This window comes from Ambystoma mexicanum, chromosome 9 (assembly GCF_040938575.1).
Source record: "Ambystoma mexicanum isolate Mex_15411 chromosome 9, UKY_AmexF1_1, whole genome shotgun sequence".
In the NCBI taxonomy this organism is placed as follows: Eukaryota; Metazoa; Chordata; class Amphibia; order Caudata; family Ambystomatidae; genus Ambystoma; species Ambystoma mexicanum.
The window spans coordinates 1,387,489,824-1,387,561,912 of NC_090931.1; the positions used below are offsets into that span (position 1 = coordinate 1,387,489,824).

The 72,089-nt window shown below is 46.7% G+C and overlaps 1 protein-coding gene across 1 annotated transcript; it reads right to left on the reverse strand.

Annotated features, from left to right (window-relative positions):
- Window positions 1-4,302: 4,302 nt before the first annotated feature.
- Window positions 4,303-40,450, reverse strand: LOC138489135 (nicotinamide N-methyltransferase-like). The gene is made up of 3 exons (XM_069616772.1): window positions 40,240-40,450; window positions 27,358-27,565; window positions 4,303-5,068 (listed from the first exon to the last, which is right to left on the reverse strand). Exons 1-3 carry the CDS (start codon window positions 40,382-40,384, stop codon window positions 4,639-4,641), a joined length of 783 nt encoding a protein of 260 aa, XP_069472873.1. The 5' UTR covers window positions 40,385-40,450; the 3' UTR covers window positions 4,303-4,638.
- Window positions 40,451-72,089: the final 31,639 nt, after the last annotated feature.

Genomic DNA, 72,089 nt, shown 5'->3' on the forward strand with positions numbered 1-72,089 from the left:
GTCCCTTTAACAAATGGTTTTCACAGAATTTCATAGGTTTTATTAGTACAACTTAACCATAATGTCCCTTTAACAAAGTTTTTTCACTGAATATCATAGGTTTTTATGAGTGAAAATGTTTCATGATGGTACATTGCTGAATATAAGTTATTGATACATTCTCTTTTAATATCTACAAAAGAACTGTAAACCTCCTTTAACAAACATGTTTTTGCAACACATACTGATGTGTGCATTTCAGCAGTGCATGCTAGGGATGGAAGTCATGGTTGAATTGGCTTGGGCATGAGGCTCGACCATGACCCCAATCCTACCAAACCACACCAGTTATCCACTGTACTTCCCCTGCATCCTAGTTCAGTGTCCACTATACACTTTGAATGAAACCAAAGGCCAGTGCTCATGGTTTGCAGCTATGGCCAGTCGCCAAAATCCATGGGGCATGGGCTTGGACCATGATGCATTCCCCAATAGGCAAATCAGAGTAGACATTAGTCCTTGCTGGGGGTCAGGCCCACTGCCAAGGCAGCAAAGATATATCACTATTTGTTGTACTTACTTTTTGGCACTTTGAAAAAAGTAACACAGGACACATTTGCCAAAGCATGCTTTCAGGTCCTTGCTGATGCTCCTTGTGCAGGTTTGTTGTAAATCAGTCCAGCACTTCAGGCTGTAGCCGCAAGCAGAATATTTTTTCCCATTCAAACCTAGGACTTTGGCCATGCTGCACACCCCAATAAGCAAATCAGAGTACACATTTGTCTTTGCTCAGGGCCAGGCCCATTGCCCAGACATCAAAGTTATAACACAATTTATTGTACTTACATTTTGAAACTTTAGAAAAAATAAAACACACGACAGATTTGCAAAACCATGCTTTAAGGTCCTTGCTGATGCTCATCGTGAAGGTTTGCTGCAACCCTGTCCAGTACTTCGGGTTGTAGCCACGAGCAGAATTATTTTTCCCAATCAAACCTATCTATATTTGGAAAAACGTTACTGCATAGCCGGTCCCTGGTGGCCATGCCCACTTTAACGCCATTGCCGGTCCCTCGTGGTCATGGCCAGCAGCCAGATTGTCCGGGTCATGCCGTGACCCAGATAATCTGACCACTGCCCATTGTGACAGGCTATACCTCAGTCACCAAAGGTATATCACTATTTTGTGTACCTACATTATGACACTTTTCAAAAATAATACAGGGACACATTTGCAAAACCATGCTTTCGGGTCCTTGCTAATACTCCTTGCACGGGTTTGCTGCAAATCCGACCATGTTTTATTTGTTAAAAAGTTCCAAAATGTACATACAAAACATAGTCATAACTTAGCCCCGACTTGACAGACTTTGCACACACATTCAAGGTTGAGTCTATAATGTTTCTCAAAACATGTGTGCAGATTCGTCAAACAACAACAAAGTTATAAGCCATCTAAACATGTTTAGACCCCCTCTAATCTTGCCCCCTCTTGACAAAATCCCACCAGACTTTGCAAAAACATTCCAACCTGGGTTGCAAATTTATTCTTAGGGGGCCATATACTTTTTTTGAAAGGTTTGGTTAGGATTCGTCCTGGGTGGTGGACAAAGTTATAAACCGCCCAAAAAGTGCTCTTTCTATGAGCTGAACAGCTTAACCATAACTACAGGGCCGCTACCACAGGCCGTATAATATTGAACTAGCTTAGCATTTTTAAAACTGTGGCTTTACTGGAATCCAATCTATTTACAAAGTTCAAATGCACTTCATACTTTTTGATGCTGTATTTATGATGGTTTTATTGTTGTACTTTTTAAATTAAGAACTTGTTGAGTATTCGCTTTTTGTCGTTTTTGGTTCCTCTTTCCTTTTAACAAATTGCTTACATTTTGATTTGTTCTACTGAAACTACACATGCTGTTATTTTGCACAAGAACTCGTCAATTTGCGTATTTGTACACGTACCCACACTGCTTTTCTGTTATACATGAATCTATGTGTTTGTCCATAGCAATTTACTGAAACATTAAGAATACATGTTTTTTTTCTCTTTTGTTGATGTAATTCGCTTCATTTGGCTAAATTTGGTTATCATGGTGTTCTACAAAAAGGAAAAAAACAGATGTTCGATGTATGTACTTTACCTCTCCTCTTTTTTCCCCCCTTCTGTACATTTGTTTTCTATATATGCGTTCTGTGATGATATTTATTGTTATTGTATATGAATGTTGTAAAAGTTTTCATTTGAAAGTAAACACAATAAAAATAAAAAATAAAAATATTGAACTAGCTGTAAGAAGTGTATGATGCGCTGATTAAGCACACTCTCCTATCTCTCTTTCTCACTTTCTCTTCTCTGTGGTCTCTGTCTCCTCTCTCTCTCTCTCTCTTCTCACTCTCCCTCTCTCACTTTCTCATTATGTCTCTCTTTCTACATGGATGGTCGAGTCATACAGTCAGCTCGTGTTTCCTAGAGCCACTGCTGGCAACTGGGCGGCCAGAGGAAAAGACAGGTATCTTGTGGGGAGGGCTGGTTCTAGTTGCAAAAGCAGCTATTAAGAATGGGACATTATTTCTTTTTAACATTTTACAACCTTTATTTCCAATGATCACTTCCAGTGTACACTGTAGTCATAATAAGAATTTTACACTTGTAATAAGCAAAGCACATTATCAAAATCAAGAATAATCATATCAATTCATTTTTGATAGAAGGATATCAATATATGTGTATATATATATATATATATTCAGACAGTTCTCAAGCTAGAATGTGATTATAAAATGGTTGCAACATCAATCACTGGGTCTCAAACTAAATATGTGTCTGCACATGCTCAGTTTGCAATTCACAGACATCCGAAGCGAATTATATGAAAAGGAATGAATTTGTTATGCATGCCCACGTTTCATGACTGCCGATTAGTGTTGCATTAACGTTACAGGTGATTTTCAGCAGGTCAAGTCAGCAAAATGTCAGGTGCAGCTCAGCTAATGCTAACAAGATCATAATCAATTGACATCGCATGACATTTGCAACTTGTTATGTTATAGAAAATGTTATGCAAAATGGCAACCCTTTAATAATAAAAACGATCAAGACTATAAAAACATTAGCAAAGGAGGTAAACACTGTTTGAGTTCCCAATCATGTATTACATTCATTGTTGCCATGTTATGGCAGGATGTGGCCTGATAGATCCACACATCCTATGTCACGAGTACATCATGTGCTCAGGACCAGCCTCATGTGTCCATTGTGGCCGTATGTGGCAGAGATTGCCATCTTAGGTGAAGACCAGCCATCATATGCCCAGACCTAGCCTTGCATGCCCTGGCGTAAATTTCATATACATGGGTAACACTGTGTTATGACCAGCCTAGTGCCTATTCTTGTTTTTTTATTTATATTTATTTGTAATCAGTTATAAAACTTTACAAAATACAATTCATCTAAAACATAGAAATTATAAATCACAGTCAATGGCACATTTAAGTTCATCTGTAACATTTTCCCAAATATTAAAAATAAAAAATTGGAGATACACGCAATTGGCCATACTAAAAAAATATGCATTTTAGAGTCTTGTATAACACAATGATTAAATGCATGATAGAAATATTTAAAACATTCATTATCCAAATGGGAGAATTGAATGTTCTGCCCTTTAGTTGTTAAAGAGAGATTGTTACCCTCACTCTTTATCATTATACAGGGGCTTTGAACATATAATTCCCCATAAACTAAATAAAGCTAGATGCATACTCTCATTATCCGTATTAAAGCAGTATGCCCAAAATGCATCCGTTTGGATGGCCTCATAGCAATGCAAAAAAGTACCAAATGTGGTCATAATCTCTGGGCCCAGCCCCGCACATTCTGTAAACAAATGTTGTGGCGTCTCCATATGCACGCTGCTCTTGCAGATCCTACGTGTGCGCGCTAATCGGGCTATCTTGTATCTAGCTCCAAGGTTAACCCATACAGGCTGTTGATTCGTTCTTAATTTCGAACGAAAGTTCCTAGCCGCATTGCTAGGACAAAAAATCTCAGGTATCTCTGAACTTTGAGGTATCGATGGGCAACCATGTCCACGTCTTAGTGGGATCTAAGATGTACACTATTCTTAGTCCAATCCCACTGTGTTTTATTTTTTAGCATACATTTCAACACTCTATTACTTGTTCCCCGAGTAAGTTCAGGCACCCAGCCAATATTTTCAAACCACTGCACCATTAGATTCTTGTTTTTTTGTGTTCCGCCCCAGCTCTACATTTCCAGTACATACTGATGTGGTCATGCATGGCCATCATAAGCACAGTGCAGCTTCATAGATACTGCCACCATACGTCTAAGCAGAAATGCCATATGCTCAGGTAAACCTATCCCAGGCCCAGCTTCAAGTGCCCACGTCCAGCCTCATTTGTCCAATGCTTCCAGCAATGCACACAACCATTGTATGCTCAGACACAATCATCGTATGCTCACCCGAACATTTCAGTGCACCTGGGCATATCAGGAGCTAGTGGGCAAATCAGAATGGCAGCTAACCCTAGTAACCCCTAAATGCTATCAATGGATGATTATGTTAGTTGAGTACAGATAATGTATCTTCCATGCAGCACACCTGGAAGTCGAGGATAGGGGAGCAGAACTTACAGTTCTTTGCGGGCCAAAACAAACAGTATGCCTGTATGGTCTGTCAGTGGTTCAGGACTGTCATCAGTGCTTGGGAGAACCTTGAAATACCTAATCTCAAAGCCTGTGTCATTGAGAGCTGTTCTCGCAAAGCTTTCTGTCAAGGGGAAAGATGGCAACCTGTGCTTTCCCATTTTGTAGAAGGTGCATTCAAGGAGTGCCGTCAGTATCAAGTGCCCGCCAGGTTTGAGCACTGATGTCATATTTTTCAGATACTCGCAGAAGCTTGTCTCATCGGTGCACACATTTTCGATACAAAAATTGGTGAGTATACAGTCTACCCGAGTCAAGACTATCGGGGCCAAGGGGTTGCATTTTGTGATGTCACATCTCAGAACTTGTCTGATGGTTCTTCGCAGGTTCTCTTCCATTTCAATCCACGTTTGCCTAAAAACAAAGGTACATTAAACCATTGAGAAACATACATTTGATTACAGATACGATTTGCATTTTTTCACACTTGCCACAGAGCAATGCGCAATGGACCACTGGTCGCGTACATTTGTAACATCTGATGCAAGCGTTCCTGCAATGGATTTTCAGGGGACCGGTGATTCATGCAAGCAGCACACTCCACATTCAAATGTTATAAAGACACAGGAAACCACGCCTTAATCCCAAAGTACATCTGCAGATTTAAGTGTGAAACAGGGGTAGAAATGATGTCCACGAAAGAGCCCTTTTCAGAGAAGAGCACGGCACGAGGCCCTGCTTACATACCCTCTTGCATTTCAGAAAGAACAGAAGGCTCTACTCTTCTAGAACTTCCCATCAGCCACCAACCACAGGATCCCGGTTGCACTCCAAACCTCTCTGTGTTCCCCTGCCTTTAATGTTGCACCCTCCCTCCCCTTAGCAGTGCATCTTTGCTTCCAGGCTAGGCACAAGCTATAGGAAACTCCTTAAATACATACATGCATATAAAGTATGTTAATCTCAATAAAGGAGCGATCCAAAATCAATCATCAATTGCCTCACAGATTTCAATAAAAATAAACAAATCCTCCTATTAGTCACTGGCTTCAAAATGTTGTTGGGAAAGGGATGAGGTAGACTGCAGCTTGTATAGGCTGGAGATTTGTGAACGATTGTGTGTTGAAAGATAGACATGGAATTAGGAACTTAAGAGGCAAGAGGCTGCAAAATAGGCATCGGGGCTAAGAAGGTGTGGGGAGGGATTGGAATATGGACTGGGCCTTTGGAACTAAGTGAAGAAGATAGTTACATTGGCAGCAGATAGGGGAATGAGGAGGAGGAGATTTGCCCATAAGAATTTCAAGTCAGGAGAGAATTGAATATGCATATGGGTAATAGCAGTGGTGGAGAGAGTTCCCCTTCTAAATAGTGAGATTTGGGAAAAGCTTTGGAAAATAGATAGGAGCATGGCAATTAGAAGACAGAGATTTGAAACCGGAATTATGTTTTGAAAGGGGTGGAGAGAAATTGGAAATCAGGAAAGTTTTGAATGAGTGCAATCAGAAGAGCTGTGAAGTCATGAAGAGAGCAAAGAAGATGGGCAGGAGGGTTGGGAAGGCATGGATAGAGACTGGAAGAGGGTTATGAAGGTATGGGTAAACACTGAAGAGAGGCCGGAGAGCTGTAAAGGTTTTGGGTAGAGAAGGAATAATGGGCAAGAGTGTTATAAAAGGGAGGTTAGAGAAGTGAGTTAGAAGTATTGAGAGATTGAAAAGGTAGAATTGGGGTTTGAGGGCAAAGGGGTAGAATGTATTGTTAGCATTTGGAGGTGGGAGAGCTGGATTACTTATTAAGTGGACAAGAGCGGTTAGACAATGGATGCAACAGTATGTAAATTAAATTATAGATTTGGGAAGGGGAAACGTAATACCAAATGGACTGGCAAATTATTATGGGGAAGATAGAGGGAATAGAAAGTCTGGAGGGGAGATGGAAATATTTCAGAAATATTACAAAGCAGCTGACATGGGGAAATAGAAAGAGAGGAGGGACAAAGGGTATGGGACAGGTCTAATGCAGGTGAAACGCAATGCAAAATGGAGTGAGAGAATAATGGGGCAAAGAGTTAAGAGAGGACACAGAGAACCAACACTGGACTGAATCATAAGAGGTGTATAATGTGAGGAAGAAGACTGAATGATGAAAGAACAAAAGAGAAGGGTAAACCCAGCAAGGAGAGTGAAGTTAGGGCCACAGGGCAGCCACCAAGTAAGTTATTAGACCAGTGGTCAACGTGTATGAAAAGAAGTAGTGGATGTTACCCGCTGGCCTGCCCCGCTCCCCATATAATCTATTACCACACCGCCTCCCACGTGCAATCCAAACCTCCAAAGAAACACACCTGCTATTTAAGGGAGCGTTCAGTGCAGTGCACTAAAAGTTTCTACTTCTTCCTATACATTTATTTTTAAACGAAACCATTCCCGAATGGTTTCTTTTTCAAATAAAAATATATTAACAATAAAACTGTTTTTAAAAAAAGTAGAGCAGCACTACTAGTATTATTGGATATTCTTTAACTAATAGCTCCTCCTAGGTTCGTCCTACTAAACAATGTTACACCTCATTCTAACATATCATTGGTTGGCACTATAATACATTAGCTAACATAGCGGACAAAATCCTAATTGGTCAGCAATTTGCTCATCTTGCCTTGACACATGTGATGCCAAGATGTGTGGTGAAGAAGAAGAGATGAATGGGCTGCTATAATCCAATGTGAAGAAGATACTTCCTTCTCATTACCAGGCCCGAGACCTTATCTTACAACTTGTTTGTAGCTTTGGCATGTCGTCTCTGTGTCTGGATGTACCAAGGCAGTAGCAGGTGCGCTATCTAGTTGGCGCTGAATAAATTATCACTGTTCAGATCATGTGGTAAGAGACCACTGATCAGAACTAATTTTCATCTATTTATTGAATTTTGTGCTATCTTGCCCTGTGTAAACTATTGTACAGGAATCACAGAGAACACTATACATTTTTTCATTATAATGTCATTTGGCATGGTAGCTATTTGCACCTGGGGATCAAAGCTATCTATGGTTCCTTGCTGTTACCAATAGAAACTATTTAACTTTATAATTGCAGACTGTTTCCTTCTAAAAAAAAGTTACCTAGTGTGATTTCGACTGAACTGACCTTGATGCCTGGGCTTCTGTCAAAACACTGTGTAGCTCGGAATTTGTACACAGCAGTTTTAGTGTCAGGATTCCGTTTTTAGGAATGAAGACTTTTACAGTGTTCTATCTAAAAGATGAGAGTACTTTGGTTCTTTCTCCGCCACGTTAATGTTCTTTGTGTCTTATGCACTGTATGCCACCATAGTTGATTTCCCTGCCCATGTATTCTGCATATCCTTCCATTTCGACTTATTGACTCCAGTGACATCAGTTTTGTGGACAAGATGGAAGGAGAACCATTAGCGGGGGCGAGGATATATTTTTACTCAGCAGCTGTTAGAGCTACTGTGCTGACTTACTCACAGGAATTGTTCACCTGCTGATCAAACAATTTGAGGCGCAGAAAGGCAGGATGGAGGGACAGAAACGAGGATACTAGCGATCCTAATAGGCCTTGCGACATTCTGATCATGGAAGTGCGGTAACGAGAAGTGCAAGGGGGAAGGGAGGTGGGAAAGTGCAGGAACTGGCTAGAGGGCCCATGAGAAGGAAGTGCCAGTGAGAACAGGTGGACAGGGCCAGGGGAGAGAAGGTAATTAAGGGGGGGCCCACAACAAGTGCAAGTAAAGGGACTGGACGGCTACACAGGGTGAAAGCTGACCAGCTAAGTGTAGGCAGGGGGAGGGAGCTTTGAGGGCAGGTGCAGGATAAAGGTGAATGGTGAGTAAGTGCAGAGGTAGATTGGGAAGGGGGTGGCGTGATAGGCCTCAGGCCACTAGTCTCAGCAGAGAGCACATTAGCAGGGAAGTAGGAAGGGGAAGGAAGAAGAGAAAGGTTAAGTCCTGAGGAGCTTCCGGAATTTAATGAGATCTGGCTCAAGTCCGAGAGGGGTAGGGAGGCCATTCCAGAGAGATCTACCCCCCAACTCTCTGCTTGGAAGAAAGGTCTTATTTGCAGAGAGTTAGAGCTAGCTGAATGAAGGGTTCTAGGAGGGAGGTATTTAGGGAGAGAGAGTTGGATATAGCGTGGTCCCAGGCCCCAGAATGCCCTGTGGATTATGCCAAGGGTCTTGAATTTGTTCCTCGCAGCAACCAGGAGCCAGTGGAGAGATTTAAGGGCTGCAGAGATGCGGGCCCTAAGCTTGAGGCCAAGGATAAGTCTTGCAGTCATATTCTGGATCAGTTGAAGGGGGCAAAGGGAAGAGTTAGGAAGATTGGGGAAGAGACTATTGGAGTAGTCAAGCCTGGAGATAACCAGAGCTCTGGAGACATTGAGTTTCTGGGGGAAGGTGAGGAAGAGGAGAAGGCTTCTGAGGAGGTGTAGCTGAAAGTGGGGCTTCTTGGCCAGGACTTTTAATGTGATGAAAGAAGGAGAGGGAAGAGTCAAAGATGAATAGAGAGGGGAGTAGGAAAACCTACTATAAGATGATACAGACAGAGAATACATCAAAACTGGAGGTAGCCGATAGGGCTTCTTTGTTGGGACACTAGTGGTCACAGGCATTATGGAGAAGAAGGAGTATTTGGAGCAATTTGGTGGATTACATTATTGTTGCTCTGCAGGAGACGTGGGCAGTAGACTCTGTGTGTGATGGTAGGAATCATGTAGAGATAAAAGCAAAACAAGGAGTTATAGGTTGACCTAAAGGTGGGTTACTCATCGGTGTAGCAAACCCTAAGAATATGAGCATGATGGAAAATAATTCTGATGTTGTATTGATTGGACAATTTCTAGGTCAATTGCTGGGAAAACATGTGAACACCATTGTTATTAATATGTATAATCTCCCTGGTAGAAACCACACTAAGGAAATGATGATAAGCATCGAAATAATAATAGAAGAAACTAACCTTACAGGCACCATACCTATACTCATCATGGCTGATTTAAATGCAAAGATCCCCTGTAATTATTGGATTGAGTGCAACATTGCATTAGACATTCACTCAGCTTAACTCAATCAAAACATAAGTAATGGAAAAGGAATATTGTGGGATTCGTTCCTCAAGAGTCATGGATTCACAATGCTCAGTGGGAGGAGCAGGGGAGACAGCCCTGGGGGATATACCAGATGCACCAAGTTAAGCGCATCTACACTTGAATATTGATATATCCAAACTCGATTTTCCCACTTATCGCTGGTCTCACAATTAAGGAAAGTGATAATTATCCAATTATCATCTCATGCCATAATGGAAACCTCCATTATTGGGGTTGATGGAGAGTGGCCTATTGACATCAATGAAGGGGTGAACCACATTATTTGGAAACCTCACATTAGATAGGGCTCAGCAAAGTTTTATTAAAGAAAGTACAGAGCCCATTGAAAGATATGGAGTAGGAGGGATGCACAACGCTCAGTTAAGGTGCGTAGCTCAAGATCTCACCCGATATAAACTGCCAATAGACGATTTTGTAAAATGAATTACTAAAGTGATTGTGCATTGTTTTCCAGCCTGCTGTCAGGCACCTGGACGCATAGTCACAACCTCATTGCACAAAAACAATCATAAGCATAATTATGATGGAATGATATCAGAGATAAGAAGAGGGAATTAAGGAAAGCATTGTAGAAATGCTTTTCCATAAACATTGAGTCACATCTGGCAGTGGAACATGGTAGAATTCTGAAATAACAATACCAATGCTGGTTACGTGGCTCTAAGAACCAGCAGAAACTTAACTGATGGAGGACACTCACAGTGACCTTAATCAATAATGATATGCAGAAGTTCTCGAAATTGGTGAATCAACATCCAAATGTCCAGTGGTTGATGGTAGGAGCGTCTAAAGAAGCCTGGGAAGAATGTATGTCATTTACCCTGGGCAAGCAGATTGTTCGATAAGCTGAATACCTGCGGTTTATCCCTCAATGGTATTTAAAACATATTGAGAAAGATATAAGTCAATTTATGAAAAAAGAGTAAAGACTCTAGAGTGCCTGGTCCAGATGGAATATGTAATGCATTGATGCAAATTATTTTGGATAAATGGGGAGCTGTTCTCTATCATCTTTTACTAGCCATCAGTAATACAGGAATTATACCAGGGACATGGACTGAGCGCATAGTGTTACCAGTAAACAAACAAGGACCTCTGAATGCCCCTAAATTACCCTATATTAGCCATGTTGGACGCAGCAGCAAATATTTTTGCCATAATTTTACTGGTGGAACTAACTGAATGGCTGAAGGCAAAAGAAGTGCCACCTTTTAACCAACTTGGATTCCGCAAAGGTTGTTCAACCATTGATAATCTAGTGATGCTTACGGCTCTCATTGAAGGGCCTAGAGACTTAGGCAACAGAAACGTTATGTTGGATACATGAATTTCAGTGCAGCTTTTGAGACTGTTAATCAGGATATGCTTTTGAAGAAGTTGGATGATTGGGGTCTGCTGAGAGGGCCACTTAATATCATTAGTGGTCTATATCAGAACACCTCTGTAAGGGTTCGTATTAATGCTAGGGGTAATGTTACTTCATCAATAAGAACAATTACTGGTCTAAAACAAGGATGCATTTTGTCCCCAATACTAATTAACCATTAACAATACTATATATATATATAATAGATATAAGCAGATACATGGAAACTGAATTATCTTATTCCCCTCAAATTGGAGATATTTGGGTCTCCTGGTTAGACTATGCAGGCAATTTGATTTTAATGAACCCCACATCTAACAGCCTGCAGATACATTTGAATTTTGTTAATGGAATTTGCTGCAGCACATGACCTAAGAATAAATACATGTAAAACTAAAATCATGGTATTCTCGCAAGGTAGGTAAGAGATAACGCCTTCTTACAAATTCTAGTGGACATTGAAGAGTGACCCAGTAGAAAAGGTTGAGAGCAATAATTATTGAAGGGTTATGATGAATAGACAGCTTAACTGGAAAGCATGTCTTGATATCAAACAACTAACATTGAAGAATTTGAGCATTGAAGTTTGCGAGGCAGAAGGCGGGATTCTCTCGTTCTTTACTGGCTTTAGTGTACAACATGAAAATACTACCAAAACTAACATATGGCAGTTTGGTGTGGGGTGAGAAAAGAGCTAAGGAACTGGAAAGACTATAGAATTACTGCATTCAGCCCTTAATGAAGCTCCCCAGCCCACCTACTGGTTGAGTACTTGCGGTGTGAAATTAATATTCATTTAGTCGCTGCGTTACTACTTACTAAGCATGCAAGGTATTTTGGGAAATTGGCTAAGGCTGCTGAATAGCAATGGCTGAGGGCCCTGCAGTTAGAAACACAAACATTGATGAAATAACACAAGAAGATATTTGTGTATTACATTTGGAATATAGGCTTATCTTGGGTAACTAACCTAGGAATAAGTATGATTGAGCTTTCATGGAGCTGTTATAAAAAATTGTTAAAGGTAAATATTCATAATTTGGGCAATGAACAAAAGTGGGTAAACCTAGCTACCAAGACCACAAGCAGAGACTACATTAATGGTAGGCTTGCACCGAATCTACCTGGAAAATACATATGTTCTTTCCCTAATTCGTTTCTTTTGAGAATCTTACCTGAGGTTGAAATTGAATTCAGTAAATACTCTGGATATTTTAGGCCCTAGACTAGCCTTAAGTAAGATTGAGCGAACATGTAGGGTATGCATGACATCTCACTTGGAAACAGTGAAACAGTTTTAATGCACATTCCAGAATTAGCAAATCTTCGAGGTATGGCTACACAGGCATAGGAAGGGGTTTGGATAGGGGTATGAAGGTAGTACTTGAACCCTTTACTTTCTGGAACTTGATCTTGGATGGAAATAATCTTGCACTCATATATCATTTTACTAAATGTGGGGTTACAATTGAGACCTAACTTAAATCAATGGGTAATCTAAAAATTGTTTCTTTGGTAAATAATCGAATGAGTAATTGAATCATACACACTATTAGTTAATTTAGGGAAGTTTTTATTATGGTTTTAAACATTGTGAATGTATATTATGTGATGATTGTTGATTATAGCAAGATTGTATAAAAGCCACAATTGGCTGTATTATAACAACAACAACAAAAGAATTAGAGACACTTACTCCTGCGCCCTCCTGCATGCAAAGACATTTGAGACACCGAAGACCCCACATTCTAGCAGAATAAGCTAGTCATGGCAAGTAAAACAGGACAAGAATAACTTTACATTATCCTGGTGCAATCATGAGAAATAACAGTGAGAACAGTAAAATGTCTCTATCCATGTAACCAGTGCATAAACAATATTGACATGCTGATATGCTGAAAAACAAAATGGATTGTCATGCCAATAAAGCATCTTAGGCCTCATTTCAAATTGGTTGATAATGGTACTGCAGCCACTTTTGTCATGCAGTCAAATTACAAGCCGCACACATTCAGTGCTAATTCTGTGAGTGGAATTAGCACTGAATAATCACTGCTAATAAAAAGTGGTCATTCCTCCAGTGCTAACTCCTCTACAGGAATTTGCACCAAATAAGTAAATGTTAATTCCAGAGTATTAGAAAGATAAATACCTACGAAATGCTCCCAAAAATCTGGTGGGAATCAGTACAGTTACCTCGAGCTTGCCGGTGGAGGTAAACACATCCAGGAAATTAAAATGAAACCACAGGTGCACTCAAATGCACCAAAAGTTGAATTGACGTTCAGACCATCCAAAAACCCAATTCCAACAGACATTCAGCCCCATAGGAGATGGGGAATGATAACATTTATTCCAACAGGTGCATACCCATCCCCACCCCCTCATACCTAAGACCCATGCCCACCCATGAAACATATTCCCAAACCCCATGCCCACCCATCACCTTCCTCCCCAATGCTCATACCCACCCACCACCCTCATCCCAAAACCAATGTCTATGAAATTGTATTCACTATATTTGAGTGATCCCTTTGGTGGCATGGCCCCCATGGATCTGAACGAGCCACGCTTCTGGTATGCTGTAGAGTGTGAGTATTGGCCTCCAGCATGGTCTCATTACTTGTGTAGACTGACTCAGCCAATTCATGCACCGTCTGCCCAACTATAGCGTTGGCATCAGCGTCATATGCTATGTTCTTCCTCTGCCTCGCCACAGTGGATGACACCCTCATTGATCCACACTGCATATTGCCACGCATGTCCTGTGAATGGCTCAGTTGTTCTTTTGCTATGGCTGACATATGCTCTGGATGGTGCTCCATCAGGCTTAGTCTTCTCCAAATTATGTGAAGAGTGTGTTAGGGGGCTGGGGAGCCTGGGCCAGAGGGAAGCCTCCTACCTGATGCAGGAGCCCTTACATTCCCCAGTGACATCAGCATCAGGTGTGGAATCAGTGTCCTGCAAATTGTGACACTGCAGTGCTTGGACAGTGGATACGGGCAACAGTGGCGGGAAGAGGGAGGCGAAGGGCAGCTGAATGTCTACCCTTGAGGCAACAGCAGTGCGACAGAATCACCATCTGGTGAGTGGGATAGCCTGTGATTTTTAAATTTTATTCACATAAAATTATGTGGGTAATTCTGTTGCTGAAAGGGAGCATTGCTAATAAGAACCCCATTTCATAAATGCTCTATGCCAACATTATGAAGCACACATGCACCTTTGGTGAGACAGCATATAGGCACCCTCATCCCAGCTATATAGTGGAAGAGGCAGGTTCAAAGGTTACATTTGCATCCCTGACAGCTGTTGGGACTCAATGTTTCTGCAGACGGGGGTGGCTTTTAATCTTCTGCACCTCCGGCCCAAATTGTAATAATTGAATGCTTTATCCAGACTGGCACATACATCTTTGTGGCCTCTGACATAGCTCTGGGCAACCCTCCAGACTGTCATTCTTCAATCTACCAAGCCATAAAAGACAGGGTAAAGAGCATATGCAAATCAGGCTTCGTCCCATCCCAAAACGGACAGTCCAGCTCAAACTTCTTGGTCACATCCCTGTTGCACGAGATCACAAGCAACACCACTGGTGGGGCCCAACCAGGCCAAAATATGTCTCGTGTTTCTTGTGCTTCTGTGCAGAGGTGGTGTGGCCTAGCAGATTGGAATGGGCTGCTCCTGTTGGTGACATGTCCAATACTGATTTGAATATGGCTGGTCCCTTTATGTAATGGTGCAGACGAGCTAAATAAAGTTGAATTGAATGTTACAGAGATATTCTAGTGGTAAAAATCATACTCATACATCCCATCCCCTTTTCTCCATCCTTGTGGATGTCCCCCAACATGGGGATGGTACCGGAACCTTTGGCAAAGAAAAATGTAGCTTCCCCTTTAAATTGAACCCAGGAGCCTGGGCGCGGCTCGTACACAGGAATGCCGCCGAGACCCTGCCCTGCGGCACCTCATCTCATTCCCCTTTTCTGCACGGACGGTGTCGGACCTGGCACCTAGGTGCCCTGCCGGTACTTCAGAGCCCTCCTCCTCCTCCTGTACCAGGGCTGCCACCCCCACAGTCGCCTATAGCTTCACAGCTACCTTTGGGTTCAGATCAGGGGGGACCCCTCTGGCCTCTGTCTCCCAGGACCCAGACTCCCTTCTGTCTGGATAAAGGGGGGGGTGATGATGGCGATGATGACACCCAGCACAAAGTGCCTTCAGCATCAATGTAGGCATTTCATGACCATCCTCAGGGCCTTGCAGAGTTCTTGGGGGTCCCCCAGCCAGAGCATGACCCCCAGGAGTCAGGGGTGTTGGCGTAGGTTCTGGCCCAGCATGCCTCCAGTCATTGGGGCATTCCCTTTCAGAAAGATGTCCTGCAGGTGGCGAGGAAGGTCTGGGAGAAGGCTATGGCCAACGCCCAGAAGAACAAGACATTGGACTGCCAGTTCAGGCTTTTGGGAGGAAAGGGGACCAAGGACTATGAGTACTCTAGTCACGACAGTGAGTAACTTTAATATTCAAATCCTTCCACCCATTACATTTTTGTCTTTTAGTTGTGGCATAATGAGTAATATGAGCACCCACATATACAGATACTGCAATTTGATGCAACACAGTGTCAGCTCTGTGAGCAAGTGCAGCTATGGCAGGACCTATGTGAATTGGTGTCTAGTCTGAGTGTCTCCTCTACAGCCATGTGAAACAATAGCCAGGATGCTGCCTCTTTGATTCTCCTCAGGAAGGGTAACACCTCCCCTCACGGCACAGGAGCTTCCCCGGTAGATATCATGAGAACCATTGCTTCAAATGTAGTATTGAAATAACAAGAATTACGCTCACACCATGGTGCCCATCACTGGAGTTCCTTAGAAATCTGTAGGCATGGGAAAGGGTAGAATCAGAGTAGCCAGGGGGAGAGGTACGCCAGGAGAAGAGTGCCATCATCCTGGTTTCTATTAGGGCTCTATTCCTTTTGCTGCCCCTTTCATTTCCTGCAGGCAAGGTACTCTGGGTTTGATATAATGATGCAAAGGGCCCTTGTTAAAACAACATGGATTGGACCAGCCACAGCAGGTTTGCTTTGGATCTATCCCCTGTGCCATTTAGCTTTTAAAAGGATAGGGGCACCGCCACATTCTTTGATTTGATTCTGCGCTTCTATAAGAACAAGAAGGATTCAATTGACCTCCATTGGCAGTATTGGCTACTTCAAAGTCCTCTGGCATAGAGTTGAGGACAGAAGGCAACCAAGGCAGAGGAGAGCTCTGTCCCATAACCATCAACAGGGAACAGAGTGGGTAAGCTGCTCTGGACCAAACCCTCTCTACTGGCTGCCCTAGAACCAGGCTACTGTAACTGGAGGTGAATTATCCCCTGTAGTTGTCAGCCAGACTCCCCGGAGCGGGAGTACAGAACAAAAGGACTCATCTTGGAGCCCCTGAATTGGGACCCACAGCAAACCCAGAACTGAAGAAGTGACCCCTGGCTCTCCCTGCATCTTCGAAATGCCTTAACACTTGTTTGAGCTCCTTCAACACCATTCAGGCTGCTTCATGGGAATAGAGGAGGTCCTCTCCAACCTCGTCACCTTAAATGCCTCTGCATCGCAGAGTTTTAATTGGCGATAAAGTTGAAGCTCTGCCAGCTCCACATTTGAGACATGCCAAGTTTTCTAGCATCCCCAATTCGACACAGCTGACTGGTAACCAAAGTTGTTTCAAGGTTGTTCTAATCCTCAAACACAGAACCCTAGCGACACTCTTCTAGAACTTAATGAACCTATCATTTAATAATGGAATTGTACCATCTGCCTTTAAATCAACGTATATCAAGCCACTGATAAAAAAAGGAATTAAAGTGCAGACGACCTGAGCAACTATAGACCGATATCCAACCTGCCCTACCCAGTGAAGATCCTGGTGAACCATGTGTGCAAGATCCTACTCAAATACATCGAAACAAACGGAATCAACCAGTCACAAGTTGGCTTCAGACCAATGAGAGGAACAGAATCAGCACTCCTATCTACCGAAAGAACCTACCTACCACAGTTCATCTCAAACACCAAAAATATTACCTGCGGAGTCCCAAAGGGATCCAGCCTCTTTCTCCTGCTTTTCAAAATGTACATATACCAACTGATGAAAATCATTCAAACCCATGGACTAACCTCCTACAACTACACAGATGACACACAACTGATTGTGAAGACGAACACAACCCAGGAACAAAATAACTGCCTCAACAACTGCCTCACAGACATCTACAATTGGGAGAACGAACAACCTCAAACTGAACCTGGCAAAAACAGAAATAATGCTCTCACCTACAGAATACAAATGCAGGCAACCTAAACCTGGACTGGCCAGCGGGTATGGGAATGCAACCGGAGACTTCCAATGTAGTAAATGACCTAGGAATACTCATGGACAACAGACCATCCCTGGAACCGCAAGTCAATGCAATCATCAAAAGATGCTTCTTCCTCCTAAAACTACTTAGAGGACTAGTACCATGCCCATGGGTGTAGACAAGGTAGGGTCTGAGTGGGCAAGGCCCACCCAAAATCTTTGAATGCCCACTCTAGAACACAGGAGCCTGAGGCCGGAGAGGAGCACTGAGTCCAAAGCTGGTTGGGAAACAGATAATAAACAAAAATGTGAATGTGTCCTTTAGAGGGTGTTGGATGTGTATGTATGTGTGTGTGCATGCATGTGAGAAGGTGTCTGTTTAAGTGTGTGTATGAATGAGAGTGCAGTGTGAATGGTGTGTATGTATGGGTGTGAGAGCGTGTGTGAATGAGAATGCAGTGCAAATGTTCTGGGTGCTCTTGTGAATGATTGAGAGAGAAGCTGCATGGGTGAGTAACTGATGGGTATGAATCTGTGTGTGTGCATGTGTTAAGGACTGTGGGTGTCAATGACTTCTTAAGGTGTGTTTACCATGGGAAAAACAGATGCTCCACTGTGTAAGGGATGCTAGAACTACTAGGACTCAGTGTAATGACTGTGCATTAATTAGTGACTTTGTGCGGAGTAAATATGGAGGGAATGGCTATGAGCATTGAAGTCTATAGGTTGTAGGACTTAGAGGAGGAGGTAGCGCAGTAAGTAATGGATATGGGATAATGTGTATGTAAAGGGATGATTGTCTAAAGAGCAGAAAGTCCTACATTAAATACCTGTGTATGGCTGCAGTGCGGAGACAATGGCTGCAAGTTAGGGGGCCGAAGAGCCATTTTGCATTCCTCATTGGCCAATGGTTTCTTATTTTTGGCTGCCAGGTGCCTCTTACACAGCCAGTCATTTTGTTATGTTGGCTTAAAGATGCAAAAGGAAGCATGGTTTACTTGGGTCAACATTTCAGAAGTCGATCAACATACAGTGATGACAAGTAGGGGTAGAAGGATTGCTTGGACGTGAGGCTGTGAGAAGACTTCACAGCGATGTACGTTTTGTGCTTGGTATGCTGGCTGGGCTCTTCCCATTCCCCTTTCTTATTAATGTGGGGCATATGTATGTTTGTTTGGGTAACCCACCTCTGTCGATTTCTTCATGCTGCTTGGGCAACCACACAGACCTCATCCCCCAGCTTCTACGATGATGCAGCAATCCCTGGAACTCCAATTGGACCATCACAGGAAATCCCCAAGGTTCTTGCATTTATATGGCAATCAAAGGAAGGGTGAACATGCTCTATCAGATGGCTGTACTTTGCAAGACCTTTGTCTGAGCCCTGTTTACTCTCCATTTCCTTGCTGTTCTCCTAATTGTCCAACCACGCAATTGGTGTGCAGACTCTCTCTCCTGCCCAACACCACTTCTCCATGGCATCTCTCCCATTGCCCCATACTTCCACACTTTCACTGTTCCCCTACAGGCCCGTCCTCCAGGCCCTCTCTTCCCTCTGCAAGATCTTCTCCCAGTCCCTCAAAGCCAAGCTCCCAGTCCCATCGCAAACCTTTTACACTTCATCCTTGTCTGCTATGCCTGCATTCCCTCTCGTCTCCCCACCCCCCTTGCTGTCCCATCCTTAACTAGTCTTTTCCCTCATAGGTTTCAAAGTGCCCTCAGAATGGCAGGAAGACTACAGGCAACTGACAGGGGTAGTTTTATAAGAATGCAGTCAGTGACTGCATAATCCACAGTAGTCAGTGGGATGGATAAGGTTTTAGGGAGTGAACAGAGGTGCTGGTGCAATGCCGGAGTAGGCAACATATGACTGTGAGAGGTTTTAATGCTATTGTTAATTAAGTCTATGAAGGGCAACAGTTGCCTCTCTAAGGCTGCAGTCGGCAGGGGTGTCTTAGTAGTGTAATGCTCTTTAAGACTGTTCCCTTCCCTCCTTAGCTCAGTATCTGCAAACTAAATACTAATAATTATGGTAGGTATATTTCAATGAGCAAGTACGTGCATGAATGGGGACAGGGGGAATTGAAGCATGGGTGTTTTCTTACATCATGGCTTCTTTTACTAATGCAACTTTTGGAGTGTTATTATGTGGGGTTTGGGTGGGAGATTCATTTTAAAATGGGGTAGGCAGCCTAGAAGTTTTCTTTATGTGATATGGCATTTCTTAAATTGCATTAACGGCAATGCCAACGTAATGTGTTTTCTTACATCGTGGAGGAGCACTTGTGAAGCCATCACGAAATATTTCCTTTCTGTGCCATTACATTTTCTACTGGTGCTAAGGGAAAAGTCAACATGATGAGGGTTCTTACAAGGTATGGGGCATTTATGCATCCAGGAAGTAGATGATGTCTTCTCACTGTGGCAAAACGTCTTTTAATGACATTAAGGCAACTTGTGTGTTCTTACATTTGGGTGAGGTAGTCATGCAGTTAGCAAGCACTTGTTTCCTAAGTGGCATTGTATTTCTTAATATTGTTAAGGAAAAAGTCAATATGATGAGTGTTCTTACATGTTGGGGATTTGCATTTGTGAATTCAGCAAGAACATGTTTGTTTACTGTGACATGAGACTTTTACTGGCTGTAAGGGCAAAGCCAAAAGGAGTATGTTCTAATATGGGGATTGTGGCATATATTGGAAGAGCCAGCATGAACATATTTTCCTAATGTATCATTACTGGCATTATGGACAAAGCGAATTTGAGTATGCATTATGTGGGAATACTGCCATAAATTGGTGCAGCCAGTATGGACAAAAACAGGAACAGTCAGCATGAAAATGAATTTTATACTGGCATATAGTGGACAAAGAGATCACAAAAACACTCCTCTGCGCTCTTGGGGATTTGTAATCCAATTGATTTTTTCATGGTTTTATCTTGCTAAACTGATTATAAAATGTGTGGCTTTTTACACATTTTTTGCAGAAATAGTGTTGTAAAATGCACAATTTTAACCAATTATTTTTTAAATGATTCTTGGGGTTAGGACCACCCCCCCATCAATCCTCATTGGTTGGTTTGTGCTACCTCGCTATGTTCAGTCGCTCCACCATATTCTGGGAAGAACAAACACCCTTCTGGTGGTCCCAACTACATTAGCTTCAGGCCCCACATGTTGGAAAATCCTGGCTACGCCTCTGACCAAACCTCTCCTTCTCTCACAGAACCCTCACAATCATATCCCTGATGCTTACTAGAATTTACTACGCAAACAGCCTATACCTAGGAATGCTGAAAAGACTCACCAAGAAACTGCAAAGAGTGCAACACAAAGCAGCCAGGATTCTGTTAAGATTAAACAGAAGAGACAACATCACCTCAGGTCTGAAAAGCATACACTGGTTACCAGTAAATAAACACATTACATTCAAAGCACTCTGCATTGCCCACAAAGCCTTGCACAGATAAGGAGCCGAATTCCTGCAAGACAAGATCAGCCGCTACCGGCCAAGAAATGACCTAAGATCATGCACCGACCGACAAATAGAGACAAAACAATATGAAAAAAGGAAATTCGAAGGAACAGCATTCTCACATCTAATTGCAAACCTCTGGAACAGCATTCCAAAATAAATTAGAACCATAGAAGACCACATCACCTTCAGGAAATGACTCAAAACCTGGCTATTCAACAGACAAGGAAAACCACTAAGGGACATCAACAACAATAACATCACCAAAATATATACACTAAGGGACTCGGTCACAGATAACAGCAGCAATAGCTTAGAGGACAAGAACACTGCACCACCCCTTCTTCCTGCCCGCACCCCAACCATGCCCAACAACTAGACTGAGCTACAAAAGAAGGCCATCCAACTAATGGACAGACTTTATGGATCGCACCACACCCAATTATACACCATGGAAACTCAGACAGGTAAACCACTAAAACCCTAGCATCGCCACAACCGGCCCACCCTCAACTAGAGCCATCATAGCCTGCCCACCGATAACCAGGGCCGCCCGACAGAGCACCTTCCCCACTATATTTAGAACTCCTTCTGCGCACCCTTAGGAGAACCGACCAGACATCAAGTCCCCAACCAATTGCCACAACTAACCTGGACGAACAATAAGGCACACACTAGGGTCATCCACCCAACTGTGACCATAACCGCAATGGAAGTCAACACAGACCACGAGAGGAGGTGAGATGGGCTGATGAACAGCAGCCAAGAATGCATGGTAGATACCATTAAGCATCCACCAAAGAGGCTCTACCAAACTGACCGACTTACTAATCCATCGCCCCTTCCTGCTCCTCCAACATAACCAATGGCACTACACTAGACTATGGGCTAGCCACACTATGCATAAACACACCATGAATCACCTTAATGGTCACACCCTACCATTGCTCTGAGATTCTGGAAGCACACCTAGAGGGAACCCCCCCAACACACAGTCCATAAAACTGTCAATTACACAATTACACACCAACACCATAGTTAGTCATACACCAACAGCCACTCACGACTGGACCTCATATGGATACAACTAACCAGTGTGCACAATCACAATCTACCCCATAATCACACGACACACACCAACACAAACATTATCACACATCAGAGGCACTGAGTCTTCCACATACGGTTGCAACACACGGGGCTTCCCGAACCAACTCCCACATGCAAAACAATGCTCACAGATGCCAGTTCGTCCTGGTTCTGAACCTATCCTTTCATCCTATCCTCACTAACAACCCACATCCCACCTCTCTTGCAGAGCCACATGAGCACCTGTAGACTGCCCGTGGGTGGTAGCGGTGTGCAGTATAAATCAACATAACATAACAAACAGGGAGCAGGTGTTGAGCTGTGGGCGAGCTGAAGTTCATTGCGGTTCCAAGTGCAGATCATGAGGGCCACCATGGTCAGTTTGACAGTTGGTTTGCAGACGAAGATGCTGGTGACTGGATTTGCAGTTGAAGGCGGAAAGTCCGATATGGTGTTTCAAGGATAACGGTTGGATGAAGCTACCAGGGTCTGTTTGAATGGCGATGAAGATCGGTAGTGAAGATTTTGGTGGTTCAACGAGTGGATCTAAGCAGCATTCACCAAAGTGCAGATCATGAGGACCATCAGGGTTGGTCCGACAGTCAGATCAATGGAAAAGATGTTGGTGACTGGATGTGCAGTTTAAGTCGAGGTCCGGTGAGGCATTCAAAGGCCGCAGTACAATGGGTCCCCAAGGTCTGGTTGACTGTCAATGAAGATTAGCAATGAAGATGCTGGCAATTCGGAAGGCAGTCCGAAATCTGCAGTAGCAATGATGATCTTCTACTTCGAGCTGAGCCTTTGACTCAATTAGCTGGTGCTGTGTGGCGGCAAACTGATTGGAGTGCGTGAGACAGTGGCTCAAAGATCTGTTGATGCCAAAGGCAGATCCTAATGGTCTTGTTGGTTTGAACGGGGTTAAATGGCTCACATGATGCCTTGCAGCAATTCGACCGTGAAAAAACAGGGATACTGGCTGTCTGGACTCTCAAGTTGCTGTGAGCCCCACTCCAGGGACTCAAGGATATGAATAGTCCTTGTTCAAGGGTTCCCACCACAAAGGAGGCTGGCACACACCTTCTGTGGATTGAGGTCCTGGGTCCTGGCAGAGAAGTAGGTCTTGCTCGAGCAGCAGATATGCCAGAATGTGCCCTGGCAATGGGTAGGGAGCAGAGCCTGCCTCTGCCTTGGACACTCTGTCTTCACCTCTTTGGCAGAAGGCTTTAGAAAGTTAACTGTCCCAACAGAGGTCCAATGAATTCTTCCTTAAGTGTTTGTTCAAAAGTGAATCAAAGAAGGAGTGGGAGACCCCTTTTTTAAAGGCAAAAGTCACAGGTGATTGGACTAAAGAAAGCCTGCTTTAGGAGGTTCAATCCCTGTGCTTAAAACACAAGGTTTTTGCCTTCCGACATCACACCCAAAGTGTTGTGTGCTAGAGGAAGTGAACGGGTCAGTAAGGAAGAGTAGGAATAGAGACAAACAATATGTTGCAATCTTCCTTCCCAATGGCTGAGACCCCTCTGCCCAGAGGTGGCTACTATGTGAGGGCGTAGGGGCATAGTCCTTCCTTGGCAGCCTGCAGAGTTTCTAATAGAAAAGAAATTCATGTGCTTGAAAAAGCACAACACGTACATCTTTTATTTTGACTTTGCATCGCTGCTGTCTGCTTTAGTCAGGCACAGCACCATCATGCGGTGGTTTTTGACAGCAGTCAGGTAATAGTGCTCCACGGGCTCCATCTACACACACATTTCATTTTGTGCGCCAAGCACTCCAGGATCTACGCTAAATTACTAGACCCTTGAATTAGGAGGTGCACAGGACGTCTGAGCTGAGGTCTGGCCCCACTGGCTCTCTGCTTGTGTAAACATCGTAATTTAGACAAGGCAAGCTGACTGACAGTACAAACAGTCTAGCAGTGTCAGTGTAGCCATGTCTGCTTATAATAATCAACTTTGGGCTTCTTTTTGCCCAAACTCTGTAATATTTTTTGCAGGTCGCTTGTTGAGGTTTTCATCCTCTTATTGGCCTTATTAAACTCTTGTTGTTGTGCATATTCACTTCCCCGCCGTGGCCCTTCTAAGCTTCGTTAACATGACCCCTGCTGCTAAGTTTCATTAGCAGCAGGGGTCAGCACCGCGTGAACTGAAGAAGCTCAACAATAAGCTACGCCCATGTGAAAGTTAACTCCTATTTGAAATTGAAAGCTTACCGCCACCATTGTTTCCGGACCGGCAAAGTACTGCCCTGGCGGGTGGAATGGCACCCGGCCGAATACTTTGGCGGAAATCTGGCCCCTTTATTACAAGGTGCCAGTGTTTCCACGGTCCCCATTCCCTGGGACTCACATGGGAATGGGGATTTACAATTACGGCTGTAATGCGCCAGTGTTTCCAGCAAGTCGGACAGCGGTAATTCATTACAGGTCCGGCGGGTACCTGCCGGTTTTACTGGCATGGTTACCGCTGGACTTGTAATGAGGGCCATGGTGTGCGTACATGTTTAGCGTGTGTCCCAGGTTAGAGGCATGGTGTGGTCTAAGCGACATAGGTGTCGTTCCAGTGCTATTAGATTATACCAAGAAAAAGAATATTTGACATTTGGACAAACATCTGCTATGTATATGAAAATCCTTGCCATAGGTACTCCCATCTGGGGCAGTGGCATTTTTTTTAAATTTCAGTTTTTAGTGATTTTAAAAACATACATAACGTGTGAAATGTCATGTTTTCAGAGTCAACATTTTAAAAAAATGTATAACCGTCCCTCGCCCCTGTTTAAGCAGCCTCACATACAACTAATGCTACCTTTAACTAAAAACATCCCATCTTTTAGGCGTGGGGATGTCATAGTAAATGACAGCTACACATGACAGAGTAACCCTATCTTGACAAGCGGGTGTCACCCGCCACTTAGGCAGCTCTCTCACCCGCCAAGCTTCCTACATTCCCATAGGAATCAATGGGCTTTCACCCACCAAATGCAAAATCGGGTGTTTTCACCCACCCAAGGGCCATGAAAGGTTGAGAGCTATGCAATTGCCAACTCACTAAGTGCAAAGTCCGGTTGTACTACGCGATTTAATCCATAGTGGCTTGTTTACGTATTTTCTCCCAACCATGAGTACTGTCACGTGTCTGTGTGACTTTCAATGCTGGAGCCACAGAGTGATCTCTTTTTGAAACGGAGACTGAGGCAGCCATGCAGGCCTCCCTTCTCGGGGCCTGTGTGGGATGCCTTGTGCATCCACCATCACCCTGCCTCCATCTTATAAGCTGCAGCCATTTGCGCTGCTTTCCTTGTGCTTCTCGACTGAAACAAATGCAGCTTCCCTTTCTGGAAACCAAAAGTAGCGACGACGGATCAAGAGGATGAAGTGTGGTCCATGGGGCTTGAATAAATGAAGCCACAGTAAGGTAAGGAGGCTGTACATATGCACACATGTCTGTTTATTTGTGAGCTTGATCTGCATGCTGGGGATCTCTGTGTCTCTCAGGACACATTAACTTGATTTACGAGCAGACAAGTTGTTTAAAGAAGGAAATGCTTAACTTGGAAGCATACTGTTTTTCAGTGGATGTTCCATCTAACTGCACAACACAGAGAAGGCGTTGTCCAGCACTTATTTTTCCTCCACATTCAAAACATCTCTAGTGAAAGTGATTATTTTGTAGAATACAAATAATTAAGAAACAATAGCTATAGCTGTTAACTGTTTGACATCCATGGCATTAAGGGCTACTTGCATACACTGGCGCAGCCAGAATTTCATGTGTTCCTGACCGTGACCTTAGAGCATTACAGGTAAAGCCATTATGACTATTATTATGTGGGAACAGTGGAAATGTTTTGTTACAGCTGCTTTGTGCGCTTTATAAATTCAAATAAATAAAAAATAAATAAAATAGACAAAAACGACATGGGTTTTGCACAGCGGGCCACAATACCACTTATTATTACTTTACATTACCTGAGGCTACTTGATTATATTGGCCCAGGCTGTCTTTTTACAGTGGCTTTCGAGTATTATCAGTAAAAGCGACATGAGTGTTCTTGTGCCATCATGGACATGTTCTCATACAGTGGAATTACTAGAATAATTAGGCAGAGCCAGTAAATAAATGTCTTCTTTCACTGCAAGCATACTGGCATATAGTGTGGGTAAAAGCAACACTAAAAAGCTTCTGTGCACTGTCAGTGATCTGGCATCTACTGGAGTTTTTGATGCTACGCTGCAAACCGATTGTAAATTGTATGGCTTTTTACCCAGTTTTTTTGCAAGAATTCTGCTTTAAAAATGCACCATTTTCACTCATTATTGAAAAGAATTCTCAAAGGAGTTGAGGGGATATACCCTGAATCCATCTTGGAGAGCCCTCCCAATTAAACATTTTCACCAGCCGCCACTGCCTCTGCCTGCACTAACTCCGCCCCTTCCCTTATCAATAACATCAAAGGCCCTTTGATATGCAGCACCATGGTGTGAGGCTAGTTCTTTTGGGATGGCTATGCACTTTGATTCTTGTTTCCCAGTCTAGCTCCTGCTGGGAGGCTGGCTTGCTGGAGAGAGGTGTTACCCAACCTCACAAAGGATCAAGCGAGAGTCATAGCCACCCAATCTCCTGCCCTGTCACTTGGCAGGACCAGGCTGTCTGACCAAAATACACATAACCCTTCCACAGTTGAGCTGGGCTCGCTGTGCTGACACGTGTATGATATCATATTGATGTGGCTTGGATAATTATGAGAGATACTAGCCACCATACATTAAACCCGGGTATGGCTAATATTTATAATGTACGACTGCCACCAGGATAGTTATGTGGTTTTGGGAACAGGGGTTGCATTTCTTAAATGAAATCCCTGCACTGAAATGACTTGGCTGTCACTCCAGCTGTCAAATGGGCACCTGTGACCCATGAACCTGCCCTGTGTCACTGGAGAGCAGGTGCTGCAGATCAGGGTACTGATCCAGCAGGGCACAAGTGTACACTATGCTTTTGGCATGAAGCTTATGAAAAGCGAGATCTTGGTAGCAGATCATCCGTTCTAAGATGGAGTGAGCGCATCATTTTATTAATTAATAAAACTCAAAAAAGCCTGGGGTTCTACACACTTGCCAGATGGCAATCCCTCACAATATCACAGTACACATTGATGACTTTTAATATCCTTATTTCGTACATTATCATTTCCAATCATTGACAGAAGCAGACTGCATTACCAATATGAATCATCTTGAGCTACATGAAAAGGAACCGAATGGTGGCTCACTACAACTGCTCATACCTGTTGCCTTCCATCTCACAAACCCGTTTTGCAAACGCAGTAAAATCAAATGCTCCTGGTTCATCTTTCCACCATTTCTCCAGCTCCCGGCAGTTGCGCTCTGTGTAATCTGCCACAATGATCTCGTTGAAGGAGTTTGCGGCTGAGAGAAGTTGGATAGTGCAGGGTCCGGCGCCCATATCAATCAGGGTCTCCCCTTTCACACCACCTGGTTTGGAAAAGTGTTAAAGTTGAACAATCACCACCTGTTTATGCTGGAATGGTGCTGGTATACTGAATACGATACAATAAATACAGCATGGGCTTGCCTTAAATATTGTGTCTATTAACCTCCTCCATAAACATGCAGGTGATCGCCATCTAACATGTTCATGACACAGCTGAACCATGGAATGCCCAGCACGGTTCGAATACTGGGCACCAGACATGTAATCTTATTTTCATTTTCTTATATGAAAAAGAAATTGGTAAAAAATATTTTTTTTAAAATAAGACATATCCCATCAAATATTTATCAGGGGAGAAAACAAAGAGTCCATAGTTCATCTTTTCTAACCGACCTTAACCCTACACAACGGAACTCACCCCAAATTTGAATCTCTTGAATGCCACCCTGACACACTACATTACACATTCCCATCTCTATTAACTCCCCAGCCCAAAACACCTTAATGCACTCCAAATTCAAATCTTTTCTTCCCTACCCTAACCCAAAAAACCTTTAGCACCCCACATTCCCATCTATTCAACCACACCTTAACTAGGCAAGCCATAACACAGCCCATATTCCAATTGTTCATGTTCCGCTGTTAACCCAAAATACCCCAAAAGTCCCTGCTCTCATTCTTTCATCATAACACAATACACCTGAACACACCAACATGCCCATCTCCCTTTCTCCATCATTGTATTGTATATGCATTTGTAATGCGCACCAATGACCCGAAGGCTTACGGGCGCCGACAGAGACACACACAAAAGAGCTAATCATAACCTAACACAACCTAATGCACCCAAATTTCACATTTTTCACACTACCATCCTAAGCCAGAACCCCTGAGCAGATCCCAAATTCTCATCTCTTACCTTAAAACAACATATTTGTACGCACTCCAAATTCCCATCTCTGCTAATCCACCTTTATCTAACACAACCGAACACAGCGAAAAGTCTATATCCTATTTGTATTTTGTATTTATATGTGTTTCAATTGAATATGTTCATTGTTCAAAGGGCTCCCGGGATGGTGTATATGAAAGGGAATTTTCAGAGTTAAACACATTAAGCAAGCTTGTTAAAAAAAAGAAAGAAAAAAGACAAACTGAGAGACTTTAAGGAAATTCGGAATCGAAGGCCGGCCACCAAAATGCCTGCCTCGGATTCTGACATTTTACAGCCACAAGAATAAAAATTGTGGTGGACAACCCTACACAAAGTGTGCACTTCTCTGGTGAGGAGTAGCGGCTGCTCAGACAAGGGCTCAGTTCTCCCCTGCAGCATTTAATGTGTTAATACATCTAGGGTCCTGAATTAAGTACCACAAATATAGCTAATAATCATAGTGAATAATAACACCTGTTACCACTACATTTGAAACTGGAATGTGCAGAATTTAGCAACCAAGTATTATTAGAATTAATTACCTGGATAGCTATTTCTTAAGTAATAGTACCTTGGGCCGAATTGGGTGGTAAGGGCCCAGGGTCCAAGGTACGGGCCCAAGCGCAGGTTGGATCAGGTATTATTGCTATTAGCACACTGGGTTTCCAATCTGGCAACCTGTGGTGCTAAGAGCAAAGTATTTTGTTTCAATGAATGGGACGCCTCATGGGGTCCTGTTCATTGAAACAAAATACTCACTGAAGATGGCCGCCATTTATCAGGATGGTGGGCGGGGCTACAGAGGGAGCCCTTCTTCCATTTTCATGGCGGCAGCAGGGACAACGGAGCAGAAGCATCAGTGACTGAGGCTTCAGGTAAATGGGGCTTGGGTGGGAGGGACTACAAATTGGAAGGGAAGGGAGGTAGGGAGGAAGGTGGCAGGCCGGGGGATGCAGCCTTCATGTTGCTTGGAACACAGGCTTGGATCGGCCTGTGACCCAAGCAACCTGATTGGTTGCGTCACCTGCCCCGGGTACTAAAAAGTAGTAACACAGAAGAGATACTATCGAATGTGCGCGTCCCAGAAACAATCTGTGCAACCGAGTGAAATGCTGATCACTAAAGGTATAAGGTGTCATCATGGCCGCTGGTTAAGAGCACATTGTCCCGGTCAATGTGTGAGAGCAGCAGGGGCTAAACTAAGTATTGCCACAAATTATTAGGGAGTAGTAATTTCCACAGCATACAGAGTTGATGCTTAGCCCCAATTGTGCCTTTTTATGGGTGTGAGATTCAAAGAAAAGCATAGTGCCTACCAGGAAGCCTACTGATTCTGAAGAGCGTGTGACTTACCGCTTAAAACCATGGAGGGGAAGGGGTGTAGGAGGGATACTGAATAGTCCCAAGTGTGCCCACCATATGCCAACACACTCAAACACACCCCATAATATCATCTCTCCCACCCCATCCTAACCCTACAACCTCCAACACACCATCACTGCCCATCCTTTCTACACCCAACTTAACCGAAAACAGCTCAATGTTATTTCTTTCCGGTGCTATTTCCCAAACCCTGTTCAAAAGCCGTGGAGTAGACCAGAAAGCCCCAGTAGATAGCCTCAGCTGCCCCCCACTTAAGAGTCAACAGGCAACAGGGGGGCCTAGGACTGGGAGTGTACTTGGCTCCTGACCAAATGCAGTGCCACTTGGGCATAGAAATGTTCCAGATACTCCTGGCCGTGAGACACATTGGTAAAACAGTGAGTGCTCTCCTCCATGGGCTCACGCATGCAGCGGTGATGACGCATGCAGTGGTGATGAAGCATGTTGGAGTTAAGGAAGGTAAAAAGTGGGGACTCTATTAACCTGAATCTGAAGTGGGGGGCATATAGGTTTGGGGTCATCAAAATGACCAATTCAGGCCAGGAGCCTGAATGGCACATGATCTGAAGTGCAACACCCATCAGCAGCTCAGTTCTGTCTTGTGTAGCAACCTCATGCCTCAGTCTCTGTTGGTTGTCTGTATTCTTTGTGTCTGATGCATCTGCCTCTTTGAGGCTCATTTTCTTTGCAAACGAAAATGTGTGCAAACAGTTCCCCTCCTTGCCATTTTCGTCATTTGCACTGAGAAGTTCAAATGAGAAGTGTAAAGGGACGTCAGCAGCCTCTTTACACTTCTCTATGTGCATTCCACAGTGCAAATAAGAGTAAACGCTGTGTGCCATGTATGCATTGCAGGCAGAATTTACAATGAATTCCCATGGAAACCGCCTGTTTTTTGTGGGTGCAAAAAGACGGCGGTTTCCACTGGAAATGACTGGTTTCACACAGGGGCGTCATTTCACCAAATTCCAGGGGCAGCGGAAGTGACATTACATGACCCTTGGTCTCTGATGAAATCACAGGAAGTGATGTCATTTGACCCCACCCCAAAGTGATATCACTGGAAGCGATGGAACATGACCTTTCACCCCTTAACAAAACAGGGAGTGGCATCACAAAATATTGTTCCTAAGTACACTAAGAAAAATATGGTTATGATATCACTATAATGTGATATACATTTCATAAAAGAATGCATCGCCATATGTATCTTTAAGATGAGTGTGCATAGGCCCACATTACCAAATTACTGTGAATGCAAGCAGACGTCCATGGCCAAATAATAATGATGTGTTATTATAGAGCACTTCAGCTTAATCGCTTTATATAGACAAATATACATACAATATCAACCAACCTGTGTTGGTACTCATTTAACAACCTCGGGAAGGATGAAAGGCTGAGTTGAGGTGTTTAAGAACAGACTAAATCAGTGAGTCACAGCCTGAAATGTGCCTGAAATAAACCTTTAATGAGTCTAGCAATTATTCCATAGAATTCTAGAAAGACAAACTATTTGGTATTCCTATTCTTTCTTATTTAGGGTCACTGCTGAACGTGTTAGACTTGTGGAACCCTTGTTATTATTATTTTTTTAAGATGCCTGAACAAGAAATCCAGCACCTCCAGAAGCAAAGAGCCACACGGTGCTGGCCACAGCCCTGGACCTTGCATTAAAAAAGCAAGAAAAAAAAGAAATTACATTTTTTTTTTTAGGGGTAGCAAGGTAGACCTCACGGGTCGCAGTTGCAACCCCTGGCAACCTCTAAATGACGTCCCTGGTTTCACGCCAGCATGGAAATCCCACGCTCGTGTGAAACTAATCAAAAGGGAGGTGACAACATAACTCACTTTCTGCCCTTGCCTTCTGACTTCAAACACACTTAAAATCCCCCAGAGCGTGAATGAAATGGAGGCGTTAAAGCAGGCGTGACTATGTTACTCTATCTTTAGCCCGTCCATTGACTCTCTGGGGACTTCTGAAAATGTGCTTCTTTCCGTCAGGCGCACACAGAGACCACCACCAAGCTTGAAAAGGTAAGGACCCAGACCCTTGGCTCAGATAGGAAATTGGGGGTTGGAGGGTAGCTCAGCTTGGTAGTATGTGTGTCCGACTCATTGGATTCTGCTCTACAGGAGTACAAGGATGAGTAGGGGTAGAAAGGACCACTCAGCACTCACATCGCTACAAACTAAGATCCAACGCAACCATAAAGGTAAAAAGGGCACATTTAAAATATCTACCTCCTCTGCCTTTTGTGGCAACATGGGCCGAGGGAAGGCTATGTGGTTTAGAGGCATGTGAATGTGATTCACTAGTGACCCAAACAGCAAAGCATAACAGTCCAAAATTAAGGGAACGTCCAAACAAGGTTCTATAAAAATAGATACTCTTTAATAAAACACATCTCCAAGATAAATAAATAGACAACACTGTTCAAAATCCACCCCTGTGGAAAGACAAAGACAGTGCAACAGACTGAAGAAAGTAGCAGGAATACAGGGTTCCATGTGTTTATAGCGACAACCACAATAACGACATACATTTTCAGTGACAATTTAATCATGAACAAAGTTGATTTTTTTGTTCTCTTTTTTAATATGGGGGTCCCCTCCATACCCCACATTTCTACAGCTTATTTTAGCTTTGTTTACCCTCCCCCTACTATCCCCTCCCCTTTTAATCCCTTACCCCACCCCCATATATACTTTTACTAACAAATTCGACTTTTTTGTCATTATTCAGGTGTCACTGAAAATGGTTGTCGTTATTTATTTTATTAACACTGCATTACCAATACAGGTGTGATAGGAAATTACCAGCCTCAACAAAGGATATGTCTTTGAGTGAAAGAAGGTGCTGAGGTGGCCTAACCAGTCTCTAGGGTCCCAGTGGACTGAGAGGGCAGTTTGGGATCAGCAGTACGTAGTTTTGGTTTTTGTTGGGTTGACGGATATAGAAACTGGTGTCGAACATAGATGCAAGGAGATTAGGCTCAGTTCGGGCACGTTGTATTGTTCAGGCCCACGCAACAAGCACGTGGCAAGAAGGGTTGAATGTGGTTCCTCTGTGTGGTTGAAGGGGAGCTCTCAGCGTTGCAGGTCGGGACGATCTCAGGAACGCTTTGCAGTTGGGCCAGGCCGAGTGGAGCTTCTAGCCGCTGAGACAGCATTTCCAGGTGACAGTCATCAAAGGTGGATGTCTTGGGTGAGTCAATGTGCAGGTCAGTGAGGCAGCCGTTCGGGGGCTAGCTGTAACCCCTGCTCAGAGTCAGTGTGTGACTCCCCAGTGATTAGTGTCATGTCTCTGCTAGCATTGAACGGTAGCTTCGGGCTTAGCAAGTGACGGTCACAGCTAGGGCCCAATGCAGTTTTCAGCTGGTTGAAGTGCACGCAAGAGTTTGGATTGGGAGTGGAGCGGAAAAGCCAGCATTGGCATCTTCCCTCTTGTTCAAGATGTAGTGAACACGAAGCAACCTGTTGGGTGTGGCAGAACAGGGAGCTTTAGCTTGTCTGGTCCTCCCGCTTCTGTGAAGCCCAATAAGGGGGACTCAATGAAAGAATAGTTCTGTTTGGGGTCTGCTCTCCCAGATTTAAGAGATTCCAGGGCAGAGTGGCAGCTCCTGGTCCACAGCAATGCTTCACCCCCAATGCGCCCTGGGAGTGGATGGGGAGCAGATCTTTCTTCCGCCTTGGATGTCTCCTTCTTCACCTCAGCCTGAGGGCTTTGGAAAGTGCAACTTTCCCAAAGGAAGTACAGTGAGTTCTTCTCAGGTGTAGTTCCAAAGTACATCTTCAGTGTCTCCTGAGGATATGAAGAAGGGGTGGGAGAACCGTTCTTTTAAAAGCAAAAGTCCCCAGGTGATTGAACTAGAGGTAGCCTGTCTTAATGGTCCAATCCATGCTCTTGAATGGAGTGAACATTTTCCTTCTGATGTCACACCCTGAGTGCTTTGCTCCAGAGAAAGTGAAGGGGACAGGAAGGAGGGAGAGAGGCAGAGACAAACAAAATGTCAGATCGCTCCTGCCTACTCTAATCCCACCCTCTCCCCTTCTCACTAGAAACAAAGGCATTTTGATGTGCAGCATCCTGGTGTGAGGGTACTCCCTGTGAATGGGTTTGCTCCTTTGATGCCTAGGCTAAGGGCAGCAGTCTACTGTGCGATTGTCCCTGTCAGAGGGTGTTACCTGAGCTCACAAACAGCTCGAGGAAGAGGCATAGTCATTCATGTTCCTGTTCTGTCAGGCTCAACCTGTCTGGCCTGAATACACATCACCATCCACAGCTGAGCTTTGCTCACAGAAGCTGACATATTTGTGAAATTGAATTGGATGTGGCTGTAATAATTTTGAGAATACTATCCACCATACCTTATCTCAGGTATGCCTTATACTTAAAGATTATTCTGCGACCACGAGGTAAACCCATAATTATAGGGTTTTGGAACAGGGATGCATATCTTAAATGCGTTGTCTGTGCTGCAGAGATTTGGCTTTCACTGCAGCTGTCAAATGGGTACCTGTGACCTCTGAACCTGCTCTGTGCCACTGGGAGGGTAGGCACTCCAAACCAGGGTCCTGATGAAGTAGGACACAGGTATACACTGTGCTATTCATGGAGCATATGAAACTGATGCAATAGGACACAAGTATACACTCTGCCTTTGGCATGGAGCATATGAAACTGATGCCGCAGGACACAAGTATACACTATGCTTTTGGCATGGAGCATATGAAACTGATGCAGTAGGACACAGGTATACACTATGCTTTTGGCATGGAGCATATGAAACCGATGCCGCAGGACACAGGTACACACTATACCTTTGGCATGGAGCATATGAAACTGATGCAGCAGGACACAGGTATACACTATACTTTTGGCATGGAGCATATGAAACTGATGCAGTAGGACACAGGTATACACTATGCTTTTGGCATGGAGCATATGAAACCGATGCCGCAGGACACAGGTACACACTATACCTTTGGCATGGAGCATATGAAACTGATGCAGTAGGACACAGGTACACACTATGCTTTTGGCATGGAGCATATGAAACTGAAGCAGCCGGGCTCATGTACACACTATGCTTTTGGCATGGAGCATATGAAACCGATGCAGCAGGACACAGGTATACACTATACTTTTGGCACGGAGCATATGAAACTGATGCCGCAGGACACAGGTACACACTATGCTTTTGGCACGGCGCATATGGAACTGATGCTGCAGGACACAGGTACACACTATGCTTTTGGCATGGAGCATATGAAACTGATGCAGCAGGACACAGGTACACACTATGCTTTTGGCATGGAGCATATGAAACTGAAGCAGCCGGGCTCATGTACACACTATGCTTTTGGCATGGAGCATATGAAACCGATGCAGCAGGACACAGGTATACACTATGCTTTTGGCACGGAGCATATGAAACTGATGCCGCAGGACACAGGTACACACTATGCTTTTGACACGGCACATATGGAACTGATGCTGCAGGACACAGGTACACACTATGCTTTTGGCACGCAGCATATGAAAAGAGTCTCTGATATGCAGATTTCCCTTTCAGAGATGGAATTACTGGCAACATTTTATTAATTTCACAAAAATCAAAAAAGTCCAGGGTTCCTATAACCTTGCAAAATGGCAATCTGTCACAATTTGGTGCAGTGATTAATTAGATGGTTGTTGTTGGAGTTGACTTTGGTTTAAATCCTGGCTCCTCCTCTTGACCAAACTGTCATTTTGAGGAAACAACTTCCCTGGCCTGTGACAGATCTCCCTTATCTGTCACGGTGTGTAGTATGTTGCAGTGGTATGAAAACCACTATATGAGAATATTATACAAATAAACTGCAGCTACTGGAGCCGGAACTCGTATTTTCGTATGCTCCATTTTAGGCACATATAACATATCATATTGTAGCATGTTCTTCACGGTGGGTTCACAGTAAATACCCTTGCTCTAAGTGCTGGCATTATATAAATATTTCACATATGTGTTAATGTTGTAGCCCTGGCTGTCTCCTAAACCACAATGTGTGTTTCTGGGTAAAATCATGGTACTGGTGTGTTCCCCAGGTCCATTGTTATCTGTCAAACAAGTGGAGTGCCTAAATCTGAGCTAAAGGCTAGAAAGGGATAGGATTATTGAATGAGCCAGACATTTAATTTGATTTGAAGTTCCTGTCGTGACCTTTGACTTTGACAGTGATAGATTCCTTCTACTTCCACAGCAGTTTTTTTTTTTTAATGGCTATTGTATTAGTTCTAGCAAAGACCCCTTTCTTATAATGAGTTTGCAAATTTGACATGGCCTCTTTAACAGAGAGGCAAAAGGGACTGGATAATGCTTTTCTAAATATTTAAATACATTCATCTTTGGCTGAGAGGGAATGCAGGAGTGTGAGTGCTGGAGTCCTGAGGAACGTGAAAGGCATCCTGGGCAAGCACAAGATAGCAAAGTGTGAATGGTCCACTGTATGCCGCATCCCTCCCTCTCTTCTGCAATATTAGCAATGACGTCCATCAGGTGGTGCAAAATAACCACCATGGAGCCAAAACTAAGAAGCCCCCAAAGCATCAGTGTACCAATAAAGTTGGATGGGCAGCCAATGGGAAACAGCTTTGTGAAGCAGGCAAGAACACCATTCACCACTCCAGAGACCAGAGAGGAGAGGGCAGGGGGGATGTGAACCTCTGTTCTGAGGATCAGACAAAAACAAGATCTCATTTTAGCTCAAGGGAACCTCAAGGTAGGGTCATAAAAAGCAAAACATCAAGACATTAGTTTCCAGAAATCATAAGTTACAACCCTGCATCAACATTTAGAGAAATGAGGCCAAGTCATCAGCCTGTGCCCCAGAAAGGGGCAGGTGGCAAGAGCTTTAACTTCTGTCCACACTCAGGTTTGCTGAATAATGCAGACTCTGTGATGCTGCTTCTTTTGGGGGGTTTTGACCACACTGTTGCCAGGGTGACTGCGGCTTTACTTACCAGTGGATGGAGGAGACGTGAGACACGGATCCTCCAGTGCACTTAGGCAATCTGACTTTTGCCGGCGTGGAATACATGTGTTACAGGGGCTGCCAGGGTGGATTGATGAGAGTGTACCTCCCCCGGGACCCTTGCAAGAGGAGAATTCACTCAGGTGTAATGTGCCAGTAGAAACGGCATGATCAGTATATGATGTGTATCACTTGTTTGTAGTGGGGATTATATTGGATTAATGAAATGGTCATGTACATACAATGTTCAGATGCTTTAAAAGGCTATCTATACATGGATATTTTGTATGCTTTATATTGTTAATTTAATGTGTGTTTTATCGTTTTTATCTGCGGGTCACAAAAGGCCGCAGTAGTAGAAAGTGCTAGTTAATACACTTTTAGACTTCTTCAGCGAACCAGAAACTAGAAAGAAACCAATATATTTTAAGCACATGATGAACTTCATTAGTCATCAATGCAACAGCCACTACCAGACTGAGCACAGTTACCCACAGAGAGGTCAATGAAAATAAACTGGTGAAAGGCTTGAGTATAATTATATTTCAGTGAAGGAGAGCATATGGACATGTTTGTCATTAGAAGTGTAACTGTGCTTGCATGTTTCCCTGACATGCACTCATCCTCATGTATCAATACATTGTGACGGAAAAAGTGGAGCGAGGTGCAGATGCTTTCAGATAATATCAGGCCAAACCTTGATCATGAGATTCTGCAGGATCAAACTCATGCGTTGCCCTTGGGCAATAGGCAACCTGCATGAAAGAGAAACTGGACAGTTTTCAAATGTAAGCGGGTATGGCTGTCACGGGCGTGCAAGCCGCCCCCGCTGAACTCCCTGGTTGAGGTGTGATTGGTGAGGCCAGGCCTGGGCGAGACTCGCGGGTCAGCGCCGGACTTCATTGGCATACTTCACCCACACCTTTTTCGTCCCTTAACCCTAGACCGGGCACAGCAGCATCACGACCGCAGAGGCTTGGTAGAGAACACAGTTGCAGAGGTGTGGCGACCATCCAGCTGTCGCTGTCCTAGTGCACTCGGCCGTGCCTCGTCTTGCTGGTTATCATCGCTGTTTAGCCACAGTTCATAGCAGCAACTGCCTGTTTGACTCTTAACTCCCATGCAGGGGTCTGCATGCCTGGGGTAGTGTTCGGGGTCACAACAATGCTGCGGCTCAGGGCAGATAAACATCTCCCGTCCCTCTTTACACCTCTGACCTGTCATTTGGGACCGGCTCACTTTTTCCCAGAAGGAACATGTTCTTCGTGGAACACAGATACCTCAACTCCCTGTTTTATCTTTAACAGAAAAAAATAAATCTCCACTGTGTGCTTATCTAATGCGATTTCCCTTCTTCGCCTTGGAAAAAGTCGCTTTCTGCCTCTCCACTACAACACTCCTCCTAATGTCATCCATTAAAATGTGTCCTGACGACTTTCTCTTTCTACACCCTTGTATTTTGTCCTCAATTTCTCCTCAGCTCCTTAAACCCTCACTACGTTGCCCTTCGCCTTCTCTTACTGCTTTTAACTTTGCAAACCATTTTACACTGAAGAATGTATTCTGTTTCCCTGTCATCTTTCCCCCATTACTGTCAGTGCCCTGTGCCACCAGGCCAGGGCGAGACATTAGGGTGAGCGTGGATTGTGTATGCTGCACTTCAGGGTGAGGAAAAGAAAGGTTTATTGATAACGCTCGACAGCATGGAAACAAAGCTGCATTCGGAGGCGACAACGAAAATTGGAGGAGGAGCCCTAATAAGGTGGCCAGGGTCCTCCTCCCTCCCCCTGGTTAAGGGGACGTGTGCTGAAGGCAGCCTGAGGGGCGGGAAGCGCGCCAAACCCAAGGAAATGCCTGCAAAAGGCAACAATATTATAGGAAGGGGCGTGCCAGGCAGCATATGAGCCATTCCTACTACAGGAGAATCCAGCTTGAGCAGAAGGACCTGTTTTTCTGCATTTGTCTTTTTGCTGAACTGAGAGAGGATTCCTGTAGGCGTGACCATTCGAAATAACCCGTTTTTTCTGCATGGGAGAGACACTTGCCAAGCACTGCTGGAGTGGTATTAACTGCCCCTTAATGGTAGCAGGTGCAAAATGGTGCGAGTACCTGGACATCTTATATCGAGCACAAAGAAGTGTCCGCAAAATGGCATGTCATTATTAGACATGTTCTGTGCAAGCACCACATTCCAGAACCAACTCACTCTGAATATTAGCTGTGCAGTGTTCGTGGAACACTGCGAACCATAAAGAGCGTTGCAAGGGGCAAACGAACGACACCCACCTATTATCCAGTACTTTACTGCACACCTCAGAGTCAGCATCGACCCCACCCCCCGCCCGGTCCTTACACAGGATGCAGTGCAGTTGCATGAAGCGCTGTGGGGGGTGGGGGAGGGTGCTTCAGGGCAGTTTCATGCAATGAGACCGCATGTGGGCAAGAGGAACATGGGACACCAAAGGCTAGAATGGGAGTCCGGAGAAGAGCTCATTAGTGATGGCAGGATCTGCAGGGCGAGAGTGGCATTTGGATGGTCCCTTGGCTTAAAGTAAGGAGAGGCGGCTAGGGGTCAGAACAGTGAATGAGGAAGGAGGCCTTAAACCGGAGACACTGGCAGTCTCAGTCCTCACACAATAACCAACCCCCCCCCCCCGTTTCACTTACACCACCAAACGTTTTACCCCTATCTAAAGTTCCACTCACGCTCAAACCCCTACAATTGCATCAGCTCGGAACACATCCCCACTCGCCGCCATGTTCTCTCTGCTTATATCTGCACTCAGTCCTGCTTACAGCTTTACTCACAGCTCACAGCTGCGCATTCTGTTTAGTTGGAAACACTGAGCATGCGCACCCCCCCCCCCCCCAGCACGTGCCCACTCACGGCTACTGTCTCAGCTTATCCCTATAGGAGAGCTGCGTCACAGATCTGAAACTGCCTCTACGTTTTCCTCGTGCGTTCACATCCATGTCCATCTTCCACATACGCACTCACCTGTACAGCTAAATAGTATTGCCACAATGTTATTGACGTGTCACTTACAAAATACACATTTCGTTTCGAAGACACTTGAAATAAAAAATATGTATATAGGTTAAAAGAAAAGTTGACATTGGTGTGCACTACTCCCAAAAATGTAAAACGGACCAGTTGCACATTTCTGATTTTTTTTTACAAATGTTCGCTAGTCATGGTGATTTCAAAACATATTCAAAATATGACACTTTCGTTATTTGGAAAATGCATTTCACTGTGAGCAAGTGCCGAGCAGTGCTGAGCCGTCACAGGATGTGATGAGGACGATATTTCGGTGGGAGGTTGAAAGGCTGAGCAGGCAAGCCAGGATTTTTTCATTCGTGCCTCCCGCCCCGACTTACCTGAGGTGAAAGCTTTCGACAACTCTTCAAGCAAAAACTTTGTTGAGTCCGGAATGTCACCTGTCCCCTCGACGAGGGTTTCCACATAGATTTTTGGATCAAACATTTCTTCATATGTATACACGTCTGTGGACTCGGCCGCCATGTTCTCACTGCTGACTGCTGCTCCAGCCCTCTGTGTCTTCCTGGCCACTCTCTGTTTGTGAGGTGTCCACGTTGACACCAGGGAACCAAAGCTGAATTTGTCTTTTTGCTTAACTGACAGAGGATTGTAGGCAGGGCAGTTTCTAGTCCATTTAGTGCCCAGGGCAAAACACTAGGAATGCAAACCCCCCAAACCCCCACCCCACCCCGCGTGCACTCCCATCGCACTCTGTATGCCACTCCCAAACTACACCTTTAAGGAACTTCTACTCAAAGTCAAACAGTCCGGCACACAAGGAATGAATTGCCATTTGCAACGGTGGGCCACTTTTTCATTGGTGCCCAAGACAACGTTATGCCCCAGTCCCACTTAGGCTGCAGATAATGAGGACTGGGCACACCAACCAAGAGACCATGAATATGGCACAGGATGCAGTATATACAACCAACAAAGAACACAAGATGCTGAAGGGGGTTTGGAGGCAACCTAAGCCAAAAGGGCAATGGCAAGGAGACACCTGAACCCAATAAACAATCTTTGCATGGGAATCAAGGGTTATGCTTTCATACAGTAAAGTCTGACTGCTGACTTTTTATAAGGATACATGAACACAGATTATTTATTTATTTATGCAATGTTTGTCGAATACCTGTATCCGACAAACATTGCATAAATAAAGAAATATACAGGTACCCCACAAACGTTGCATGAATAAATAAATAATCCGTGTTCATGTATCCTTATAAAAAGTCAGCAGTCAGACTTTATTGTATGAAAGCATACACTTGATTCTCATTCAAAGAATTTTAAAGTGATTGTGTATTCGGTTCAGGTGTCTCCTTGTCATTGCCCTTTTGGCTTAGGTTGCCTTCAAATAATCTGTGTAATCTGTGTCCATGTACCCGGCAAACATTGCATAAATAAATAAACTGGGTCGTGGCTTACAAAATATTTACTCAGCAACACTGGTCAAAACTATTAGCAGCATAATGAAGTAACTCATCACCAGTGCCATGGAAGTGGTTTAAAGTGGAATTGATATATAGTTTGGAAAAGAAGCGGCATGAAAGAAATAGCGCCGCTTTAAACTATTATTCTGGACATTTCCTGGGCTTGCAGGGACGCACCGTGGGCCCAAACGGGTCTCCGTTTATACCGTGTCTGGGCCCACGGTGCGTCCCTGCAAGGCCAAGACCCTTCAATTTTCCCCCCAATCTTCAAGGAAGAAATTAATAGATACATAAAGAAAAAGAATCAAGGGCATAGCGGGGAGATCCCCAATGGTCGCCCCCACCTCCTGTGGCCAGAATATCACACACACATCATGAAAAAACAGACAACTTTTGTAAGGTTATTTGGAATATACAAGGTCACAGTTTATTTGGAGCAACAATAAACTTGGGACTGTCCCAGTCACACATTACATTACACTCAGGTAAGGGTGAACCGTGTCACCCTACTTGCCAAAGGCACAAGCTGAACACGCTTCTGGTTACCACGCCAACACCGGTTACTACTAGTAGGACACTTTGGAGCACTGACCAGGAGGTTGTTGGCATAAAGCCCTAAAAAGGGGAGTCAGTGCCCGTCGATGGCTTTGGCTCGAGCCCGGCCAATCCTGAGCCGCTGCCGCCGAAGCTGCAGCGTGAAACTCCCCCTTTGGCTAGGACCACCCTGATACTCCGCCTGTAACAGAAAAAGGAAAATTAGACGCAACATAATACAACACATTACCATTACACTGTATCCATTCTTTGTACTTGCCACAACATCTACCTTCCCTCTTTCGGTGATACGAACGCCTCACCATGTCGCTTAAGACTATTCTAACTGTATTAACCACACGCTACTACTTCTTTACCACTGAACACTTTACCCATGTCAATATATCAATTCCAGAAAAAAGGGTGTGGGTGGGGATCAAAAAACGGCAGGAGCTGCTGGACAAAGAGACTGACTGCCTGCAGCTCCCGCCTTATATGCGCCCCACGAGGACCCAGCCGCAGGTCAGGCCTCTGGGGACGCCTCTTCCACCTCCACTGGGGAGAAAGAGTAGAGGCTGGCCACGCCCCGGAAGGTAGCGGCCAGAGGGGCCAGCCCGCTATGTAGGCTGTCCCTCTAGCGCCCCCTGCGGCGGCTGGTCGCCTCTTAGCGGGGAGGTCCCCATTGGTCGCCCCCACCTCCTGTGGCCAGAATATCACATCATGAAATAACAACAGACAACTTTTGTAAGGTTATTTGGAATATACAAGGTCACAGTTTATTTGGAGCAACAATAAACTTGGGACGGTCCCAGCCACACATTACATTGCACTCAGGTAAGGGTGAACCGTGTCACCCTACCTGCCAAAGGCACAAGCTGAACACGCTTCTGGTTATTACAAGGAAACACCGGTTACTAGCATTAAGACACTTTGGAGCACTGACAAGGAGGTTGTTGGCATAAAGCCCTAAAAAGGGGAGTCAGTGCCCGTCAATGGATTTGGCTCGAGCCCGGCCAGTCCTGAGCCGCTGCCGCCGAAGCTGCAGCGTGAAACTCCCTCATTGTCTAGGACCGCCCGATACTCTGTCACGCTTTGGGGGTGGCTTTCGCTGCCCACAATGCCCCCATACCTTTGCTCCTCTTGTCCTAAATCTCACCCACCCCATTTACTCACACCTTAAACCTCTCATCTAATTCATCCCAACTTCCATGTCAACCAGTTCTAAGACAGCTGTCTCATAAGGCTGTACCATAATTTCACTTAGATGACACCTGGAGATTAAACTCCCACCGCCATACTAGGGGGGCTTGGACTGGGGCCATACTGGGCCCACCCTGTAACCTGATTTCACTCTGTCGCCTCTGGAGATCTGCGCTGGCATGATAAGTGCCCCGTAACACTTGCCGGTGGCCCAGGACTACATCATCACTGGTACCCAGTGGGCCAAGACTACATCGTCACTGGTACCATTGAAGGCCAATGTGGCCCACCTGACCCTGGCACAGTGTCCAGGTCCTCAAATGTCACATCTCTGTAATTTCCATTATCAGTGCACCTGTGTCATCGTCCGGTCTTACAGTATGCGTGTACCTTATGTGAGTGTCACCAGCTTGCCCACCTTACGTGGTCATAGTGCTGTATTTGCTGGCCGGATATACCAGTTGTATTTCACTACCATTCTTACCTATCAGTGCATGTTTTATCAGTGTGTGCACGCCATCATCCAAGTCTCCCCATAGCCATGTGTCTTGTGGGAATCCCGCAGTTTACCAACCGTTGCCTGTTCGCTGTATGATCTACAAGTTGCAGCATAAATTAAACTCTCAAGGAACGTGTACCATCACTGGAAGCGTTACCACAGCATGTACCTTGCCTGAGTATCCCCAGCTTACCTTTCCCAACTTAACGGGGCAGTTATGGGATGTTCCTGGCCGTACCCTTCACTTGCACATAAGCCACCCTTTCAACTTATCAAGGGGCTTATGCCATCGTCCAGTCTTAAGATATGTATGTACATTGTGGGAAGTCCCCAGCTTACCGGACCTTTCAAGGTCCCAGTGCCGTGTAAATGGCCAGACCCTTAACTTGCAAACAAACCAGAGTTTCAAATTGTCAGGGAACGTAAGCCACCATCAAGTCTTACCATGGCATGCCCCTTGTGGGATTGTCCCACTGCTTAACAAGCTGTCGGTCTCATTATGCCGCGACCCTTGGCCATATTCCAGGGGCCAGACCAAGGTGGTCCTTGCCATCCTCAATCATCTCTATTACCTATGATAATAAATAATCACAAGCTGTTATTCACACATATAATATGCAGATCAGTGTCCCCAGCTAGCAACATCGAGGAGAAAAGGACCCATCTCCACGTATATTTATCACCAGGTTGCTATGGGTAGAGCCGCCATAAAATGCCTATGTACGAATGCCTGGCCAGTCAGCATCTGCGAGCTTTCGCTCGACCCAGCTGAATACTCAGGCCTGTTGACTTAATTAAGTCCGGACATTACAATTACCCTGGTATTGGAGCCAGCTCCTGAATGATGTTAAATATCTGCCTGGCATTACTTCAAGACACTGGAATTCCACCATCCCCTCATACATGAGGGTCAAATGTTACAACCAACCTACCATAAATGCTGTGGCTCAGAGAACCTCCCCAAAACCACAGTTGAAAACCAACGAAAAATTATGTTACAGATATGTCAGAATTGGGATCCTAACCCACGCCTCCATAAACCCGTTGTGCTCCAACTTGGCAGCAAAGATAAACAAGTTAGCTGCATGCATATGAAGCTAGGGCCATATTGGCAACTTGCGGCACCGCTACCGGCCGAGGGACATAACACCTCCCCAAGGATGCTGTGCACCCGTGGTGCAGGAACCATGCAAACATCTAGAGCTAAACCAGTATTAAACGCTAAGGTTCTTTCCTTGGAACTATGCCCAGTGGGGACACCATAAAGTTGGTGAGGGGGGTGGGGGGCATGGAAAAGGGGCTTGGAAATTCTGCCCAATTCCAGATCCTGCTTATCTTTGTCCCAACCTCACCTGTCTGATCCATTGCAGCGGGTACGTTCTTTGCCAACCCACAAGTCAATGGGCCCTCATAAGGAATGCAGAATCTCTCTGTGAAACCCTGGAAAAGCAAATCTCCTTTATGACGCTTGGGATAGTAGTTCAGATGTTACACCAAATTATACAAATTGACCGGGGAGTGTCCCTTGACTTGTAAATCCTTGCTGTACAACCTCGGACTAGCAACCGGGGGGGGGGGGAATCCAGCATGAGGCTGGTTATTGTCCTTTATGCTGGCCCCTGCCACCGGTGGCGCATTCGCGCCTAATGCATTTGACCGGCGGATGACCCCCCACATGTTTTTCACAATCATGACTGTATTTGCACTTGGGGCCCCAAGTGCAGTTACCTTTGTTGAAGTAACTGCATTTGTTGCTGCCTGTCTTCCGCCCTTCTTGCGCTCTGTGTCTGTTGGAGCTGCCAACTCCAAAATCCTGCCCCCCCGTCCCCAGGGGCCCTTGTGAAAGGGCCGATCCTTTCCACCCTGGTCTTTCCTACAGTACCGAGTCCTCTTGACTCCCTTGTAAGAATCCCTCCAAACCACGCTGGTCCTCTGCTTTCCTTCCATAAAAGAGACCCAACCTTCTAAATCCTTATGGTCCCAGGAAATATACGGGCAATCCGACATCATTTTCCTAAACCGCCCATCATAATCAATCCACCCTGTGAACCCATATTGCTTAGCCTCAGCCACAATAGTCTCCCTATATTTTACCAAACCTGGCTCGTGCTCAGGGAACTTTTCCATCACTATCACAGAGAATATAGCGAACGTTTTTTCCCAATTAGCAATTCTCTCTTCTGTGTGATATTTTTTCTGCTTCATATTGTTTTCCTTAGTGCTAGGTGTTAAGTTCAGGCCGGCACCATCTACTGAAAGCAGTCAAAGTATGTCAAAATACTCTCTTGACCATACCCGCTCTTTCATGCCTCGGGGGATGTGCCAAGCTAATGAGGACCGAACTGAAAGCATGCTGGCAACCGTTACTGCAGGCTGATTCATTCCTAAAGCGGACAGTGGCAGGGTGAGTGCCGCCCCCAAGGCACTGCCGCTCTGGTTCAAAGTGGCAGCTGTGGGGGTGGGTGCAGGGGTAGGAGAACCATTGATTGCAATGCTAGGTGTTGTTCCTGCCGGACCCTCCCAAACGCTCCTAGCCACAAGCGGTGTGTCCACCCTTATGGGCATGCCCCCACCTACCCCGACTATCAACAACATTTCAAAACCTCTCTCATTGCCCAGCATGTTCCTGCCTGGGGCAGCAACGCTTGGCTAGCCAGAGGAATTTGCACCAGTGTGGGTGTCGGTGCCACGGTTGGCACACCATTGCCTACTAACGAACCCGTCACCTCATCCTCGCTTGAAACCAGGATGCTGGGGACCTCATCAATGGTGTGGAATAGGTCCTGTGATCCCACCACAGACATATTGGCCTAAAAGATGGGTCAAAAACTGAAAATGAATACACCCAACGGGCTTCCCGGTGCACTACTGGGGCTGTTTGTCCTCTTAACCCTACACAATCATCAGTTGAACTATCAGAACATTTACAGGGACAAACATCGGCCTGCACACCTTACCAACTCTCTTCGTTTTGCAGGAAAGATTACACTCCGTGCTTATGGCTCTGCTCACTACGAGACCTGCATTAGTACAGAAAATGTGTAGTTAAATAATTTAGCATTTAATGCACTGCACCACCCTAGGACCATGACAACCAGAGAAGTCCCTTCGCCAGGATCTCACAAATTGGGGGCCAAACCCACACTAGGATCCTTTCAATAGTGGGCCACCTTTTCAAAATTAACTTAAGGGTGAGCCATTGAATTCACCAAGAGCGCTGTCTGCATGCTGCCTTCATTTCGCAATAATAAACACGTGTAAAAACAGCCAGCAACAAGAAATCACTCCATAACTCCACAGAAGTACAATATTTTCCCTGCACATAGTAAAGCGCATACCTTGCAGAAAGCTCCATTGGTGCATTATATGTTTATTACCAACGCACACTGCCGTGCAAGACACGGTCATTACCAATGCATATTGCCCCTGTTGATGCGCATCGCCGCACCCCATGAAACCGCACTGGGTGCGACCATATGGACCCGACGTGCAATGGAAAAACAACAGTGACACACGTGTTGCAGGATTCGGCTCAGGTATCCTGCATGGATACCTATCCCTTGAGCTACTGGTCTGTCTGCTAACAGTAATAACAACGTGATCACATTTTTAAATAACCAACGATGTCTTAGCATATGCCTCATATGCCTTACTGCTTGTGCCACAGAGACAGGCTCACTTAACAACATGGCCAATACTGCAATCGAAACCGCAACCTTGGCGTCTTTAGTACCACGCTCTAACCAAGTCTGCTAACCGTCCAGCTAATAAATTTGGGCAATATTGCACTAATTACGCCAACCTCATTTCCCCAGATGTGCGAGGCGGCTACAAAAACATTCATAGTTTACTAAGCCCCCAAAACAACCATCTGCGGCAACACGAAAGCAAAACAGCCCAAATTATACTTTTCGGAAGCGACGCATACTGCATACTGCAGCCGAACAAAGCAAAAACGCTCCAGCATCCGGCGCAGCCATCCCGCACCGGGTCGTGTGTTGCACAGATACATTTAAACTTCAGACCTACCGTCCGTGTTGCAGACATGAGGCACATGCAATTTACATCAGCTAAAACCAGGCCATGGTGGCTAGCTTAACAACCCAATATTGACCCCACCAAAACCCAGCCTGTGCCTTATGAGTAGCCCGGTATACATAAAAATTCGACATTAAATAACGACCCCAGTAAACTCCCCCAAGCACCCAGGCCATGACTCATGATTGGCGCAGTATTACCTGAAAATTCAACTTTCGAGGCAACGCTCCTTACACGTGTCGAGGCAGCCATCCAAAGTATATGCCATGTCAAGACCCTCCTAACGATAACTTTGTGTAATGAAGCGGCTTTGCTTCCTTGAAAGCCTTGTATGGCTGCTCAAGCCCGATCAAAGAAGTCCAACCAATCCGACTGCTGGCGCAACCAGCGCGTGCGGGGTTTGTACTGCATGCTTGTGCCACCATACAAAGGACAGGTGAGGATGCTGCCCCCAGGCCAGATACTGATTGAACCAGGCCTACAGTGGCCACCGTAACACCCTTCAATAATCACAAATCCCACAGCCGCTTGCGTTGTATGTGGCACCGCGGCCACTCCACTTCCGCCCCACAAAGTCAAATCATCACCAGTGGCACGGCGGCCAATCAACGTTCATAACACATGCACGCTATTCCACTTGGAAATACCTGCTATAACCTCCGGTATGTTTACCGTGATCGGTACACGTGGCGCAGCAGCCAGGCAACGATCCCAATATATGCAATTTGCACCGCAGTAATTCCTTACAAGCGGCGCGTCGGACAGGTAACGTTCATAACATATGCACCATATTTAAAATTGAAATACATGTAAAAAACCTCTGACCCGTTCACTGTGATCGTTGCATGTGGCACGGCGGCCTGGCAACGATCCTAACATATGCACCCTACTACTCGGCATTTCAACACAAGTGGCGCGGCGGGCATGCAAATTGTTAAAATTATATGCCGTTACAAACATTTTAAACCATGAACAGAATGCGCCGCGGCGGCGACCAAAAGGAAGCAGAGCTAGGTTACATAATACCCAGATGAGGGTAGCAAATCAGGGCTGCTCAAGCTGGCGTGGCGGCCAGCGAGCGGCAACCCCTGAAACCACCCGATCCCCAGGCTCTGTAATGTGCCTTATACTTACCACGAGTCGATGTCTGACGAAGGACAGGAACCGCAATGGACTGGAACATCGCGGGATCAAAAAACGGCGGGAACTGCTGGACAAAGAGACTGACTGCCTGCAGCTCCCGCCTTATATGCGTCCCCCGAGGACCCGGCCGGAAGTCAGGCCCCGGGGGACGCCTCTTCCGCCTCCACTGGGGAGGAAGAGTAGAGGCTGGCCAACCCCTGGAAGGTGGCGGCCGGAGGGGACAGCCCTCTATGTAGGCTGTCCCTCTAGCTCCCCCCTGGTGGGGCTGGTCCGCCTCTATTTAAGCGCTTTTTATACTGCAATATTGGTTCTTGTATGAACGTGAATCAGAGATTGTGAAGGGTTAATGTGCACACCTGCAGAGAGGCAAAGCTGCCTACAATGCACGCCCACTCCCCACACCCCACTGAACCTCCCCTACCATCACAATACCAGCACGAAAACATTCAGAGACTAATGGCCCATCATTAGCAGTTTACTGCTGGCATAGTGATTGATGGGGCTGGTCTTGGCTGCAGGGGGAACTGAAGTGTTCTTATTGTTGTGCTTATGCCCCCACCCCACCCCAAGTGGTGCGAAAGTGCTCAGAGGGAGCCTCTAACTTCCTTAATGTCACTTAGTACTTGCTTACTACGTGACATTACAGTGACATTACAGTCAGAAGAGGCAGCGCCAGCACCTGCAGATATCTTCCCACAGCAATCGTGCTGCCCCACACACTGGTGGAATTTCCTCCCCTCCAGCCTTTAGGGGCTCCAGGGACTGGGGTAATTGTGCCCCCCCTGGGGTAATTGCTGGAGAAAGCACAAAAAAGTGTCCGCAAAAATGGCATGTCCTGTGCAAGCACCACGATCTAGAACCATCTCCCTCTAAATAGTATCTGTGCAGTGTTAGTGGAATACGGTGAACCATAAACAGTGAGCGTTGCTGGGGGCAAACGAACAACACCCACCTGATATCCAGCACGTTACTGAACACCTCAGAGGCAGCACAACCCTCCCTCCCCGCGTCCGGTCCTTCCACTGGATGCGGTGCAGTTGCATGAAGCGCTGCGGGGGTGTGTGTGGGGGGTTGCAGCACGGCAGTTTCATGCAATGAGACCACATGTGGGCAAGAGAAACATGGGACATCAAAGGCTAGAATGGGAGTCCGGAGAAGAGCTCATTAGTGATGGCAGGATCTGCAGGGCGAGAGTGGCATTTGGATGGTCCCTTGGCTTAAAGTAAGGAGAGGCGGCTAGGGGTCAGAACAGTGAATGAGGAAGGAGGCCTTAAACCGGAGACACTGGCAGTCTCAGTCCTCACACAATAACCAACCCCCCCCCCCGTTTCACTTACACCACCAAACGTTTTACCCCTATCTAAAGTTCCACTCACGCTCAAACCCCTACAATTGCATCAGCTCGGAACACATCCCCACTCGCCGCCATGTTCTCTCTGCTTATATCTGCACTCAGTCCTGCTTACAGCTTTACTCACAGCTCACAGCTGCGCATTCTGTTTAGTTGGAAACACTGAGCATGCGCACCCCCCCCCCCCCCCCCAGCACGTGCCCACTCACGGCTACTGTCTCAGCTTATCCCTATAGGAGAGCTGCGTCACAGATCTGAAACTGCCTCTACGTTTTCCTCGTGCGTTCACATCCATGTCCATCTTCCACATACGCACTCACCTGTACAGCTAAATAGTATTGCCACAATGTTATTGACGTGTCACTTACAAAATACACATTTCGTTTCGAAGACACTTGAAATAAAAAATATGTATATAGGTTAAAAGAAAAGTTGACATTGGTGTGCACTACTCCCAAAAATGTAAAACGGACCAGTTGCACATTTCTGATTTTTTTTTACAAATGTTCGCTAGTCATGGTGATTTCAAAACATATTCAAAATATGACACTTTCGTTATTTGGAAAATGCATTTCACTGTGAGCAAGTGCCGAGCAGTGCTGAGCCGTCACAGGATGTGATGAGGACGATATTTCGGTGGGAGGTTGAAAGGCTGAGCAGGCAAGCCAGGATTTTTTCATTCGTGCCTCCCGCCCCGACTTACCTGAGGTGAAAGCTTTCGACAACTCTTCAAGCAAAAACTTTGTTGAGTCCGGAATGTCACCTGTCCCCTCGACGAGGGTTTCCACATAGATTTTTGGATCAAACATTTCTTCATATGTATACACGTCTGTGGACTCGGCCGCCATGTTCTCACTGCTGACTGCTGCTCCAGCCCTCTGTGTCTTCCTGGCCACTCTCTGTTTGTGAGGTGTCCACGTTGACACCAGGGAACCAAAGCTGAATTTGTCTTTTTGCTTAACTGACAGAGGATTGTAGGCAGGGCAGTTTCTAGTCCATTTAGTGCCCAGGGCAAAACACTAGGAATGCAAACCCCCCAAACCCCCACCCCACCCCGCGTGCACTCCCATCGCACTCTGTATGCCACTCCCAAACTACACCTTTAAGGAACTTCTACTCAAAGTCAAACAGTCCGGCACACAAGGAATGAATTGCCATTTGCAACGGTGGGCCACTTTTTCATTGGTGCCCAAGACAACGTTATGCCCCAGTCCCACTTAGGCTGCAGATAATGAGGACTGGGCACACCAACCAAGAGACCATGAATATGGCACAGGATGCAGTATATACAACCAACAAAGAACACAAGATGCTGAAGGGGGTTTGGAGGCAACCTAAGCCAAAAGGGCAATGGCAAGGAGACACCTGAACCCAATAAACAATCTTTGCATGGGAATCAAGGGTTATGCTTTCATACAGTAAAGTCTGACTGCTGACTTTTTATAAGGATACATGAACACAGATTATTTATTTATTTATGCAATGTTTGTCGAATACCTGTATCCGACAAACATTGCATAAATAAAGAAATATACAGGTACCCCACAAACGTTGCATGAATAAATAAATAATCCGTGTTCATGTATCCTTATAAAAAGTCAGCAGTCAGACTTTATTGTATGAAAGCATACACTTGATTCTCATTCAAAGAATTTTAAAGTGATTGTGTATTCGGTTCAGGTGTCTCCTTGTCATTGCCCTTTTGGCTTAGGTTGCCTTCAAATAATCTGTGTAATCTGTGTCCATGTACCCGGCAAACATTGCATAAATAAATAAACTGGGTCGTGGCTTACAAAATATTTACTCAGCAACACTGGTCAAAACTATTAGCAGCATAATGAAGTAACTCATCACCAGTGCCATGGAAGTGGTTTAAAGTGGAATTGATATATAGTTTGGAAAAGAAGCGGCATGAAAGAAATAGCGCCGCTTTAAACTATTATTCTGGACATTTCCTGGGCTTGCAGGGACGCACCGTGGGCCCAAACGGGTCTCCGTTTATACCGTGTCTGGGCCCACGGTGCGTCCCTGCAAGGCCAAGACCCTTCAATTTTCCCCCCAATCTTCAAGGAAGAAATTAATAGATACATAAAGAAAAAGAATCAAGGGCATAGCGGGGAGATCCCCAATGGTCGCCCCCACCTCCTGTGGCCAGAATATCACACACACATCATGAAAAAACAGACAACTTTTGTAAGGTTATTTGGAATATACAAGGTCACAGTTTATTTGGAGCAACAATAAACTTGGGACTGTCCCAGTCACACATTACATTACACTCAGGTAAGGGTGAACCGTGTCACCCTACTTGCCAAAGGCACAAGCTGAACACGCTTCTGGTTACCACGCCAACACCGGTTACTACTAGTAGGACACTTTGGAGCACTGACCAGGAGGTTGTTGGCATAAAGCCCTAAAAAGGGGAGTCAGTGCCCGTCGATGGCTTTGGCTCGAGCCCGGCCAATCCTGAGCCGCTGCCGCCGAAGCTGCAGCGTGAAACTCCCCCTTTGGCTAGGACCACCCTGATACTCCGCCTGTAACAGAAAAAGGAAAATTAGACGCAACATAATACAACACATTACCATTACACTGTATCCATTCTTTGTACTTGCCACAACATCTACCTTCCCTCTTTCGGTGATACGAACGCCTCACCATGTCGCTTAAGACTATTCTAACTGTATTAACCACACGCTACTACTTCTTTACCACTGAACACTTTACCCATGTCAATATATCAATTCCAGAAAAAAGGGTGTGGGTGGGGATCAAAAAACGGCAGGAGCTGCTGGACAAAGAGACTGACTGCCTGCAGCTCCCGCCTTATATGCGCCCCACGAGGACCCAGCCGCAGGTCAGGCCTCTGGGGACGCCTCTTCCACCTCCACTGGGGAGAAAGAGTAGAGGCTGGCCACGCCCCGGAAGGTAGCGGCCAGAGGGGCCAGCCCGCTATGTAGGCTGTCCCTCTAGCGCCCCCTGCGGCGGCTGGTCGCCTCTTAGCGGGGAGGTCCCCATTGGTCGCCCCCACCTCCTGTGGCCAGAATATCACATCATGAAATAACAACAGACAACTTTTGTAAGGTTATTTGGAATATACAAGGTCACAGTTTATTTGGAGCAACAATAAACTTGGGACGGTCCCAGCCACACATTACATTGCACTCAGGTAAGGGTGAACCGTGTCACCCTACCTGCCAAAGGCACAAGCTGAACACGCTTCTGGTTATTACAAGGAAACACCGGTTACTAGCATTAAGACACTTTGGAGCACTGACAAGGAGGTTGTTGGCATAAAGCCCTAAAAAGGGGAGTCAGTGCCCGTCAATGGATTTGGCTCGAGCCCGGCCAGTCCTGAGCCGCTGCCGCCGAAGCTGCAGCGTGAAACTCCCTCATTGTCTAGGACCGCCCGATACTCTGTCACGCTTTGGGGGTGGCTTTCGCTGCCCACAATGCCCCCATACCTTTGCTCCTCTTGTCCTAAATCTCACCCACCCCATTTACTCACACCTTAAACCTCTCATCTAATTCATCCCAACTTCCATGTCAACCAGTTCTAAGACAGCTGTCTCATAAGGCTGTACCATAATTTCACTTAGATGACACCTGGAGATTAAACTCCCACCGCCATACTAGGGGGGCTTGGACTGGGGCCATACTGGGCCCACCCTGTAACCTGATTTCACTCTGTCGCCTCTGGAGATCTGCGCTGGCATGATAAGTGCCCCGTAACACTTGCCGGTGGCCCAGGACTACATCATCACTGGTACCCAGTGGGCCAAGACTACATCGTCACTGGTACCATTGAAGGCCAATGTGGCCCACCTGACCCTGGCACAGTGTCCAGGTCCTCAAATGTCACATCTCTGTAATTTCCATTATCAGTGCACCTGTGTCATCGTCCGGTCTTACAGTATGCGTGTACCTTATGTGAGTGTCACCAGCTTGCCCACCTTACGTGGTCATAGTGCTGTATTTGCTGGCCGGATATACCAGTTGTATTTCACTACCATTCTTACCTATCAGTGCATGTTTTATCAGTGTGTGCACGCCATCATCCAAGTCTCCCCATAGCCATGTGTCTTGTGGGAATCCCGCAGTTTACCAACCGTTGCCTGTTCGCTGTATGATCTACAAGTTGCAGCATAAATTAAACTCTCAAGGAACGTGTACCATCACTGGAAGCGTTACCACAGCATGTACCTTGCCTGAGTATCCCCAGCTTACCTTTCCCAACTTAACGGGGCAGTTATGGGATGTTCCTGGCCGTACCCTTCACTTGCACATAAGCCACCCTTTCAACTTATCAAGGGGCTTATGCCATCGTCCAGTCTTAAGATATGTATGTACATTGTGGGAAGTCCCCAGCTTACCGGACCTTTCAAGGTCCCAGTGCCGTGTAAATGGCCAGACCCTTAACTTGCAAACAAACCAGAGTTTCAAATTGTCAGGGAACGTAAGCCACCATCAAGTCTTACCATGGCATGCCCCTTGTGGGATTGTCCCACTGCTTAACAAGCTGTCGGTCTCATTATGCCGCGACCCTTGGCCATATTCCAGGGGCCAGACCAAGGTGGTCCTTGCCATCCTCAATCATCTCTATTACCTATGATAATAAATAATCACAAGCTGTTATTCACACATATAATATGCAGATCAGTGTCCCCAGCTAGCAACATCGAGGAGAAAAGGACCCATCTCCACGTATATTTATCACCAGGTTGCTATGGGTAGAGCCGCCATAAAATGCCTATGTACGAATGCCTGGCCAGTCAGCATCTGCGAGCTTTCGCTCGACCCAGCTGAATACTCAGGCCTGTTGACTTAATTAAGTCCGGACATTACAATTACCCTGGTATTGGAGCCAGCTCCTGAATGATGTTAAATATCTGCCTGGCATTACTTCAAGACACTGGAATTCCACCATCCCCTCATACATGAGGGTCAAATGTTACAACCAACCTACCATAAATGCTGTGGCTCAGAGAACCTCCCCAAAACCACAGTTGAAAACCAACGAAAAATTATGTTACAGATATGTCAGAATTGGGATCCTAACCCACGCCTCCATAAACCCGTTGTGCTCCAACTTGGCAGCAAAGATAAACAAGTTAGCTGCATGCATATGAAGCTAGGGCCATATTGGCAACTTGCGGCACCGCTACCGGCCGAGGGACATAACACCTCCCCAAGGATGCTGTGCACCCGTGGTGCAGGAACCATGCAAACATCTAGAGCTAAACCAGTATTAAACGCTAAGGTTCTTTCCTTGGAACTATGCCCAGTGGGGACACCATAAAGTTGGTGAGGGGGGTGGGGGGCATGGAAAAGGGGCTTGGAAATTCTGCCCAATTCCAGATCCTGCTTATCTTTGTCCCAACCTCACCTGTCTGATCCATTGCAGCGGGTACGTTCTTTGCCAACCCACAAGTCAATGGGCCCTCATAAGGAATGCAGAATCTCTCTGTGAAACCCTGGAAAAGCAAATCTCCTTTATGACGCTTGGGATAGTAGTTCAGATGTTACACCAAATTATACAAATTGACCGGGGAGTGTCCCTTGACTTGTAAATCCTTGCTGTACAACCTCGGACTAGCAACCGGGGGGGGGGGGAATCCAGCATGAGGCTGGTTATTGTCCTTTATGCTGGCCCCTGCCACCGGTGGCGCATTCGCGCCTAATGCATTTGACCGGCGGATGACCCCCCACATGTTTTTCACAATCATGACTGTATTTGCACTTGGGGCCCCAAGTGCAGTTACCTTTGTTGAAGTAACTGCATTTGTTGCTGCCTGTCTTCCGCCCTTCTTGCGCTCTGTGTCTGTTGGAGCTGCCAACTCCAAAATCCTGCCCCCCCGTCCCCAGGGGCCCTTGTGAAAGGGCCGATCCTTTCCACCCTGGTCTTTCCTACAGTACCGAGTCCTCTTGACTCCCTTGTAAGAATCCCTCCAAACCACGCTGGTCCTCTGCTTTCCTTCCATAAAAGAGACCCAACCTTCTAAATCCTTATGGTCCCAGGAAATATACGGGCAATCCGACATCATTTTCCTAAACCGCCCATCATAATCAATCCACCCTGTGAACCCATATTGCTTAGCCTCAGCCACAATAGTCTCCCTATATTTTACCAAACCTGGCTCGTGCTCAGGGAACTTTTCCATCACTATCACAGAGAATATAGCGAACGTTTTTTCCCAATTAGCAATTCTCTCTTCTGTGTGATATTTTTTCTGCTTCATATTGTTTTCCTTAGTGCTAGGTGTTAAGTTCAGGCCGGCACCATCTACTGAAAGCAGTCAAAGTATGTCAAAATACTCTCTTGACCATACCCGCTCTTTCATGCCTCGGGGGATGTGCCAAGCTAATGAGGACCGAACTGAAAGCATGCTGGCAACCGTTACTGCAGGCTGATTCATTCCTAAAGCGGACAGTGGCAGGGTGAGTGCCGCCCCCAAGGCACTGCCGCTCTGGTTCAAAGTGGCAGCTGTGGGGGTGGGTGCAGGGGTAGGAGAACCATTGATTGCAATGCTAGGTGTTGTTCCTGCCGGACCCTCCCAAACGCTCCTAGCCACAAGCGGTGTGTCCACCCTTATGGGCATGCCCCCACCTACCCCGACTATCAACAACATTTCAAAACCTCTCTCATTGCCCAGCATGTTCCTGCCTGGGGCAGCAACGCTTGGCTAGCCAGAGGAATTTGCACCAGTGTGGGTGTCGGTGCCACGGTTGGCACACCATTGCCTACTAACGAACCCGTCACCTCATCCTCGCTTGAAACCAGGATGCTGGGGACCTCATCAATGGTGTGGAATAGGTCCTGTGATCCCACCACAGACATATTGGCCTAAAAGATGGGTCAAAAACTGAAAATGAATACACCCAACGGGCTTCCCGGTGCACTACTGGGGCTGTTTGTCCTCTTAACCCTACACAATCATCAGTTGAACTATCAGAACATTTACAGGGACAAACATCGGCCTGCACACCTTACCAACTCTCTTCGTTTTGCAGGAAAGATTACACTCCGTGCTTATGGCTCTGCTCACTACGAGACCTGCATTAGTACAGAAAATGTGTAGTTAAATAATTTAGCATTTAATGCACTGCACCACCCTAGGACCATGACAACCAGAGAAGTCCCTTCGCCAGGATCTCACAAATTGGGGGCCAAACCCACACTAGGATCCTTTCAATAGTGGGCCACCTTTTCAAAATTAACTTAAGGGTGAGCCATTGAATTCACCAAGAGCGCTGTCTGCATGCTGCCTTCATTTCGCAATAATAAACACGTGTAAAAACAGCCAGCAACAAGAAATCACTCCATAACTCCACAGAAGTACAATATTTTCCCTGCACATAGTAAAGCGCATACCTTGCAGAAAGCTCCATTGGTGCATTATATGTTTATTACCAACGCACACTGCCGTGCAAGACACGGTCATTACCAATGCATATTGCCCCTGTTGATGCGCATCGCCGCACCCCATGAAACCGCACTGGGTGCGACCATATGGACCCGACGTGCAATGGAAAAACAACAGTGACACACGTGTTGCAGGATTCGGCTCAGGTATCCTGCATGGATACCTATCCCTTGAGCTACTGGTCTGTCTGCTAACAGTAATAACAACGTGATCACATTTTTAAATAACCAACGATGTCTTAGCATATGCCTCATATGCCTTACTGCTTGTGCCACAGAGACAGGCTCACTTAACAACATGGCCAATACTGCAATCGAAACCGCAACCTTGGCGTCTTTAGTACCACGCTCTAACCAAGTCTGCTAACCGTCCAGCTAATAAATTTGGGCAATATTGCACTAATTACGCCAACCTCATTTCCCCAGATGTGCGAGGCGGCTACAAAAACATTCATAGTTTACTAAGCCCCCAAAACAACCATCTGCGGCAACACGAAAGCAAAACAGCCCAAATTATACTTTTCGGAAGCGACGCATACTGCATACTGCAGCCGAACAAAGCAAAAACGCTCCAGCATCCGGCGCAGCCATCCCGCACCGGGTCGTGTGTTGCACAGATACATTTAAACTTCAGACCTACCGTCCGTGTTGCAGACATGAGGCACATGCAATTTACATCAGCTAAAACCAGGCCATGGTGGCTAGCTTAACAACCCAATATTGACCCCACCAAAACCCAGCCTGTGCCTTATGAGTAGCCCGGTATACATAAAAATTCGACATTAAATAACGACCCCAGTAAACTCCCCCAAGCACCCAGGCCATGACTCATGATTGGCGCAGTATTACCTGAAAATTCAACTTTCGAGGCAACGCTCCTTACACGTGTCGAGGCAGCCATCCAAAGTATATGCCATGTCAAGACCCTCCTAACGATAACTTTGTGTAATGAAGCGGCTTTGCTTCCTTGAAAGCCTTGTATGGCTGCTCAAGCCCGATCAAAGAAGTCCAACCAATCCGACTGCTGGCGCAACCAGCGCGTGCGGGGTTTGTACTGCATGCTTGTGCCACCATACAAAGGACAGGTGAGGATGCTGCCCCCAGGCCAGATACTGATTGAACCAGGCCTACAGTGGCCACCGTAACACCCTTCAATAATCACAAATCCCACAGCCGCTTGCGTTGTATGTGGCACCGCGGCCACTCCACTTCCGCCCCACAAAGTCAAATCATCACCAGTGGCACGGCGGCCAATCAACGTTCATAACACATGCACGCTATTCCACTTGGAAATACCTGCTATAACCTCCGGTATGTTTACCGTGATCGGTACACGTGGCGCAGCAGCCAGGCAACGATCCCAATATATGCAATTTGCACCGCAGTAATTCCTTACAAGCGGCGCGTCGGACAGGTAACGTTCATAACATATGCACCATATTTAAAATTGAAATACATGTAAAAAACCTCTGACCCGTTCACTGTGATCGTTGCATGTGGCACGGCGGCCTGGCAACGATCCTAACATATGCACCCTACTACTCGGCATTTCAACACAAGTGGCGCGGCGGGCATGCAAATTGTTAAAATTATATGCCGTTACAAACATTTTAAACCATGAACAGAATGCGCCGCGGCGGCGACCAAAAGGAAGCAGAGCTAGGTTACATAATACCCAGATGAGGGTAGCAAATCAGGGCTGCTCAAGCTGGCGTGGCGGCCAGCGAGCGGCAACCCCTGAAACCACCCGATCCCCAGGCTCTGTAATGTGCCTTATACTTACCACGAGTCGATGTCTGACGAAGGACAGGAACCGCAATGGACTGGAACATCGCGGGATCAAAAAACGGCGGGAACTGCTGGACAAAGAGACTGACTGCCTGCAGCTCCCGCCTTATATGCGTCCCCCGAGGACCCGGCCGGAAGTCAGGCCCCGGGGGACGCCTCTTCCGCCTCCACTGGGGAGGAAGAGTAGAGGCTGGCCAACCCCTGGAAGGTGGCGGCCGGAGGGGACAGCCCTCTATGTAGGCTGTCCCTCTAGCTCCCCCCTGGTGGGGCTGGTCCGCCTCTATTTAAGCGCTTTTTATACTGCAATATTGGTTCTTGTATGAACGTGAATCAGAGATTGTGAAGGGTTAATGTGCACACCTGCAGAGAGGCAAAGCTGCCTACAATGCACGCCCACTCCCCACACCCCACTGAACCTCCCCTACCATCACAATACCAGCACGAAAACATTCAGAGACTAATGGCCCATCATTAGCAGTTTACTGCTGGCATAGTGATTGATGGGGCTGGTCTTGGCTGCAGGGGGAACTGAAGTGTTCTTATTGTTGTGCTTATGCCCCCACCCCACCCCAAGTGGTGCGAAAGTGCTCAGAGGGAGCCTCTAACTTCCTTAATGTCACTTAGTACTTGCTTACTACGTGACATTACAGTGACATTACAGTCAGAAGAGGCAGCGCCAGCACCTGCAGATATCTTCCCACAGCAATCGTGCTGCCCCACACACTGGTGGAATTTCCTCCCCTCCAGCCTTTAGGGGCTCCAGGGACTGGGGTAATTGTGCCCCCCCTGGGGTAATTGCTGGAGAAAGCACAAAAAAGTGTCCGCAAAAATGGCATGTCCTGTGCAAGCACCACGATCTAGAACCATCTCCCTCTAAATAGTATCTGTGCAGTGTTAGTGGAATACGGTGAACCATAAACAGTGAGCGTTGCTGGGGGCAAACGAACAACACCCACCTGATATCCAGCACGTTACTGAACACCTCAGAGGCAGCACAACCCTCCCTCCCCGCGTCCGGTCCTTCCACTGGATGCGGTGCAGTTGCATGAAGCGCTGCGGGGGTGTGTGTGGGGGGTTGCAGCACGGCAGTTTCATGCAATGAGACCACATGTGGGCAAGAGAAACATGGGACATCAAAGGCTAGAATGGGAGTCCGGAGGAGAGCTAATTAGTGATGGCAGGATCTGCAGGGCGAGAGTGGCATTTGGATGGTCCCTTGGCTTAAAGTAGGGAGAGGCAGGCTAGGGGTCAGAACAGTGAATGAGGAAAGAGGGCTTAAGCCAGAGACACTGGCAATCTCATGCCTCACATAGGAATCCCCCTGTTGGGTGCCTACCTCAGATCACCGGGCAGGCCCCTCCGTGTGTCGGGAGCACCCGACACAGAACCTTAGTGCGGCGCTCACACCATCCGGCGAGCCGGAAATGGCTTGTCTCTTTTATTAACATGGTCACATGGTTACCCCCTGTGACCATGACACCAACACCAGAAGGTACCATGTCCCCCAGAAGGGGTGACATGCAACACTCCTCCTTTTTCATAACAACAAAACAAACCTCCCCTCAAACCACAACACAACTACACACTACTACTAATACCACCACTCTACTAATGTTCGCACCCTTTATTAACCTGGGTGAGTGGTTCCATTGTCACAAAGGGCACCAATGAGAGCTACTGGTACCACATAAAGCATTCCATATATACGGATGTGCACCACATTACATTGCCCACCGACTGAGCCATTTTAAGCAAGTCTGTGTCTGCAGGCTCTCAGTCTTCATGGGGATGTCGATGATGATGTCCATCTTCTGCACTCGTGGAGTTGCAGGAAGCCAGTTTGTGTCCTCACCAATGTTCATTTAGGACAGTCACACCATAGCCAGAAAACCCGGCAAAGCCGCACCTGGGGGTGGGGGGCTCCAGGGGCCACATCGGCCAAGTCCACAGTCTGGGGGGGGCACCCGTGACGGGGTACTGGTAATAGGGCAGTAGGTCTCTCCTCACACTGTCGGGCTGCCAGTACAATGACACTGGTGCAGTGATGCTCCCATGGCTCTCTTCGTTGTTGTTGTGCGGCCACTTTGTGCAGCCACAGGGCACTGTGCCTTCCCTCTCCAGGGTACCCCATCTGGCATTGATGCAATGGGCTGGATGCTGGCGGCCCAATGAGGGTTCAGGGCCAGCAATACCGCACCTGGGGGCATCTCAGTCATGTTCCTGGATGGTGTAGGCTCACCGTTGGAGGGTATTGGGCGGGATGACGTGCCACTCCTTTCTCTGGGCTGCTGGCAGGGAGGCCCTGATGACGGTTGTCTGGGACCTGTCGCACCCTCCATTCGCGACTCTTCTGTGGGTACTGCCCGCAGCTGAAAAGGATGCTGCCCCCCACACTCCAATTCTTTCTGCAGTTTCCCTGGGGTCCGATTGTCTGCTAGCCCCTGCCCTCACTTCAACTTCGTGGCTTGGCCAGCCACATGGGGCACCAGAACCATAGGGCCTGCCGATACACACCCACTCCTCATTTGGGTTTGGTCATGCGTCCCTTCTGTGGGACAGGACATGGACATCAGCAAATCCTCCCTCCCCACTCCAGCCTTTTCTCGCCAGGACTGACCCGGGCCTTGGTGGGACACGACTCCTCCTTGCTGGCTCCCTGCAGGCCTCCCAGTCAGCTCTGCATGCTTGGTTACCCTTGGCCACGCCCCCTTCCTTTGTTCTTGGTGAGCCCGCTTCAGGGCTCCGTTGTTATTTTTTTCCAATGCGGCGACACTCGCCGCTCTTCAACCTCACGGCCCGCGGGTGGAGGAGGGGCTGCTCACCTTCTCATTGCGGCTGCAGCCGCTACATATCTTCTTGGGTGGGGGGCGCACATCCCCTCCCCATCACGGTCTACAATGCCGGACATCTCCATCCTCTCAACGCGGAGGGGCAGTGGCTCTTCATTGCGGCGCGGGCCACCAGCATCTTCGCCTCTTTTTTCTTTTGTTTTTCCGCTCTAGTTTCCGGAGCACATTTTTCTGCCCTTGCGGGCCCAGGTGGTAGTGGGTCCGCCTTGTGGTGTGGGCGGTGGTTCAGTTTCCGCACATCTGCGGCCAATGCCGCCTGCCAGTCTTCCTCTCCAGGGGCCAGCTCATCACCCCGCGACAGATGCTGAGTGCATAGCCGCTCCGGTGGGGGGGGCAGCTGTGCTTCATTGCGGCTGGGGCCGCCGGGCATCTTGTTGTGGCTCAGGCCGCCGGCATGCTCCCCTTTTCCACGGCCGATGCCGCCTTAGCAGTTTTCCTCCTCACGGGGGGAGAGAGGCAGCAACTACCGCAGCTGGCGCCGCTCCCTTCACCGTTGCAGCCGATGCCGCAGGGCAATCTCGCTCCCTGCGGGAGGGAGGGGGCAGCAGCTCCTCCCCCACAGCTGCAGCATCTCTACTTCCCCCACGACGGTGGACGACAGCCGCTCAGGATTTTCTTGCGGCAGACAGCCGTGGGGCAATGTTCCTCCTCACCTCACGGGGTGGGGGAGCTCAGCACCACCTCCCTCAGCATTGCGGTCAACGCCGCCTTCATGGCGGGGGAGGGGGCAGCTGCTCCTCTTCACGCAGTGAATGCCGCTTCCATTTTCGTGCGGCTGACACTGCACTTTACACACTGGGGCTACGGGGGGCCCACCACCTTCGTTACCATTGTTGGAGGCCTACCTCGGATCACCGGGCAGGCCCCTGCGTGTGTCGGGAGCACCCGACACAGACCCTAGTGCGGCGCTCACACCGTGGACAAAGGAGTGGGGATCACCCCACTCGCTCCGGAGCACTGGAGCAACCCACGTGGCCGGGGGCACCCAGCTCACGGCAGCCCCGGCTCTGGCGGCACCCAGGCCGGGGTTGCCACATTCCACCATGATCACATGGCTAAGCAGCAGAGAGGGCTGCATTGCCCAGCAGGGGCTCCGACCTCATGGAGGGCCCCGTCCCTGGGCCTACTCCACGCGGTGCTGCACCTGCAGGCTGCACTATGAGGAACGATACCGGAGTCAGTTTAGTATCGACTGGCGAGCCGGAAATGGCTCGTCTCTTTTATTAACATGGTCACATGGTTACCCCATGTGACCATGACACCAACACCAGAAGGTACCAGGTCCCCCAGAAGGGGTGACATGCAGCACCCCCATCCCCCGTTTCACTTACACCACCAAACGTTTTACCCCTATCTGAAGGTACACTAACGCTCAAACACCTACAATTGCATCATCTCAGAATACATCCCCACTCGCCGCCATGTCCACTCTGCTTATATCTGCACTCAGACATGCTTACAGCTTTACTCACAGCTGCGTCCCTCTGTTTAGTTGGAAACACTGAGCATGCGCACTACCCCCCTCCCCCCAGCACATGCCCACTCACGGCTAATGTCTCAGCTTATCGCTATAGGAGAGCTGTGTGGCAGGTCTGAAACTGCCTCCACGTTTGCCTCCTGCATTCACATCCATGTCCATCTTCCACATACACACACACCTGTAAGCTAAATGGTATTGCCATTATGTTATTGACGTGTCATTTACAAAATACAAATTTAATTTTGAAGACACTTGAAATTAAAAATATGTATATATGTTTTTTAAAAAGTTGATATTGGTGTGCACTTCTCCCAGAAATGTAAAACGGACCAATTGCACATTTCAGAATTATTTACAAATGTTCGCCAGTCTTGGTGAATTTCAAAACATATTCAAAATATGACACTCTCGTTTTTGGGAAAATGCCTTTTACTCTAACCAAGTACCGAACATGGCCAAGCATGCCACAGGATGTGATGATGAACATATTTGAAATGAAGGAGGTAAGGCGGGTGGGGGGGGTTAAAAGGAAGCTTTATTCATGGACAAACCCCAGCCCCAGAAGCTCTCTTCCCCCAGTGAATAACTGACAAGAACATGGAACCCTAGACGAAGGTAAACAGTCCAAGGTTCCATTACAACACTTCTTCCCCCATACAGAAACCACAACAATGAAGTAGGAAAACACAGTTAACTGTAATTAACAGTAAGCACTAAAGAAAACACAGTTAACTGTAAACCCCTGACCAACACACACACCCATTCACACACTACGCACCCCACACCACATACATCCTTACACACACCTACACTGGTCTAGTCATTGTTCAAAACTCTCCATCAAGTAATCCTTGAATCTAACAGGAGGTACCTTGCTTCTTACGGGTCCAACCCCAATCACACATGTCTCTCTTCCACCATCATCTCCACAGACGTAGAAGGAACCTCCTCCAAACTCTCTGGAGCGACCTGAGCATCATCCACACCCATCTGTGGCACAACCTGAACAGCTGGCACGACCTGGACATCACCTGTCTACTTCCCTCTTGACACAACATCACCATCGTCCACACGACCTGCACGGCAACCTGCACCATCACAATTTATCCTCCCACCACCCGCACCAGGAACCTCCAATATATTGTCCATACCATCAGGGATCACGGGGCACTTCTCAAACCCCTTTTTCACTACCACCACTTTCTTGTTACTCCATCTAAAACCATCACCCAGCACCACGTATCCCTTGCCTACCTTCACAACCACGCAGGGACCCAGGTACACCCTGGCACCGTTAGGCACAAACCTAGGATTCTTTATCAGTTACCAAACTGGCCGGTACACCGTCCCTATCAAATACCTTGCTCAGGAAAGCTACCACCTTTTCGGCTGTCACTCTCTCCAACGCGGTGGCTTCTACCCAGCGGGAGCTGTAGTATACCAATACTACAATAAACCTCAGGCCACCACCAAGAAAGTTCATGGGCCCCATGATATCCACAGCCACCTTGGACCACACATCACCTGGAATCTCCACTGGATACACCGGCTGCGCCCTGATTTGTCTTGCTCTTGTCACTAATAGCACATGCCATGCACTCCTTTACCACCCCTTCGACATCCTCATCCATCCCAGGCCACCAGTAAGATTCTCTTAGCCTCCTCTTGGTCAAAGACCTCCCTAAATGGCCCTCATGCACCAAATTCACTAGCCTGCACCTTAAACTGCATGGGGGAACTAATCCCTGACCTCTGGCAACACCCCATGGACCTTCAGAATATTCGTGCCACACATGCTCATAACCTTTAGCACTAAGTCACCTCCTTCCAATGCACCACATCGAAGACCCTTCTTAATCTTAGTCAACATGGTATCCAAATTGCACTCTCTGTCCCACTCCTCCTTGTCTACCGTCGGGAACACGCTCGCCACCCTTGTGACCTCTTCCCCAACTTCCTGACTATCCTTCCCCTCACTGCCCAGGGTAGGCAATCGTGACAAACAATCTGCCACTGCATTTTTGGTACCGGGAATGTACTCCACCCTAAAGTTGTACTCTTGTAGATCAACCATCCATTTGGCGATTCGCAGGGAGGCAGAAGACATCCCCTTAGTGGTTAGTACATACATTAGAGGCTTGTGGTCTGTATGTATCGTATAGGGAGCACCCCACATAATTGTCCTAAAATGTTTGGATGCCCAGATAGCTGCCAACACATCCCTCTCTATCACGGCGTATCTTCTTGCAGCGTCTCTCAAGACTCTAGATGCAAAAGCTATGGGGCGATACCAGCCATCCACCCACTGTTCCAGGACAGCTCCTACGCCCACCTCACTGGCGTCAGCCATTAACACAGACTTGTTTCTGGGACTGTACGACCCCAAGGATGGGGCACAATCCACATCACCTTTTAGATCCTCAAATTCCCTCTGGAAATCCTCTGTCCATTCAAACTGGACATGCTTCTTCAACAGGGCCCTCATGTTAACAGTTTTCTCAGCATAACTAGGAATAAACCTTACATAATACTCAGTCATTCCTAGGAATGATCTAAGTTGCTCCTTATTGGTAGGCACGGCACCTGTTTCATGAACTGCACCAATCCCTCTTTTGGGCGTATGCCATTGTCATCCAACTTATGCCCTAGATATGTTACACTCGGCACACCCACCTGACATTTGGACCATTTCACCATCAATCCACACTCTTTCAACACGTGCATCACCCTGATCTACCTGTTAACATGTTCCTTGCGATCTCTTCCCGACACCAATATGTCATCCTGTAAATACTCTACCCCAGGCACATCATCAAACAGATTCTGCATAAGCCTTTGAAACACTGCAGATGACGATGTTGGTCCAAATGGCATCCGGCAAAAGCGAAACGCCCCAAATGGCATGACAAACGATGTTAGTGCATGTGAATCTTCATGTAAGTCTATTTGGTGGTACGCAGATGTACGCAGATGACAAATCAAATGTGAAGAAATATGCTGCTTTCCCCACAGACGCCAATAACTCGCTTATATTTGGCAAAGGATGTCGGTACACCCAAATGTTTGCATTGAGCTCCCTCAGATCCACAAACATCCTCATACCACCGTCAGCCTTACGCGCCAACACCACAGGCGATAACCATTCTGAACTTTTTATCTCTTCAATCACACCCGCCACCTGGAGTTTAGTGAGCTCTTTTTTCAAACCATCACGGGCCAATATGGGTACCCTCCACACTTTGTGGACTTTTGGCACAGCACCTCACTTAAGCACGATCTTGTGAGAGAAGCCTTTAAGCAACCTCAATTCTTCTGAAAAGATGATGGAAAAAGTTTCCCTGAGATAATCAGCTGTAATTGCCATCCCAACTGCCGGTGTCTCCTCCCGGCCTCAACACACAATACAGACACGGGCTTCCCCGGGCGTATTTCTATCTCGCTTGTTCATCCCACCCTAAAACGGTGTCTCCCTTTTGTGCCACGCAGAGCTTTCCCTGGGCGGTACGCCCCTCAAATTCAATTTTGGCCCATTCAAAACCCAGCACCTTGATGGGTACTCGGCCATAAGCATAGGGATTAATGTCTGACGGCAACAGAGACGATACGTCCTTGCCATAGCTCTCGGCATACAGCTCTGGGGACTTCATAGTGTATGAGGAACCGGAATCCACCAGCATATGCAGCTGTACACCATTTACAGACAATGTGGACCACGGCTCTTTCCTCTTCTGTGCGCTGCCCACACTCAATAACTCTCCTTCATGGGACTTCTGACAGCCACGCACTGCATCACTGACATACGCCACTATACCATCCGAATTTGCATCCAGCTCTAGCATCCTCACAGTCTGTCTACTTTCGACAATAGTCTTGAACATGCGGGCAAAATGTCCTTTTCCCTTGCATTTTCTGCATTAAGAGTTTACTGCCGGGCATTCTCTTGCTCCTTTGGTATGTCCCTTCCAGCCACATCTCCTACATGACTCTCTTGTAATGAACATTCCTTTGTTGTCTCTGGAGTACATGTTTTCTCGTCTGCCACTTTCTCCCTTGTTGGCAATTCCCTTGTATTCTCCAGGACCTTTCTGACTCATTATAGCATGTACTATCTCGTACCTCTCAGTGACTTCCTGCACGCTTATCTACGATTCCTCGATTGCCCTTACTATTTCTATTACCTTGTCGAGTGGGAAATCTTTCTCGATCCACTGCCTTTCTCTTACCCTAGTGTTGCTGGTCTTCATCATGACCTGGTGACGTATATACTCGTCCAGAACAAATGTGAATTTGCATGTGGAAATGAGCGTCTGTAATGCAGTGACATAGGCGTCTATTCCTTCCCCCACTCCTTGTGCTCTGGAAAAGAAATTATAATTCTCCAATACTATGTTCTTTCGCTTGCTGAAACGCTCCTGCAATTTCTTGAGCGTGGTCTCCTACATGGTTACAGTGCCCTCACTTCCCGCATTATCTCTGGCACTAGGCACTTATATGACTTCGCCTGTGAGGTGTCTGAATACATGCAAACCCTCAGTTCCTAAACAGTTCAGAAGTGCTGCCTCTTTATCTTCATCATCATATCTGGCACCCACTGCTGCCCTTAAGTATACCTTGAAAGTGCCTATCCATAGAGCCCAAGGGACGAGGATTCCCCTAGATTGGGTAGAAAGGCTGGGGCTGGGCATGCGTTGCTTTGCTGCATCTTCACGCTGCTGTGTTGTGCAACGTTACTCCTTGGGCCAGTTGGTAGTTGAGATCACTCCCTTTTCTGGGATACGTATCGCAAAATTTTCCGGTGAAGTTTATTTTATGGTGCACCGTTCCTTGTTGCTAGATGGCCCAGCACACTGACTTGCCCTGTTGTGCAAAACCTGCTAGTTATCCAATGTCCTGTGTATGCTGAGGGTACTGTGCATTCAATTTCTTTGAACGCTCACTGTGCACTGTTGTGTACACATGTTTTCTGGTGTGTACAATTCCTCGTTAGTTGTGCCTGTCCTGTCCGCACTGGATTTCTTAGTCTCTCCCTTGAAATTCACCTCTCCTTTGTTTTCTTTCATGGCATCCAAAAGCAGTGTGTTGCTTAGCAATGACGGTGCGTGCCTCGGGCTCGAGCAATGTTGCTTGCGGGGTGGGCCTTATGCTTTTGGGGTTACGCATGCCCTTCGCTATTCCCCAGAGGGAAGACCTTGCTGGTTTGCAACAGCCCTGACCCGGGACTCCCAACCCGGCCCTGGGCTCTGTCTCTCCGCCGACACCCTTGCTGTTTCAATGCTAGCACCAGAAGAGAGGGACCTGCCTACCTTCTTATTCCTGAGCGACATCCGTGGAGATCAGGCTTCCTTCTCACACTCCTCACGGCGCCACTAATATCGGTCTCACGGAGATGACGCATTCCCGGCAGCTTGGGCAAGGAGGTCAGACGCTGCTGGGCATGCCGCAGTGCCACGACTGCTCCTGGGGACTAGAACTGCACACACGGTTCCTCAGCCGGGGTTCTTCCAAATCCTCATCGCCAGTAGATGAAGGAGGTAAGGCGGGTGGCGGGTTTAAAGGAAGCTCTATTCATGGACAAGCCCCAGCAGCTCTCTTTCCCCAGTGAATAACAGACCAGAACATGGAACCTAGGACGAAGGTAAACAGTCCAAGGTTCCATTACAACAATATTTCTGTGGGAGGTTGAAAGGCTGAGCAGGCAAGCCAGGATTTATTCATTCTATCCCCCCGCCCCGCACCACCTCCGCCCCCTTGGCTGAGACACGAGACACATCTAGCCACTGCTCTACTGTCAATATCACATTGATTTCTGTCTTGAATGTTCCCGCTCATATCACAAATAGGAGTCTACAAATGCCAGTATGCAAGTCCCATTGGCTAGATAGCCACCATTCATTGTTGATACAACTGGTCATTATGAAGTTTACAAGAAAGTGGAATTTACTTACCTGAGGTGAAAGCTTTAAACAATTCTTGAAGCAAAAACTGTGTTGATTCCGGCATGTCACATGTCCCCTCGATCAGGGTTTCCACATAGATTTTCGGATCAAACTTTTCTTCATATGTATATACTTCTGTGGAATCGGCCTCCATGTTCTCACTGCTGCTTCTTGGCCACTCTTTGTTTGTGTGGTGTTCCGCACCTGATCATTATAGATTTTGGCAGCAGTGTCACACTGTTCTTTGCAATCAGAGGCCGTCTCTAGTTTGATCCGAAGAGGACATCATTGAAAGGAAGAAGGGACTATGGTAGCCATTGTTTTTGTTTACATTTTGACTATTTTTTGAATAGCCGCCATGGAAAGGGAGAAGGGACTACATGTAGGTGTGAGGGACCGGAGGGCTCTGTACTTCCGCTCTCTATTTGGTAGAGGAGAGGCACAGAGGACCCCTTGGCAAGATTCTCTATAATTGGTGCGTGGTCAAGCAATCAAGGCCTAGTTTCTCAGGAGGTGATGCGGGCTGGTTCTTAAGTACAGTGTAGTCCCCAAGCACCCACAAAGGAATGTCTGCACACTGTATCGGTTAAAACACAGTCTTTATATAATTAATATTCAAGGTTATATACAATATCACAATAACTCACTTTGTACTCGGTCAAATATAATGGCAAATATACAGTTATATGTGGTACCACAATTACTATTAGATCTCTTGAAAGTGCATCAACTGTACAGTTAAATGGCACACAAATCAGTTCATAAGGGAAACCAACAAAAGAGATAAGAGGAAAGCAGTTGGTTAGAACAATTGGCCGAATACTGGCCCGGCTATCGAGACACAGTTCTGTGTGGAGATCCCCCCACCTGGGCAACCTGTAGAATAAAGATATATCACAAGCCCAGTCCATATATTGTTCACAAGAGACTTTCCAATAGTTCTGCAACCCCAAAGTACCTGGCGTTGTAGCGTTCCTCGTCGGGGAATCAACAGCCCTTCTTGAGTGCCCTCCCTTTAAGGCAGGAGTCACGGGTCGTCGAACGTCCGATGGAGAACAGGGTGAGCTACGACAGTGAAGTGGCAGCTTCATTCCTAGCGGTGCTCGTCGATGGGGAAGCTTAACATCCTGCAAGGAAGAGGCATGCGGGGCACCTCGGTGTCGATAGTTCTGGAACGCAAAGAGTTTGAAGAACTATGGCCCAGCAAGGGCGTCGAGTCGTCGGCTTCTCTGTGGTCTTTGGGTGGCGGGAAACCCACCGGCGGATACTCCTCGGCGCATCGACGGCCTGTCCTTCTCCAGCGGGATCACATGGGCGATGATGCAGACGAGAGCATCCTTGGATCAAAAGTTCTTAGGCAACTGGAGCTCGGCAGCTCCGTTCGGCGACGGCGGTCGTCGACAGTGGTGGACAACAGTCCGGGCGCTTCTCCTTGGGATTCCGTGGCAGTCCCCGTCTCGGGTCGGCAGTCTGTCATAGGTCTGTCTACCAGGGAGCATTGGCAAAGATCAGCTGGTGCACGATGGTCCCTCATAGCTTGGGAAGAGGGCGCCTTACCAGGTCCTCTCTGGGTCAGTCCTTGGAGACACAGCAGCTTTTAGATTGATGAAGGAGAGCAACAGCAATTCTTCTCTTCCAGCAGGGCTTCAAGGTCAAGCGTCAGTTTCACTCCAGTTACTCTTCGTAGTTTGGACTTCAGCTCTGAACACTTCTGAACATGATTCCTAGCAGTGAGAGGTCCCCAGATATACTGTTGATCTCCCATTCATTCCATTGGGTCACACTCGAGCATCCAATCACTACGAAGGGCATTCAGCAGTCTGTCAGCCAATCAGGCGCACGGTGCATTCAGGCCATTCTCCTCCATCCAGACACTCACAACACATAATGTGGATTTGGACAAGTACCACGACATTCAACACTACATACTGCATTCATACCAGTTTCGGGCAGTGCTGTCTCAGTCATTGTGTCAAACACCAGAAACTAGACATCCACAACAAAAAGTGCATATTCGTCACACATTCCATTCACCCAGGTCCCACCAGCAGGCATACCCACAACATACGGCGCTGGGAAGGCTCCAGCCAGTCTGGTCGGCACTTCCCCATGCTACCATGTATGGAACTTCCACCCAACAGCCAGTCAGGGGGAAGGGACAGAGTCAGGGCTTCCCGGGACTTCGGGAAGATCAAGGTGACAGACGATGGAAGCCAAGAGGCCACGGGGGCCCTTTTGTCCCCATCAGGAATCTACCGATTCCAATGACAGGGCTTTGACATCCCAAAATGGAGGCCGCTCAGGGCACCAGTCAATTCAGCATGGCGCTGCCACCAGCCCATACCCTGCTCTGTGGGCCACACATAGGTGCCCAAAAACATATACTAGGGGCACAGGGTTGTACCCCCACCCATGGGTGCCATAAGGGTATCCCATGGGTCTGTTCACCAAAACCAAAAGAGAGAGCTGCACCGCCAGTAGTCCCACATGAACTCCTGCGTGGTAAACACAACAGAA

Excerpts from the sequence above, each read along its gene's own strand:
- LOC138489135 (XM_069616772.1), bottom strand. The coding sequence starts at position 40,384 with ATGGCGGCCGAGTCCACAGACGTGTATACATATGAAGAAATGTTTGAT. Across the intron at positions 27,566-40,239 it reads GTCGAAAGCTTTCACCTCAG|GTGGTGTGAAAGGGGAGACC; the intron begins GTAAGTCGGGGC and ends TTTCCAAACCAG. Across the intron at positions 5,069-27,357 it reads TGTGAGATGGAAGGCAACAG|GCAAACGTGGATTGAAATGG; the intron begins GTATGAGCAGTT and ends CTTTGTTTTTAG.